This window comes from Cibotium barometz, chromosome 11 (assembly GCF_041138505.1).
Source record: "Cibotium barometz isolate CiBa-2024 chromosome 11, ASM4113850v1, whole genome shotgun sequence".
NCBI classification, from domain to species: domain Eukaryota; kingdom Viridiplantae; phylum Streptophyta; class Polypodiopsida; order Cyatheales; family Cibotiaceae; genus Cibotium; species Cibotium barometz.
In genome coordinates, this window is record NC_141056.1 from 16498581 (window position 1) to 16564916 (window position 66336).

General features: G+C 43.0%; 1 protein-coding gene across 2 annotated transcripts; it reads left to right on the top strand.

Annotated features, from left to right (window-relative positions):
- The first annotated feature begins 22710 nt into the window (after positions 1–22710).
- On the top strand, positions 22711–53220 carry LOC147633831 (protein disulfide-isomerase SCO2-like). Of its 2 annotated transcripts, XM_086804496.1 has the most exons (4): positions 22711–23204; positions 23362–23488; positions 53017–53091; positions 53193–53220. In XM_086804496.1, the coding sequence occupies exons 1-3, from the start codon at positions 22848–22850 to the stop codon at positions 53082–53084; spliced, it is 552 nt and encodes a 183-aa protein (XP_086660622.1). In that variant the 5' UTR covers positions 22711–22847; the 3' UTR covers positions 53085–53091; positions 53193–53220. The 2 variants fall into 2 exon arrangements, with proteins under 2 accessions (XP_086660622.1, XP_086660621.1); XM_086804495.1 differs by having other exon boundaries at positions 53017–53220.
- Positions 53221–66336: the final 13116 nt, after the last annotated feature.

The window sequence follows — 66336 nt, forward strand, 5'->3', positions numbered from 1 at the left end:
TTGAGAATGCAATGGCCGAAAGATTGACCGATCTTAAAAAACTAAATGAAACTAGATTAATACACTCACATAGTTGATGATAGAGAAATTCCATCCAAAAAGTAAATTGATCAAAATGTGAAGTTCCATTAAAAAAGTGGATTGATAGCCTCACATGTGTTGATGTAGAGAAGTTAGAGAGACAAGCCTGAGATGAAGCTAAAGTGGGGCCAAAGCCAAATAGATGTTTCAAAACAAAACATTACATGTAAGCATGGTTGCACTCTTTTTTGGATGATGAGCTACGTTGAAGGTTGGTGTATCTACCTCTAGTAATAACCATGCTTTTAGCATTGCTTTAATAGATAGATAGGAGCAATCCACAACTTGTTCTCATATAAGACATGGGAGACTTTGGGTAAACCAAACCTTGTATCTACAAATGTTAAGGTCCAAAGTGTTTATTCATGTATGTTAAGGCTGAAGGATTTTTAAAGGGTAATATTTTCACAGAAAATAATCCCTTAATGAGAAAGGTTTATGTAATGTCTATAGGAAGAATGGAACATGTGTTGCTAAGAAGGACTTGGATTGATGGTGCAACTAAGAAGGACTTGGATTGATGTTTATAGGAAGAATGGAACATGTGCTGCTAAGAAGGACTTGGATTGATGGTGCAACTAATTGCACCATCTAATGGTTAACATCCCTAATGGGTAGACAAAATTGCTCAACTCAGAAGGGAAGGTGACACACTCACAATGCCACTATGGATCCCCAACAAATTTTATCATCACATACGCGTAAGACACATGCTTCTCCCTAGTCCACAAGATGGTCAAAGTGAATAGATGGAAACTACAAACAAGGTGCTCCATGGAGGAGAAATCAATAAATGATCTAATGAACCAATACTCCTTAAGTCAATGACTTAATCAAGTAGAGCAACAATGGGTTATAATATATATTCTATAATCACAAGGATATTACGAAGGAGAGAAGAAGTTACGGATACTAAGAGCTATTAAGAACATCGTAGGAAACATCAATTAAGGTAAGCCTCAACATCGACGTAGCCAATCCTACAACAAAAGCCACACTCATAATATGTATACTTCAAGAAGGATGTCTTAAGAAGGATTTTGTAATGTTGATTGCTATTGATAACCTTAGAAGCTCAAGGTTATTTGGATGCTAGTGATAACCTTAGAAGCTCAAGGCTATTTTCAAACATTTGGATTCCTAATCTCAGAAGGGGACCAAGCAAGGAGTCCTAGTAAACCTCGAAGAAAGATTATCACCAAAGAATGGAGACCCACAAAAGCAAGGAACAATGTAAAAAAAACTAGAGAAATATTACTAGCATAGAATGGAGAGACCTAAGGCAACCCTAAAAGCAGCAATATTACCATCATCTCTACATTTGCCTCATTATCTTCCTTGATCAAACAAAACAATCATCTCTATATTTGCCCCTTTGTGACCTTAGTGCAAAATGCTTCTTTTTATTGTGATTACTTAAACCTTAAATTATATTTTTGTATGTATGATTTATAATGATTCTTTTGTAACAACACTAATAAAAACCAAAATCACATAAAAATTTTATTCTATGAAAAAACACATTGGTTTTTCATGTCATAAAAACCAATTTGGGTTTTTATGCCACATCACCATATAAAGAGAAACTATTAACTTTCAAATTGGTTACATTTATGGCTAATTACACTTACTAATTAAGAAAACCCCTAAAATTTCTCTCACTGCGAAAAACTTAAAGCTTTTTCATGCCATGAAAAACTAACACTCCTTTTTCACGTCAACAACTAACATTTGAGAAAAGTACCTAAAATTTTTATTTTCTTATCTCTCGTGCATCAGACTTATCACCATAGAAATTTTATTGCTACAAAAAAACACATTGGTTTTTCATGTCATAAAAACCAATTTGGTTTTTTATGCCACATCACCATATAAAGAGAAACTCTTAACTTTCAAATTGGTTACATTTATGGCTAATTACACTTACTAATTAACAAAACCCCTAAAATTCCCCCCACTGTGTGAAAAACTCAAAGCTTTTTCATGCCATGAAAAACTAACACTCCTTTTTCACGTCAACAACTAACATTTGAGAAAAATACCTAAAAATTTTATTTTCTTATCTCTCGTGCATCAAACTAATCACCATAACCTTCAAAAAGACAAAAATACACTTAAAATTTGTTTTTCATGCTAGTAGAAATACAAAAATTTGACATTCTAACAATCATCTCTCAACTTTACTAATGCTATTGACCCTTTCTCATGCATGAAACAATTGAAAAGCACAAAAACAAAGGAATGAAAAACCAACATATATTTTTCACATCAACAAAAATTGCTTAGTTAAGAGTCTCAATGCATCTTAGAGTGTTCCACACTCTCTACATTATTGAGCTCAAAATCATAAAAAATCTTAATCACCATAAAAATTTAAGTTTTTCACACCGTAAAAAAGCATAACCCTGGTTCTTCATGCCATCTTAAAAATGCATCATCAAAAAAGCCTCCAGTCATCATTGTTCAACTTAAGACTTGTACGTAAATGGTAAAACCAACCCATTACATCACTGTGAAAAAGCCTCTAGTCATCATTGTTCAACTTAAGACTTGTACATAAATGGTCAAACCAACCCACTTACATCTTTGTGAAAAACCTTTGGTTTTTGACATCATCTAAATAATAGAGAATCTTCCCACTAAGAAAAAGTGACAAACATTTCAACTTTTGACATTTAACTTATGAAGGGCAAACTACTTCTAGTTCTTAAACCCTGACTTAAATGAAACAACCAGCTAAAGCCTTGTCATTTGCCTCATCTCTGAATAAATTAAAGAAAAGGCAAGCATGGCTTGGCTCTTACTACTAGCCTACTATTTATGAGGCTTGGCTTCTACTATTTATGAGGCTTGGCTCCTACTAGCCTACTATTTATGAGGTTGACATATTGGTTTACTTTGATAACAAGATGGGTCCCAAAAAAGGTAAAAGATAACAACTCTTAGGTTAACATATTGGTTTACTTTCCTAACAACATGGGGTCCCAAAAAGGTAGAGGACAATGACTCTAAATATAAATCCCTAGTCCAGAGAAAGAAGTGTTACTAGCTAAAACAGAGTAGAAAGAGGAAGGCCACACCCAAACCTTAAAGAAGACACACTTGTTGGTCCATACATGGACCAAGTGACATCATGCGACATTGTGTAGGATGAAGTAGACACACCCAAGGGCAAGGTTGAATTTCAACATCATCATCATGGACCAAGTGACATGCAACATTGTCTAGAATGAATTAGGCACACCTAATGGCAAGGTCTAATTTCAAGGCATTATTCCAAGGAATGTTTTCTAGAAGACCCAATGCCAAGGCAAAAAGAAATAAAAATAGCTGGGTTGGATAGGTATGCAAAATAGCTCCTAAGCACATCAAACAAATAAGTATATGTAGAATTTTTGAACAATTATGACCAAGGAACGAAGACTAGTGAAGTCACTTGGCCTAATGGAAGTGAGTCAAGGTTATGATCTAGGAAAAGGATGTGTGAGAGGCTATGCAGATGCCCCCATCAACTAGGACACATAAGACAAGAACAAGGATTTCCCTTTTGATAATATGTTGAAGGAAAAGAAGTATAACATTGATGATGGCACTGATGTATGAGAACATCAAGGACTATGCCTAGAAAAAGCATTGTCCTTGATTATGTAGGTGAAGCATATGAAAAAGCACACAAGTTTTACATAAGAAATTAACAAGGTGCACTTGGAACAACATAATGTTTAGGCCTACTACATCCACAATGAGATGAAAAACTACCACAAGCCCATCAAAGTAAAGTTGTTAACCAATATTTTCTTGCAAATTTGATCAGCCATGTCAATGGTATTCCACCTCCAAAGAAGCACCATCACAAGTTGAATCTCCACCTCCCTAGAAAAAGGATAGACGCACTTTAAGAGCCAAGTACTCTCATTGCTCCCATTGCCTGTGGTATTCCACTTCCAGAAAGGCACTAGCATAGGTTGATTCTCCACCTTCCTAGAATAAGGATGCACTTCAAGAGTCAACTACTCTTATTTTGAGCACCCAAGAGATACTTGCTCTTATTTTGAGTACCCTATAATAAGCATGGAAGCACTTCAAGAGTCAACTAGTCTTATTTTGAGCACCTAAGAGAAACTTGCCAAACTAGAGAAAGAGAAGGCACAAAAGTAAAGAATGAAGAAGATGCCACAAGGTGAGACAACCTAAGAAGAAAAAGAAGAGGAAGAGTATTCTATGGAAGGTATCCACAATGACATCTCCCAGTTCCACCAAGATGCAAGAATAAGGATTGGAGGTGACTATAACAGTCAACCATAAACAGGTCTAGGAGAGATCACTATTTCTCACAAGCACCACAGTAACCAAGATGCAAGAATAAGGATTGGAGGTGACTATAATAGTCAACCATAAACAGGTCTAGGAGAGATCACTATTTCTCACAAGCACCACAATAACCAAAGCAAGAGAAAGGCAAGGACACATATGTGATACCAAGTATAGGTTTACATACAAACATATACAAATGTGATTGAAGTCACAAGTTCCATGCCTATGCCTTTAAGTGTGCCCATGACATTGCCACTAATAGTAGAAGTATGCAAACCATAGTGCCATGCATATGCCTTTAAGTGTGTCCATGCCATTGCCACTAATAGAAGTATGTGAACCCCATAGTGCCATGCCTATGCCTTTAAGTGTGTCCATGACATTACCACTAATAGAATATGAGGCCTCCTAGAAGAGATATAGGGCAACTCTCCACCCAACCGTCGAATATAGACCCTAGCCGGCTAACTATAGCCCTGGCTGTCCACACTAGTCCTTCCAGACTCCCCCGAACCACCCAACTCCCCCTAGCCTTACCCTTGTCCTAACATTACTCACCCCTTTTGGAAGAGTTTTCATCCTCGAAAACAAAGGTAGGGTATCGGGTCTTGAGATTACTAACCTCCTCCCAAGTTGAACCTTCTTCCAATCTATCCTTCCACTTAACTAGACATTGTTGTCTAATTCTATGAGATGAGTTTTCTTCTCTTAAAAATCCAAGATGTGCTCTAGCTTATGTGGTAAAATTGGAGGCTCAATTAAATCTACAAGAAGACCTGTATGCACCACATTGGCATCTTCTCCTAGTCGTTTTTGCTGAGACGACTAACATGAAAAACTGGGTGAACCTTGGAATGTTCTGGGGCAGAGCTAACTTGTTTAGGCAACTTCACCTACACACTTAAGGATTGTGAAAGGTCCACAATACCTAGGCGACAACTTTGGCACTTTTCCTATCCTCAAAGTTTTCAAGCCCAAGGGAACCTTGAGAAATACTTGATCACCTTTTTCAAATGTGACCACTATGTAGTTTTCGTCCGCATAATGCTTGTAATGATCTTGGGCCCGTTTAACATATTCCTTAGTGAGCTTCAGCATATCGTTATGATATTGCAGAAAATCTTTAACCTTCAGAATTCTTTCAGTAGCTAACCCCACAACTAATATGGATCGGGGTTGAAAGCCATACATAAGCATGAAAGGACTAAAGCCCGTAGCGACATGCTTCACATTATTGTAGGCAAATTCTAGAATTGGTAAGTAATCTTCCCAATTGGTTTGCCGTTTACTCACATATGCTCTTAGCATATCCTTAAGTACTTGGTTGACCCTTTCTGTCTGACCACCATCACTCTGGGGGTGGTCAACAATGCTCATACTGAGCATTATGTCCAACCTTTTGAACATTGCTCGCCAGAAGTGACTATTAAACTTTTGAACACTGCTCGCCAGAAGTGACTATTAAACTTTTGATCTCTATCACTGACTATATTGGCTAGCAGCCCATAGAGTCGATAGATATTCTCAATGAAAATCTGAGCTAACTTTTGTGTTTTCATCATGGTTTTAGTCGGAATAATCCAAGACATCTTGGTCAACCTGTCTACTACAACCCAAATGGCACAATGGCCTCTACTAGTTATAGGTAGGCCTACAATAAAATCCATAGAGATGCTTTTCCACTTACCATTAGGGATCTCTAAGGGTTGTAAAATAGCCCATCTCTTAAGACGCTCAGCCTTATTAACGTGGAATTTTTTACAATAATGCAAAACATATTCTTGAACATTCCTATGAAGTCCAGGGCAATATAATTGCCTTCTCACAAAGACATAGGTCTTCCTAATTCTAGGATGACCTGCACTTGGACTATCATGACACTTATAAAGTATGTGACACCTAGTGTTTGAGTACGAGGGTACACATACTTTGTGTAGCAAATACCCATTATTGATGGAAAAATGCTTCCAAAATGATTAAGCTCATCCCCCTAGGAAGAGAAGAGCTAGATGTGGAACTATCATCTGCACTCGCTACTACGGAGTGGGATGGATCCTTACATTTAACAAACTTCCACACCTTTGCATATGACTGATCATGTTCGCACTTGCCTTTGAGTGAATCTAAAAATTCACTTTTCAACTCTGTGAAACTCAACGAATCGACTTGAGGCATGTGACTTAAGGCATCAGCCAACGACATTGTATTCGCCCTTGTGATACCTTAATTGAAAGTCGAATTTTTGGAAAAGACAATCTCAAACTGAGCACCATAGAGATAATGTCTCCACTTCCAGAGAGCATAAATGATGACATAAAGCTCACGCTCATACGTAGAATAATTCCGCTGAGCTCTATGACCTTTCAATAAGTTTGAGTTGTTAACCATTTGATGCTATCATGATCAAAGAAATTCTCAAACTGAGCACCGTAGAGATAATGTCTCCACTTCCAGAGAGCATAAATGATGACATAAATCTCATGCTCATACGTAGAATAATTCTGCTGAGCTCTATCCAACTTCTTGCTCTCAAAAGCTACCGGTCTCCCTCCTTGAAGAAGCACAGCACCAGCTCCAATGTCACTAGTATCCATTTTAACCACAAACGGTTGATTAGGATCTACTATTACCCTATTGCCAACACAGGTGCAGTAGCTATGGCAACCTTAAACGATCGAAACTTTGTTGTTGGTCATCACCCCAAGCAAAGTTATGACACTTAGACATTGGAAGCACTAACTTAGCATAATCCTGGATGAATTTATGCTAGAACCCTGCTAACCCAAGGAATATTTGTAATTCCTCTAGATTGGTTGGATGAGGCCACTTTTAAGGATTGCCTCTACCTTCGCAAGATCCATCTGAATTCCCTCTACCGAGATTATGTGACCCAAATAATGAATCTTCGAGGTAAAAAACTCACACTTGCTCTCTTTAGCATAAAGTGCATTTTGCCTTAGCAAATCAAACACTAATCGTAAGTGTTGCAAATGCTCTTCCTCGGTGCAGCTAAAGATCAAAATATCATCAAGAAATACCACGACAAATCAATACCGACATAACACGCTATCCACCATAAGCATCATAAACGTAGCTGGAGCATTAGTTTGACCAAATGGCATAACTAAAAACTCATAATGCCCAAATCTGGTACGAAAAGTTGTCTTAGGTACATCCTCCATACAGATGAAAACTTGATGATAGCCAAATCTTAAGTCAATCTTTCTAAGGTATCGCACACCTTAAAGTTGATCAAAAAGCTCATCAACTTGTGGGGTAACAGATACTTCTTGTTTATCATGATTGCATTCAAACCACGATAGTCCATGCACAAACACATAGACCCATCCTTTTGTTAGAATTGGAACACACACACCCTTCTCCTACCCTTTTACATGACCTTAGTCTTTTAATACCCCCCTCAATACCAACTATGAAAAAATTAGAATAGGTGGTATTGGACATAGGTTGCCTTTATAACATTAGGCGTACAAGGTTAGGAATATAGGTGTTGTTACATTGAGATTTAAAACAATTTCTCAGTGGAGTTAGAGGAGGCTGATGCAAAGTTAGCCTTTGACTCTTTGTTAGGACATTTAGAAGTGATATGCCCCATTCGTTTACACTTGTTACATTTCATCTTGTTGGGATATTTGATCCAACAATTATTTGCCAAATGACCTACCTTTTTGCAATGGGTACACCTTACTTTGCTCACTTGATGTGACAAAGCTTGTTCGATATTCAATGAAGTCGATGCATTTGAAGATTCAGCTCCTGCCTTTGGCCTCTTTTCTTAATCAAGGCAAGATTGAATGACTCCTTCAAGAGTGGGATTAGGTATGTTCTTCAGGGTGGTGTGACTAAGGTGGGGTACACCTTCTTGACTACTTTTAGCAAAACAGCCACTACATCATCTTCATCCATTCTCGCATTCACTGATGCAAGTTGAGCCATAAGGCCCTTCAAGTGAGAGATAAAGGCTCCAATGCTGTCTCCCTCTTTGAGCTCCAAGCTAAAAAATTCAATTTTAAGTGAGATCTTGGAATTTTTACCACGAGCTCCATAGAGCTTGTCAAGCTCATCCCATTTCTCCTTTGTAGTCTCGGAAGCTAGTCCACATGGTGAATAAGAGCCTCATCAAAGATGGAGCATGATGATGGCTTGTGCCCTCTCATCATCTTCAATATCTTCAGCTTTAGCTCGATCAATAAATTTAGTGCCGGAGATGAATGGCCAAAAACCTGTAGACATCATCTTGTACTTGACAAGAACTTGCCAAGTGTGGAAGCCCTCTCCTAAGAACTTCTTAATTTGGGTGTTTTCCTTTGACATTGGGTATTGAAGGAAGATTACAAGAGTGTAATGGGCTGATTTATGAAGAAGAAAACCAGAAAATTTGTGATGTTTTGGCTTAAGTAAAAAGAGAATGGCTTATGAGAGTATAACAACCCTTAATCAAGCCAAGGATGTTGCATAAAAAGGAGATTAAGTTGATGAAGCTTATGGTTTAGCACTTAGGGTTTGTTCCCGACCACTAATTCTGATGGAGAAAGCTTCATTAGTGTCAAAGAACGCCTTCTTTGGTGATTAAGATCACCATTAGTGTTTAGCAACACTATTAGTGCTTAAGAGCACATTTTTAGCATGTAATGACACTTGCATTGGGTGATTAGATTCACCATTAGTGTTTAAGAATACACTTAGTGTTTAGAAACACTTTAAAATAGCTCCCTTTTATTGGATTAGTAGCATCATTAGTGTTAATCAACACTATTAGTGTTTATGAACACTTTTATCAAGCTCTTGAGCAAGCTTTCATGGAGAAATTCAGTAGGCCGCCTGGTCTTTTGCCTCCCATGCACGATTCAGGCCGCCATTAGGGCTGAAATTTGAGATGCTAAGCCCTTAAGTCACGGGCTTTAAAAGCCCTAACACACCTTGGGCCAATGGTGCCCACACATGGTGAATCGCTGTAAGACATCAGCAGCGTAGAAAAACAGGCATCGGCCTGCTCAGTGCTCAGCGACGCGGCTCAGTGAGATGAAAACTAGCAATTGCTTGTACGAATCTGAGCACCCAAAGGTATTCTTCAACTTCCTAGTTGAAAGCAGGCAAAGATACGGCCTCCACAAGCAGCTGGAAGGCCTCCAACTGGCTGGGGGTAGATGCACTCAAAAATCACTTTTTTGACCTAGTCTACACCTTGCAAGTTGCCTAGCTCTAAATACCATGTTAGAATTCTTGGTGCTCATGCTAGATTTTCAAACATGTGGAGGAGAGAGACCCAAAATACAAGAAGAGATCTTGCTTCTTAAGTTTCTTAGAAATACAACTTGGCTTTTGCACTCTATATAATGCCTTCTAGCTTCACCTTTAAATAGGTGAGCTAGTGGACCATAAGTCCATTCACACACACACACCCTTCTCCTACCCTTTTACATGACCTTAGTATTTTAATACCTTTTTCTTCACCAATAAAATTGATGATTCCCATGGCGAATTGCTAGGCCTAATGAATCCCCTAGTGAGGTAGTCATCAAGCTGACGCTCTACCTCACTGGCTTCACTAGCGCTAAGCTGATACAAAGGCTTACATACTGGTTTAACATCCTTGAGCACGTCAATGGCATGTTGGACATTACGCTCATGGGGCAAACCAAATGGCAAGTCGCTTGGAAACACATCACAAAATTCAAGCAAAAGAATTTACAAAGAATTAGAAACTTATTGAGTGAGCTTATGAAAAATTTGAGTTTGTTTATTATTAAGTCTAGTGTTAGTGAGAAAAATTAAACTCTCCACCAACTTCCTGTACTTCCTAAAGTCTACCAATGGTGAAGAATCTTTTACAGAAAGCTTCATGTTCACCTCCATAAGCACTAGCAAATTTAGAGTTGGCCATCCCAAATGCTATAAAAATATCCCAAGTATACTTCTACTACGATATAAATCTTGCTGCTCCTACTAGACTCAATTCCCAAATAGAAATACATAAGACCAGTCTGTCATCTTAAACTCACAACTTAGCATATCCATTATCTGTTGGATCATTTCTTCATTATCACCTGTGAATATTTAAGTCATTCTACATATAGGACAACCAATGCAATCTTGCCATGCCTTTTTAGAAAATATAAGTTAGCATCAGAAGCACTTCTAGTAAACCCAATCTTTTTTTTTTAATGGTCCATCCTATACCATGCCCTTAGGGCTTGTTTTAGCCCATACAATGCCTTCTTCATCTTACAAACTTTGTTTTTCAATCCATGAATCTTAAAACCTGGTGTGGCTGAGCTACATATACCTCCTCCTTAAGATTTCCATTCAGAAATGCTGAATTGACATCCATGTGAAAAATTGGCCACTCTTCATGGGCAGCCAAGGTATGTACCACTCTGATAGTTTTCATGAGAGTTATGGAAGCAAAGGTTTCAGAAAAGTCAAAACCCTCCATCTGAAAAAATCCCTATGTAACTAACCTAGCTTTGTATAATTCAAGTGAGCCATCAACCTTATATTTAGCTTTCCAACCCATTTGGTACCAATTACCTTTCTGTGGTCCCCTCCTAGGTGTTGTTCTTTATGATGTTGTCATACTAAGATTGCATCAAAGATTTTCACTTTGGATATGGTAAGGCCTCGTCCAAGGTGGCTGGCTTCTTCACTGTTCCCATTATCTCAGCCACCATCAAGGCCATGTTGATAGTGAGATTAGATCCTCTTCTTTGCTCTTCTATTCTCCTTGATCTATGTGGTCGATCCTCTAAAGATTATAGCATCTCAGGTACTGGGTTTGCTCATCAAAGAGCTATTTTGCTGACTTTAGAAGTGGCTTTCTATATGGTGTAGCAAGTTAGTGTAGTGTGTGAGAGTCTTTTTCCTCTGAAAGCTCCTTCTCCTCCTCCTCCTTAAGAGGAAATCTAGCTGGTGGATTGGGCTCATGGTGGATTATTTCTCCGGCTAATGATAGAGTGAATGGACTTGCCTCCTCCACTAAGTGTGGTTGCTCCACAAACACCACATCTTGGCCAGTGATTATCTTCTTCACCTCTAGATCATAGAGTCGATAAGCCTTTAACTCTTGACTATATCCAAGAAAGATACACTTCTTTCTTTTGGCATCAAGTTTCTTCCTGGATGCATCTAGTGTATACACATAACATTCACAACCAAATATTCTGAAATGAGACACTAAAGGTTTCTTACTAGAGTACGCCTCTTGTGGTGTGAAACTCTTAAGTGCCTTTGTGTAACTTTGATTAAGCATGTAAATTTCTGTGCTTATTGCTTTAGCCCAAAAAGTGTCTTGTGACCCTTTTCCTTTTACATGCATCGCCATCTCTATGGCAGTCCAATTACGATGTTCTACAATAACATTTTGCTGAGGTGTATGAGAGCAGTGTTGAGTTGGTGCTTGATGCCATTCTCCTTGTAGTGGCTATCAAAATTAATTTGATATTTTTATTTGATTGTTTGCTAATGCACCATACCTAGCTTAAAACCAAGATTTATTAGCATACTCTTGATAATAGATAGCTTAGGAATTTTTTGATCTTTTTATCCCCCAGAGCTATGCCATCACACCTCCCCCTCTCCCGCCATGCCATCCTACCCCCACTCCTTTGTAAAAATTCTCTTGTTTAATATTTACACATTGTTTTCCTTATAAAATTTATATAATAGCTATTTTTATCTATCTCCGAGTGTCAAAATTAAAAAGCAAATTTATATCTCATCATAATGAGCAACTTAAGATATTTTCTAGTAAACTTTTGAGGTAAAATTCACAACTTTAATTTTTACAATATAGGAGCATAGTTAAAGAAAAGGACTAAGGTCATCAGATATAGAGAGGGAGGGACCTTACAACTAACTTGGTGTGCTTGCCCACATTTTCCCAAAGTGTCCCTTAACGTACCATGAACATAAGTTGGCATGGAGGGGGTGCTTTGATTGGATATGGATATGGAATATTAATGGATTCTTCTCCGTGGTGGTGTAAGATTCTCAATAAATCTTGGTTGTTTGAAAGGTGTTATTTCCATTTAAGCCTTAAACATGAGCTTTGGCTTTCTTGTATGGAATCACGGTCTCATAAAATTTTCTATAATGGTAGAGTCTCCATAACTTCTTGCCCTGGATCATGTACCTAGTGTAGAACTTACAACATGAACTTGCAACATTGGAAGGTACAACAACATGCTTCGATGCCAGTAACTCTTTAGGGGAAAGTCATCATGTGGACAAGAGAAAGAGTTGGTTCTATTGGCATTTCTTTAGTGATTGACTAGTGGGTAGTAATTTTATAGTTAGGGGGTAATAATAAGGTAATTATATCGTGGCCATATCCTTCTAATTTAAACCTCTTTTGGTGGTGGTGTTGATTTTTCTAATTCAACGAATGCATCTATAGTAGCCACTCACTCTTATCAATATGTGGAGGATATTCTATTAAATGCTTTAGGGTAAAATCATTAACTACTATTAAATTGGCCTAAGAGCATATAAACCGCCAAAATCATTGACTAAGGTTACTAATGAAATAAGCATAGCTTGTAAATGATTATAAATGAATTGGTATAGATTAAGTATGCCATGTGATGGATAAAGTAGATTTCATGAAGTTTGAGGCATTTTTGTGTGTCATATGCCTCTAGCCACCCTTTATGTTGTGAACCACTCAGTACTAGTCTGGATGGTTTTAAGTGGTGGCTGTGGAGGGAAAATGGCTATTGAGGGAAGAGAATCAATGGTGGAAAGGTCTAAGAACTCCTCAATATATATGGTGGACCTCAGAAGTACTTGACACCAACTTTAAAGTAAAGGGGGTAAGAATATATAGCAATATTATTAGAGAGGTAGAAATCTACATGGAATATAAACATTATACTAGTAGGATCAAATTTTTAGTATACACTCAATGCCAGCTTCTCAACATGTATCTCAGATCGATGTTTGATGTTTGGTGCACATTTGTAAAGGCCCCCATTATTATGAGGAGAAGCCATTGGTGTGTGTCTTTGGTGGGATCCCTGGCTAATAGGGTCGTTATTATGGCCATTGATGGTTAGGAGATGGTCAAGGATTTGAGTGTTCGCGGCGAGATTAGGGTGCAGCCCCAACTGGTGGGGGGTCACCCTAGGGGACCACCGACCCCACTAGGATGGTGGGGTTCAAGGTGGGCGAGAGCCCCCAACCTGACAATATGGTTTCATTATTAGTGGGCGGTGGTCGATTGGCCATGTTTTAAGGGCAATAATTGTGTCTATGCCATGTAACCACCCATGTTATATACACATCTACCACACCATCTACATTACTATATATAGACGTGTAGTTATCACTCACAAGCTAAGGTATCCAATGCTTGTGAGTATCCACACCCTCTATACTTAGTACTTCCTCTAATGCTTGTGAGTATCCACATGCTCTACACTTAGTACTTCCTCCATTTAGAGTCTATCTAGATCGTCGGCATAAGCCCTACTTGAGAGTCCATGGGTGGAAAACATCATCACATCGTATCAATCTCATGATTTTAAATTCACTCCATTCTTTATCTATTGCACTTTATTTTACTATCTGTCTTTTTGTTGTGCTATATTCTTAGATGATATCACATCTTGGGTGCTTTTAGCATAAATAATGCATAAAGTTCAGTCTTTCTTTGCATAGAATACTAGGAGTGATGGCTACTACCTTGATTTTGCTGTGTGTTGCACTAATCCTGTACATTCATCCACCAACCTTCATAGAAGGCAAGATTGATGAGACAAACTATTCTCTAGATATTTAAAATCGATGCCATTCTAGACTCTTATGAGCTTTTAGAAACTGCTACCAGTGGGAACCCCTGAACTCAATAACATCGGGGACACACTTCCACTAGATGTTACACTTCTTCGGCCACATGGAAGAGGTGCAATGCTAACACACTTTGTGCCATCATCACCAATGTAAGTGATTATGTTCTTACTCTGAATCAACAAACAACTAAAGCATCAGAGGAATGGATCATACTAAGGAATCAGTCTGAGATCAAAAATTAGACCAGGATTCTAAACCTGGAGAATCAGCTTGTAGAAGCTGAGAAGTTTGCTGAAGGAGAAGCTGCTGAAGCATTTATCATGTGGATCAAAAATCTATGGTATCAGATGGCTACTATGGGAATTACAAAGACCAGTGAGAAACTAACCCGAAAGTCTTATGCAAAAGTACAATGGCTTGGTTACGGCACTAAACACTCATGTTATAGTACCACCTCTACTATTGAGAAGAATTTAGTGCTATGTTGCTGGAGAGGAGGAGATGCGGCTGAAGACTTGCGATGGCAATGATGCTACATTTTCAACCAATACTAAAGGCAAAGGCACAACATCTTTTAATGGGACAAGAAGAAGAAGAAGCTTCAAGGGAGCATCTATTACTATGATAAGAAAGGTCACACTATCAAAGACTATAGAAAGAAGCACGGTAATGAGAAGAACAACACCCTAAAGTCTTCATAGAAGGGAGAGGAGTCAGTTAACAATGTTGAGACTAAGCTTGAACTTTGGGTCGCCATTGAAGAGGTATGCTCATATGACCAGTAAAAAGGGCTAGTATAAATCTAGAAGCCTCTACAAGAACCCATCAGTTTGTTTATTTTGGGAATAATGCTAAATGTCCAGCCGAAGGGTCTGGAACCATCTCTTTTGTGGTAGAGAAGAATCTCTCAGATGTGTTCTATGTACCTCAAATAAAGAGAAACTTGTTGTCAATTATGGATAGTAAAGCATCCTGAGACATATGACCAGTAAAAATGGCTAGTATAAATCTGGAAGCCTCTACAAGAACCCATCAGTTTGTTTATTTTGGGAATAATGCTAAATGTCTAGCCGAAGGGTTTGGAACCATCTCTTTTGTGGCAGAGAAGAATCTCTTTTGTGGCAGAGAAGAATCTCTCAGATGTGTTCTATGTACCTCAAATAAAGAGAAACTTGTTGTCAATTGTGTTGCGATGATAGATTGTGGGCTTGAAGTACGCTTCAAGAAAACTGAAGCAAAAATTATAAATACTGCTAGCTAGTTAGTCTCATCGACCAAAGGAGTAAGGTGCAACAATCTATACGAGTTGAGTGCCCTTACAATGACTACAAATAAGAGCACGAGTAGGCTTTGCATAAGCAATTTGGTCACATTGGATTTATAGTATTAAAGGAGATGTAGAAAAAGGGAATGATAGCTAATTTGTCTATATTTTTTAAATTACAGGAACAATGTGAGGCTTGCATAATGGGCAAGCAATAGTAGAAGGTACTTCTACAGGAAAGTAACAATAGGGAAAAGACTCCTCTAGAGCTGTTACATGCTGATCTCTATGGGTAACATGTATACTATTGCATTATGGGAATCTTCTTACTTTATGTCGTTAGTCAATAATTATGGTAAAAATATGCAGGTTTATTTTGTTTCAGATAACACTGAAGCTTTTGGCAAGTTTAAACAGTGGCATAGGCTTATGGAGAATGAGACAAAAAATAAGGTGAAAAAGTTTCTATAGATTGAGGAGTAGAATTCCTTTCAACAAAAAATTAGAAACAGATTATTTTTAGTGATTTTTATAAAAAATAAAATTTTGGTCCCTTTGTAAGTGACCATTCGAACACCTAGGTGTGTACAGATTGTAACCTTAGTTAATGGGAACTTAGTAATAAGGGGCTTGCCTGGAAAACTTGCTCAAGAGGCTTACTTACCCATCCCCCAACCATGTTTTCACCATACCTCCTTCCGAAAAGGTCTAGATGCTTCTCACCTTATCTTTCACTATTTTCTTTTCTTACATGACCACACCCACTATATTCTTGTTGAATTTGGACTACCTAGAGACTTATTCTCCCTACTTCTAAGATGAAAAATGCACCCACTTCACAAGCTCCCTCTTGCTCCTAGTGCTTCCTATCACTACCCCCTCCACTCTCAGGTGATATTGATAATTGTAGTTTCTGGAGCTAGAAGGATAACTCTTGCTCTCCGAATGTCAAGTCCAGTGTTTTGTAAGTAAATTTTTGGTTTTTCTTTGATTTTTTAGAAATATTAATCCTTCCCTAGGGCTTAATGGAAATCCTTCCCTAGCATCCTCCTCCTCCTCCTCCTAGAAGTGGGAAATTTGATGTTGGCCATGGATTCAAGGGTCCTCAGCTTAAGATACAGAGTATCCCTCCCTTGTTTTTGAATCTCACTCATCAAGTTATTTAAAGGGCCAAGGAGGAGAACTAATGCTTTAAGTGTTTGGATAAGAACCATAGGGCTCGTGAATGTGGGTGACCCTTGACTTCGCCTCCCCCTTACGGTAAATCGGCGTCTAGCCTCTTTAGTTAACTCTTGTCCCAACCTTTAGAACAATTGGTCTAGTAAGAGTGTAGCTTATGCTATCACTCTCAAAGATTAAGAAGAAGAAGAGGCCTATGTTCATGTAGTTGTAGAGTATTGAGGGCCGAATAGGCAATATTATATCATCAAGATCCCGACAACGCTCAAAGGTATAAGTTTTTGCCTTTCACTTGATTTAGGTAGTTCACATTCATTTATCTCTCCTCGATATCTGAAAATACTTGGTAATAAGGCTAAGGAAACTAAGAAATCATTAAAGGAAGAAATGGCTAGTGGATAGTTGGAGTTCTCTAAGTTAGAGACAGGTGAGATTTCATTAATCCTTGATGGCCACTGTACCTCTCAAACTTTCAAGGTATTTTGGGTATGGATTGGCCTAGTAGGAATGATGCCGGCATTCATTATAAGTTGGGACATCTACCTTTCCTCGATGTATCCTCTAATAGAGTACAAGGAAACATGGTTTATTGTAAGGCTAGATTGCATGTAGTTAAAGATGCCTATTTAGTTAAGGGTCTTTGAAAAGGATTTGCTTTGTATGATTTGAAATTAAATAAAGCTAAAGATAAGTCTCTAGAATGGGAGAACCATAATGGCTTAGTGAATATGCAGACCTATTCCCCAAGGAGCTTACAGAATTACCGCCTTATAGGGAAGTTGATCATGAGATAGAGCTAGAGCATGGCTCTCAGCTTGTGGTGAGAAGAGCTTATAAGATGTCAGTCCTAGAGGCAATTGAGTTAAAGGCGAAACTCTCTTTGTTAATTAATCAAGGGTTTATTCAACTAGTGTATCACCTTAGAAAGCACCCATTTTCCTCTAAAAGATGGCACCTTAAGACTTTACATGGATTATCAAGGTCTTAACCAATGCATTATCAAAAATAAATACCCTATTCCTCGCATAGATGAGCTTTTTGATAGATTGCAAGGTGCCAAGGTTTTCACTAAAATAGATTTGAAATTTGGGTACTATCAAATCGGGATTTAAGAGGAGGATATTTCGCTAAAATAGATTTGAAATCTGGGTACTATCAAATCAAGATTTAAGAGGAGGATATTCTAAAAACTACTTTATTTCTTGCTATGGTCATTATGAATTCAAGGTGATGCCTTTTTGGTTAACTAATGCTCTAGCTACCTTTAAAAGATTGATGTCATTTTTCGAGAGTAGTTGGATGATTTCATGCTTGTGTTCTTTGATGATATCTTGGTATATTTGAAGGATGAACAAGAGCATGCAATGCATGTGAGGAGGTTTTGGACACTGTAAGGTAACACAAGTTGTATGCGAGAAAGAGAAAATGTACCTTCTTCCGTAGACAAAGTCGAATATCTTGGTCATGTAGTTTCAAAGGAAGGGTTAACTCCAGATCCTACTAAGGTCCAGGCTATGGTTAATTGTCCTAATTCTAAGTCAATTAGGGATATTAAATTTTTCTTAGGTTTAATAGGATGGTGTCAAATCTTTGTAAAAGACTATGCCAAGATTGTTGCACTCCTTACACTACCATTCTATGTGGTGGTCATCAGAATGTCAAAGTAGTTTTGAGAAGGTTAAAGTGGCACTTGCTTTTCAGCCTATACTAAAGCTTCCCGAATTTAACGAACCATTTGAGGCGGTGACTAATGCTAGTGCTATTGCCATTAGTGCTGCCTTGATGTAACAATGTCATCCTATATCTTACGATCACATGAAATGAATTATCCTATCCATGATTTAGAGCTCTTGGTTGTGGTTCATATACCAAAGATAAGGACATTTTTTAAGAGAATGTACAAACTTGCATCAGAAAGACTTCTTTTAAAACTGATACTTATCAAGTACCTGTCAATCCGCTGATTCCATGCACGTGGGGCTTGCTTCAGCCGTACAATGCTTTCCTGAGTCTGCAAACTTTATCTTCTGAGCCTCGGATCTCAAAGCCTTCTGGTTGTTCCACATACACCTCTTCCTTGAGGTAACCATTCAGAAAAGCGGATTTCACATCCATTTGCATGACTGACCATCCTTTCTGTGCTGCTAATGCTAGGATGGTGCGAATAGTAGTCAATCTGGCTATGGGAGCAAAAGTGTCCTTGTAATCAAAACCTTCTACCTGTGCAAACCCTTTAGCTACAAGTCGAGCCTTGTACTTATCCAATGAACCATCAGATTTGTACTTAGCTTTATACAACCACTTGGATCCAATTACCTTGCATTTCTTTGGACGATCCACAAGATCCCAAGTGTGGTTACGCATGATGGAATCATACTCTGTTTGCATGGCTTCCATCCACTTTGCATCTATTTCAGCTTCTTTAAAGCTGGTGGGCTCCTGAACTTTCTGCAACTCTGCTCCTGAACTTTCTGCAACTCTGCCATAAGAGCATAATTAACAAGATGCTCCTGAGCCCTCCTTTGCTCCTCTATTCTCTTGGAATGGCGAATTTCACTGGTTGAATTTGCTTACAATGCTTCTTATCATCGAAGTATTGGGATGAGCCCTTTCAAAGCTTTGTATGGACAAGATTGCCTTACACCATTGACTTGGTTCAACCCATTGATCAGAGTTGAATTGTCCAGACAAATGCTTGATGACATGGACTAGCAAATGCAATTAATCAGGAAAGATATTAAGGCACCCCAAGATAGAAAAAAGTAGTATGCAGATAAAAAGAGATCAGAGAGAGAGTTTGAAGAATCAGATATAATCTTCATTCATGTACGACCCGTTCCTTATCTTTAGGGAAGTACAAGAAGCTCTCTCCCCAGACATTGTGGGCCATATGCTGTTATAAAGAAAGTAGGTGATCTGGCTTATAAACTTCTTTTGCCTCCCCATCTCAAGGTACATAATGTATTCCACATCAGTTTGCTTAAGAAATATGTACCTAGTCCGAGACATCCTCTCCCACTTGAAAAATGCGAGATGTCCTCATCTCGCAAAGTGGGAGTAATAAGCTGTCGCTTAATCCCATGGCTCTTGCAATACTCTGCAAATTCACCTGATGTGAATTCTCCTCCTCTGTCTGATCTGAGTGTCTTCAGCTTCTTGCCAACTTCATTCTCCACCAAGGCATGCCATTCTTTAAACTTCACAAAAGCTTGGTCTTTACTCTTCAGGAAATATACCCATATCCTCCTACTGTAGTCGTCGATCAGCGTCATGAAGTAAGAGGAACCACCCAGTGTTGTCGTGTTCATCTTTCCGCAGAGATTTGTGTGGACGAGTTGAAGAGGAGCTTGTGCTCTGCTTGCTTCTTGCGGAAAGGGTTGCCGATGCTGCTTGCCCATCATACAAGCTTCACATGCATCTGGCAAATCACTTAAAAACGGTAGATCTGCCACCATCCCAGATTTGCACATCTCTTTCAAGAGAACAAGACTAAGGTGACCAAATCTTTCATGCCATAGCTTACTTGTATTCACATTACCAACTGCTGCTGTGAAAGCTGTAAACTGATACAGGTTGTTGCTTCTAGTTGCCTTGCCGACAACTGTACCATCAGAATTCAGAATTTCTGAACCTTTTGCTGGGCATTTGGCATCATTCCCAACTGCTACCATGATGTCATCTCCCACTGGTTGTAGAGAGGAATACCAATCTTTATGATGACTGGTCATGTGTTGGGTCGCACCACTGTCGATGATCCAATGATCCAGTTCTAGCTGTATGAGTTGCACAGATTTCTTCAATAGCAACCCATAACTCCACCTTAGCTTGAGCATTGTTGCTTGACTCCTTTGTTGAAGTAGAGGACTTCAACGTTCCATTCTTCTCATCTGCAGCCTTCTTTCGACATTCTGTTTGAACGTGACGAGGCTTCTTGCAGTAGAAGCACTTTATCTTCTTCTTCTTTTTATCATTTGCAGAAGAAGAGGGGTTACTAGAGTCTTTACCTTTTCCTTTCTTTGAACCTGCAGAGAAGGCGGAATCCTCTCCTTGCAACCTCTTCTTTTGCAACTCTTCCTCTTGTAGCATGGCACAAAAGTCCTCACTACTTCAAGAGTTTAATTTTGAGATTAAATTCTATCCTAGTAAGGAAAATATATTAGCTTCTCTCAACCATTAAAGTTTTAGTATGTACATCTCTATGCCCTTTATTCCTCTTCCAGAGCAAGAGTATTCTTAATGAAGATCCTTATTTTTAGCCAATTGTGGAGACTCTCAATTTAGATCACATGGATCTAAAGCTTAAAGGTTTTACCTTGGAAGTTGGATATGTGTTTTATCATAAGAGGCCATTCATTCCCCTTAGGGAGGAGATTAGAAAGAAGATCATCTCTGAAGCTCATGATATCCCTTTAGCAGGAGGTCACCCAAGTTATACGAAGACTTATGCTTTAGTTAAAAGGAGGTTCTTTTGGCCAAGTTTAAAGAGAGATGTATTGAATTAGGTAAAGCAATGTCTTTCTTGTCAAAAGATTAAAGAGAAAAGAGTTAAGCTTCCAAGGAAGCTTCACCCGTTAGAAATTTCATAGATGAAGTGGAAATGTATCATTATGAATTTCATGACTAGGCTTTCAATTATGCAGGGTGCATATGATCCAACATGGTTGTGGTAGATAGATTAACTAAGGTAGCCTATTTGGTACCTGTCAAGAAGACTTTGCTACCAGTCATGGGGCGGTTGCTAACATTGCCCATATTTTTGTAAAAGAAGTAGTAAAGCTTCATGGATTGCCTCACTTTATTGTCAATAAAACAGGGACTATGAGTTTACTTCTTAGTTTTGGACTACTTTATTTGAGGCTGTGGAGATACTCACTTAAATATGAGTATGACCTATCACCTTGAGAGACATATGGATAGACCGAGATGGTTAATTAGGTTATTGAAGATATGCTTAGGGGTTATTGTAGTCAAGAACCTAAGAAATGGCTTGAATTGAGCTTAATTTTTTGCATTTGGTAGAATTTACTTATAATGCCTCTTGTTATAGAAGCTTGGGAATGTTTCTCTTTAAGGCCTTATATGGGCAAGAATGTATTACAACTTTGACTTGGTTGGATCCTTTAGATTAGAGTTGAGGCCACAAAGAAAATGCTGGACGAAATGGATCTTCAAGTTAAGTTGACAAGATCTTAAATCCGCTCAGGATCGACAAAAGAGTTATGTCGACATGAAGAGATCAAAGAGTATATCCAAAGAAAGAGACATGGTGTTTCTCTAAGTTAAACCAAAGAAGAGTTTCCTATCCTTTAGAAAATTTTGAAAACTCTCTCCTAGGTATTGTGGTCCATATATGATCACAAGGCAAATTGGTGACCAGGCTTTACTGCTACCTCCTCATCTTCGAATTCATAACATCTTTCATGTAAGTCTCCTTAAGACGTATGTAGTTGACCCTTCCCATATTAGATGATGCCTAGGTGATCACAAGGCACAAAGTTCAAAATCACAACTTATTGGTTAGGGCTCACACAAAGTTTAATATGCTAAAGTTTTGTCTGTCCGTTAGCGCTAAAGGGCATGGTGAAGTGACAAGTCCTTCACCATGGGATCAAGGGTGGAGGAGGATTCGCGGCGATTGAGGCTATGGGGGCGGTAGGATGTGGGGTTGCTGGTGTGTGCGATCTCTTATCCCGGCCTTTGAAGCTGTCGAAATAGGGGGAGATTGCTGACATGGCCAAAAAATTGACTTAAAATTATTTAGAAGAGAAGCTCTTCTGCACGGTGGATAGAATGGTGTAATGGTTGGGTTCTTGCCTCCTCATGTGCGGGTCACAGGTTCGATGCTTTATAGCACCTTTTTTTGGTTTTTTAAAGTATTAAAAAACAACCAAGGCAAGTTCCCATGCCCACCCTAAGGCCATGCCCAACCGAGTTGCCCATGCCCATGCCCATGCCCATGCCCATGCGATCGGCGGGTCCATGACCGGCCCACCCAAGTTCACTCTGCACGATCCTAAACCCACGCCACCCCAATTTTCGTGTCCGCCCGATCTGAACGCGGGCATGCTGACACCGTAGCTATCGTACACTTGGAGCTCGCCACTTCCCCGCTGGTCGTTCTATCACTGCACGGAGCTTGGTTGAGCAGGTTACATTGCAAGAGAATGAGAGTGAGTTTTGCTCTGTGCAGTCTTCTAGAATGCTCCATGTTTTCGCTTCAAGTCTACTTATCTCTCACTATCAGCCGCTGCAAACGTTCGCTCCTGTGAAGAAGAAGAAACAGACGGAGGAGGTTATCATCCGCTCTGCTTCTATTCCGGCCTTCCCCAAACAACCGCTGCCCGGCATTAGGAGAGAGGCAAGGGAAAACACCCCTAATGCAGTGCAGAGCCTTTTTGCTAAAGACTGGCGAGCCTTTGCCAATGGCAAATGGCACAGAGAAAACGAGAGCGCACTTAGCAAGAGCGAACCTCTCCCCCTTCCGATGACTTACCCCAGCTCCACCCCCGTCCCGGAAGACGTTGAGAAGATGAAAAACTGTGATCCCGAAGTGAAGGTATGTGTCCCTTTTCATGTTAGCTTTAGCAGAGAGAGCCCGAAATATTGGATGAACCTAGCAAACCTTAGTTTTGCAAGGCCTGTACTTCAGGCTCAGTATAAATGGAGAGCATGCAGAATTTTTGAGGAATGTATATGCATGCTCTTTGTTGCAGGATTGCAAGGAGGTTCTCTATCAGTGGACAGGGAAGTGCTCTAGGTGTCAAGGGACTGGTGAAATAAGCTGTTTCAGAAAGAATGGTCGGGAAGTCATCTGCAAATGCATTACTTGTTTGGGTTTGGGTGAGTCTCTCCCTCTCTCTCGTATTTAGCATGCAGCTTGACATGCACAATTTCTTTCTGGAGATCCAAATGATATAATATCTGTAGGGGTTTTAACAACAGGAGTGTACAGCACCAACAAACGAATGGTGTCAGCAGGATTATATGGGTAGCAATCAGCACGAGAGAGAAACTGGCGTTAATGTCGAGGTTTCTTTGTGCCAACTCACATGACTTGGTTTTGCTTCGTATTTAATCTTTGAAGGGATTGGATCTGCAACGTAACATGCAGAAGCTCGGTGGATAGAATCGGTAACTTCAATGTTAAAAAATTCAGCAATCTTGCAACGAAGATAATGCACAAGAGAGAAAGAAAGAAAGAAAGATATATTAAGCATCTACTAAAGACCCAATGGGCGTATGAGACCAAAGTGATACAATAATGTCCATAGCATATCTCATCATGGAATGGAAAATAAAATAGAAAGAAAACATAAACATAGCTATCTCATTGGGGTGATACAAAATTGTCCATGGAAAACTCATCATGGAATACTAAGAACATAGAAACATGAGAGCAACATCAGCTCCGAGTACATGGTATACCACTCTCCAAAATATCAAGCATGGGGCTAATGAGTATGGCCGAGAGGTTTCCCTCAGCTATGTCACGTGGAAAGGTAGCTTGATGGCGGTGGCGCATGTCCTGGATCTGGAGCTGATGAGGTGATCGTGGTCGACCGAGGGGAGGGAGGGGTTCGAGGGCATCGAGCACGCTAGAGTGCAGAGGTTCGGTCCGAGGTAACTACACTTGGGCGAGGTAGGTCCAGAGCAGCTCGTGGAGGGTCCACAAGATCCACTATGTCGGTGTCCTCCACCTCGTGGGTCTGGAAGAAAGTGGTCCACAAGATCCACTATGTCGGTGTCCACCTCCTGGGTCCGAGAGGTAACTCCTCTTGAGCGAGGTAGGTCCAGAGTAGCTCGTGGAGGGTCGACAAGATCCACTATGTCTGTGTCCTCCACCTCTTGGGTCCTAAGAGAGAGAGAGAGAGAGAGACACAGAGAGTTTATATTAACGTCTACGGAAGACCCAAGGGTCTATGAGACCAAAAGTAATACAATGGTACCATGGATATACTGAGCCATGGAAAAATGAAAGAAAAAGTAAAATGAAAACATTTGACAATACATGTGATCGACATATGATCCTGTGTAGAGTGAGATATGTTGTGATCAGCTAATGACGATACCTGCCTTGGCCAGAATTGATCTGATGGTGGAGTGAATGTTAGGCCTTTGTGATGGGAGCGTGTCATGTCGGTGGAGAACCTCACGAATCTGTCTTTGTGTGGTGGAGGGACCTGATGCTGTGGGTCGGGGACGTTTGGCTCGCAGAATGGATCGAGCTCTCTCGCTAAGAACTCCTCTGGGCCGTGGAGTTGGAGCATGGGTACGGGTGATGGGCTCTGATGTCGTAGTACAGGAACTATTGTGTGTAGTGGATTCCGATGTGGATATGTGTACCACTCTGTGGCCCATTCCGAAGGAAGCTCTGTAACACCTGACTCCCGGAGGGGGTGTGGTACTCGAACAGATCGCGGAGCCTCTTGTTGCTGCGGGGGCTCATCTCTAGCTGTGGGCTCAACCTCCTCAATTGACTGAGGCTGTCTAGCTGGAACAATTGACTGGGAATCATCATCAGAATCGTCTTGGTCTCCGAGAAGTGGCGGCTCATAAACATTGGAAGCTGGAACATGCTCATCAAAAACCACATCTTTGTTGACAACAACCTCGTTCCGCTTTGGGTCATACAACCTGTATCCTTTGGAAAGAGAATTATATCCCACAAAGACAAGCTTCTGGGACTTCGAGTCAAGCTTCTCCCTTTGCTTCTTTGGAATGTGAACATATGCATCACTCCCAAACACACGAAAATGGGAGACATCTAGTTTCCTACCAAAATAAGCCTCAAAGGGAGTCATGTTAGGTACTCAAGTCGTTGGAGATCCGTTGAGGTTATGGACAGCCGTAGCCACAACCTCTCCCCAAAGTGGACGAGGAAGATCACGATGCTCCAACATCGTCCTTGCCATCTCTACCATAGTCCTGTTTTTACACTCAACTACTCCATTCTTTGAAGGCGAACCTGTATTGGCCAGCTCCCGCTTGATGCCATGTTCTGCACAAAACGGCATAAATGCATTGGAAGTAAACTCTCCTCCTATGTCAGCCCGAAGAGTCTTTATCTGCAAGCCAGACTCTCTCCACCATCACATGCCACTCCTTGAACTGAGCAAAAGCTTGGTAACTCCCCGTCTTCCAACTCTGGCCGTGGAACACCAACAACAATGAAATCAGCCAAGTCATAAGACTCCAAAACGGACTCCATCATTACCTTCCATATGCCGTAGTTGTTCCCGTCCAACTGTCGGTCCACCGGGAGCGTGGGGAGTGTTGGGATCTTGATGTGCTTCTCAGCCATCTCAAGCAGGTTTGCCATCTCAAGGGTTCACAAGGTCTTGTGAAGGGAGGGTGGGTGGGAAAAAAGAAGAAGAGGCTGCAAATAATGTGCAAGGTGGCTGTCCAACGGTGATGGTTGCCTTCTACCTGATCTCCAAGTCCCGTACAGCCCAAACAATCTCCAATCAGCACCTCAAATCATCAAACCCTCGTTGTCCCACTGTCTCCAAGCTTCAAGCCACCTGGGGCTTTGATACCATGTTAAATGCACGACGGAAATGAAGACAACTATTGTAGAGAGCAAAACGCAGATGAAAGAGAGAGAGAGAGAGAGAGAAGCTGTGTAACGTTGCTATATACACTCAAGAAAATCCCGGAATACACAAGTGGGAAGTGTGGGGGGCAAGGGGCCATTTTATATGGCCCCAGGTTGCAGGTCGGCCACTCTAAAACAGGCCGACAGCAGCAAAAGCTCACGACCAGCAAAAGAGCCAGTCGGCCAGGACACCTGACCAAGTCGGATAGCACATCTACCGTTGGCCAGCAACAACAGAAGTCAGCCGACAGCCCTCCACACCTCAGGAAAAAATGGGAAAATACATGGAGAGTGAGGAAAAATGGGGAAACACTAAAAACGGGCGGGCACACCCACAACGGAGGCCCAGGTGTAGTGTACTGGCAGGAGATGACTGCTAACAGCATGCCCCCTCGCAAGTCGGTTAGTGGCGGCTATGGTCATGTAGAACAGAGGGCCTGTAAAAGTGACTCCTAGATACACATACTTCTGCACGATCTCCACTGGGGCATATCTGTATATGAAAGAAAATCATGAGGTGATTGCATAAGATGTGTTGAAGACCATAATTGTTACGACCCTGTGTTTTTCTCTGGACAGTATGCAAGTGGGCACGGGGACATGGTGGACAGTGTGAATGGCATCAGTGGAGTTAAAAAGGGAACCCATGTGTGGACAACCCCAAGTGTGAAGGGGACAAAAGGATTTTAAAGTGTATAAGGTTTCATAACCTTTGATGATTTAAAAACAATATTATTATGGGAAGATGCGTTTTGCTATTAGTTTTTGCTTTTTGGAGAAAAGCAGGGCTGAATTGCATCCTTATCGTTTAAAAAGAGGTGGTAGAGTCGACGTGAGGGGTGTGGTGCATCTCCTTGGAAGGTTGGTCGCCAGAGAGCACAGGCGCAGACTGAAGGTTTTTGTTCTCTCTCTCTCTCTCTCTCTCTCTCTCTCTCTCTCTTTTTCATGAAATGGTGTTTTATATTATATGTAAAAATGTACATCAGCCACATGGCTCACACAGAACCTATGGCCCCAAAAAAACCCCACAAAAGATCCTCTAAAGGATCATGACCATGCAAACCTGTACACTAATAAGAAAGCCTCCTAGCCAAATAAGCATCCTAGATAAAAGCATCAAAGATGAGCCAACCGAGCCGTCGTAGACCATAACGAAATAACATCTGCATCCAGTAGCTGAGCTGAGAGAAGAGAATAAAACTGCCAAAGCAGCAAACCGCGGATACGTAGAATGTGCCCATGTATTCCAGACAAGGAATCAAAGGTGAACCCATTCCGTGTAGTCCAAATATGCCAAAGTCCTGTCCATCTAAGAAAATGGAATATCACAAGGTGACTGTCCGAAGTAATGACTTGAGGACAAATCCCAAATATCCACTGATGAGCTGAAACAGTAGACCTCTCTACTGCCTCCCAAACACGAGAGACAAAAGACCAAATTGATGGGGAGAAAACAGAATTAGGGTTAAGTGTTATGTGGGAGACATACACAGAGAAGCACAAGGGAGAGAGAGAGAGAGAGAGAGTTGTGGGGATAAGTCAACTCATCAATAGCATGAGTGTGTGACTCCCCTATCACACATGTATATTGCACTAGTACACATAGTGCACTTAGTACTTTTAATGTACTAAGTGTACTATGTACTATAACTTATGGGCTTGTACACACTATAAGGGTGGGCATAACGCCTTTACCCCAACAACCTCCCACTTAAAGGCAAAGTGCCCTTAAGTAAAGGAAAAGAAAAAACAGCATGTACATGATAATATACAAGGCCATATCAAGGCTGAAACTGGCCTCATCCAATGCCCATCAAGTGTCTGCAATGAGCAAACCGCTCCGGAGGCAAACTCTTTGTCAACAGATCAGCCGGGTTGTCATCCGTGTGAATCTTAACAAGCTGAATTTGCTTGTTCTCTATCACCTCTCTGATGAAGTGATACTTCACATCCACATGCTTCGTCTTTGCATGAAAAACAGGGTTCTTTGCCAACTGAATGGCACTCTGACTGTCACAATGCAACAATGGAATATCCCCTGTATAGCCCAAATCAACCACTAACCGAGATAGCCATAATGCCTCCTTGCAAGCCTCTGTGGCTGCAATATACTCGGCCTCTGTAGTAGATAAGGCTGTGCACTTCTGCATCCTGGATATCCATGACACAGCACCTCCTGTGAATGTAAATACATAACCGGTAGTAGACTTCCGGTTATCTGGATGACCGGCATAATCCGAATCCGTGTAACCATGCACTAATGCATCCTGTTTGCCAAAGCAAATGCACAAATCCTGTGTGCCCTTCAGGTATCTCATGACACCTTTCACTGCTTCCCAATGCTTCTTGCCAGGGTTGGCCATGTATCTAGAAACCACTCCCACTGCAAATGCAATGTCCGGCCTAGTAGCAACCATGGCATACATGAGACTGCCACAAGCTGAAGCATACGGAATCTTGGCCATATCAGCCCACCAAGTGCTCACCAATGATGTACCAAACCTGTCCCGGCAAGTACAGCAGCTGAAATTGAACCTTTTGGTCACTCAAAACAGTGTACAGCCATGCCAAAACATGCACAAAGCTGTGCCAAATCTGTACCAGCAGGTACAGTAGCAATAAATGCTGTCCTAGCTGTCCAAATGAGTAAAAGTCAGACTTTTACAGTCCTGAACACTGCATAAAACAGTTCCGAACAGAAATTGGGCAAAAGCCCCTTGACTGCAAGCTGATTTTTGAGGATTCAAGGCATAAATGTCTTGCCTGCTGCTTTGCCAAGCTCAACAAGCATACGAACTTGAAAAGCCCCTTGATTTAAGATCAATTTCTGATCATACATGGTACATTGACGCACATGAAGGCATCCAGAGTGTTCACGATGCTTCCCCCTGGCCACATATACATCAAATACATGAAAGCCCCTTGATTTACAGGCACATTGAGTGCTTGTAAGGCATCAACACGTTATCCACAGCATCAAATGTGATTGCCTGCATGCAAATCAACTCAATCGGCACAAAAGCCCCTTGATTTGCACTGCAATTTGCTGCAATTTTGCCCAAATGTGCGATTTTTCACATCATACAGCATGTATGAGTGCTTAATTGCACAATTACATCAAAAGCCCCAAATTTCGACATCCAATTTCCTGCAAATTGATCCTGATTGTGACCAATGTCCTGCAAATTGATCCTGATTGTGACCAATGTCACCCAATTTTGCCAATTTTGCTCAAAATTGAGCAATTTGACACCTGTATCTGCTCAATTGTTGATTGTACTTGCTCAATTGCAAATCCCAAAAAAAAATTGAGGAAAATACCTTGATTTCTTTGAATTTCTCTGATTTGCAGGCAAGGGGGGTTTGCTGAATTTGGTGCTGCTGTTGGGTCTCTATTATTTTCCGGCTCAGAACTTCTGAAGCTCCTGCTTTCTTCGTGCAGATTTGCTCCTCTTCCAGCAACTCCTACACCATCGGGTGATGCTGATGCTGATGCTCCTGTAGCTGTAGCTAATGTACGGATGGCTGGGCAGTGTAGCTCTCCTCAGCAGGTACAGTAGAGTTGATGCTTATGCGCCTGCCTGTTGACGCCTTGTGACTGAGTCTGACCACCACCACGTAGGTGTGTCGCCTGACGTGGAGCTGATGCTTATGCGCCTCCCGACGTTGCAGCCTTCGCCTACCCACCACCTAGTAGCGCTAAACTTTTTGGACCAACGTCTCGTTTGCTGCAAGCGCTGACGCGTGGCTATGAAGAGTGCATAAAGGCGTTCTTGTGGCGTCTATGGTTCTGGTCCGCAGCCAGTTACTGGTCGCTCGATCAACCAGGTTAGTATATGACGCCTCTTTCTGTATCCTTCGCAGGACTTAATCAAAACCCTAAAAGAGCTCCCGTCTGCTGTAGGCGATAGCTTGGGGGCTAAGCTGCTGCGCAAGGAGGTCAAGGCTCTTCCACGCTCACCGCACCAAGGGGGTTCGAGACTGGGTTTCGACCACCGCGCACCAACCAGCACAAGAAGGGGACGACTGTCAGCAATTGCAGCTGCCTTGTCCTCAGCAACACCTGAAGAAAATCCCACTTCTTTCTCCTCAAAGGAACCAATGCTCTGATACCAGGTGATGGGGAGAAAACAGAATTAGGGTTAAGTGTTATGTGGGAGACATACACAGAGAAGCACAAGGGAGAGAGAGAGAGAGAGAGTTGTGGGGATAAGTCAACTCATCAATAGCATGAGTGTGTGACTCCCCTATCACACATGTATATTGCACTAGTACACATAGTGCACTTAGTACTTTTAATGTACTAAGTGTACTATGTACTATAACTTATGGGCTTGTACACACTATAAGGGTGGGCATAACGCCTTTACCCCAACACAAATCTCACGGGCCACTGGACAACTCATGAACAGATGCATAATTGTTTCAGTGCATGTCGTGCAGAAGAAGCAAGGGACCAATGTAATTTTACGACGGCTGAGCTGATCCCGTGTAGGTAAGTAACCCTTCCACCAACATCCTCCAAATGAAAACCTTACCTCGGTAAGGGAGTTTAGACTGCCAACCACGCATAAGAGTTTTCTGCCACCATGATTTAGACTTGTGCAATCCCACACCTTATTGGCCTTGGCTGAAACCCAATCTTTCTCTGATACGAGCTTATGATAGACTTGGTTAGCTGAAAGTGATATCAAGTCACTAGATTTACATAGTGCCCAATCAAGCCAAGGCTGATCTGCAGATGGCCGAGGCAATGGAGTAAAAGGCTCAACTGCATGCATGATGTCAACCCATAGTGGCTGAAATGTCCGAGGAACCCTAAAGTGCTGCCGAATACGACGAAACGAATATGGCCTGTCACACGACCAGGTATCACAGCATCTCGGATTCTAACCAAGCCTAACCTGACCATGCGGTTGAGTCGTATGCGTGAAGCATCTCTGTCTGGTCAAACAATGACACGCGACTCCACAAATGTTTCGAACTGCAAAGAGTTCAAAAGTAGTCTTTCATGACCAGGATCCCACCGAGCCAATAGTAGAACTTCATGCCAAGAAAGGAGAATATGCGATAAAATGTGAGATGAGCGAATACGGACAGGATGAGCCGCATTCACAATGTCCCACCATGAAGCCTGCACACGTGTCCGTCCATGTGACAATCCCTCCAACTCAATCAAGTCACGAGCCATGAATACCCAAGGCTGCTCCTGCAAACACATATCCTGAAAAAGCGCCCACCTACGCGCCACCATATGCAAGTGGACATCCAGTAAAGCAGCCCCACCCATTCTTTTGGGCGTCGTAATGTGATTCCAAGCTATCCATGTTTGACCCATAATATTTCCTTGCCTCTTCCACAGCATAAACCGAATGGGAGCAACCAAACGGAGAAGAGATTTGTGCGTCCAAGGTAGCAAAGGCAAAAAATAGGAAATCATGCTAAGCATAATAACCTGAGCTACCTTAACCCTCACGTGCATAGGCCACCCTTGAGCTTTCCAATACACAAATTTATCCGAGATCCGAGTAGAAATCCAAGCAAGAAGCGCTTGGGGGTCCACATCCACACCCACCGGATACCCAAGATGACGAACAATGTCTCCTGTATGCACCACACGGCCTTGCCACCCTAATGCCTCAAGATCAAATTCCGTGCATACAATGAGGGCTGATTTTGTTGAATTTATTTTCAGCCCAGAAGCCAATGCAAAATTATTCCAAGCTTCCATTGCTCGATCTATATTGGCTTTTTCGGCCCTGAGAAACATAAAAGTGTCATCCGCAAGGACTTGAGCAACCAATTGCTTGCCATGAGGGAGATGCAAACCAACCACTTCACCATGCGATGCCATAGCATCTAGGCGAGATAACATAGGATGAGTGGCAATGGCAAAGAAAAGAGGGCTAAGAGGACAGCCCTATCGGAGAGAACGGGTGAGAGAAATACCATCCGAAAGTCTTCCATTGAGCATAATTTGCGTGATAGAGCCAGAGCCAAGTAAATGCACTAAATTAGCCATTTTGGGACCAAAGCCCATGGTTGTCATTAATTGAGAAAGGAAAGACTAGGTGACATGATCAAAAGCTTTTTCAAGATCCAGCTGCAGCATCACAATCTCTTGCGTCTTTGCCTTGGCATAATCCACTCCAATTTGAACATTAAGAATATTATGCAAAAATATTCCTGCCATGCACAAATCCATATTGATATGGATGAATAAGAGTAGGAAGCACCTTCTGCAAGCGATTGGCAAAAATCTTTGTAAAGATTTTATACATAATACCCTTAAGTGAGATCGGGCGCCATTGAGCCAAAGAAGTAGGCGAAGGGACTTTGGGCAACAAACGAAGTATGCCCAACTTCCAATCGGCAGGCATATATCCCTCATCCCAAACCCTTTGACAAATAAGCGTCAAAGGCTCTGCAAGCCGATCAGCATATTTTCGAAAAAACTCATTTGTCAAACCATCCCAACCAGGGCTCTTTCCCATGGGAAGTTTGGAGAGAACAGCTTCCACTTCCCCTTGAGTAACAGGAGCATCAAGCTGAACCGCCACATCAAGGTCAACTTGATATCGTACTTCAGCAAACAATGACTCCCTTGCAGCCAGGACAGCCGGCGAGACATCCTCTCGAGGGGCAAGCAAATCTTCATAAAACCTGATCCAATGCTGAATAACCTCAGAAGGTTGAGTAACAAGGTTGCCTTGGGCATCCATCAGCCTAACAATATTCTGACGCATATGTTTTTGATGCAACTTATCATAGAAGCAATGAGATTGACAGTTAGCATCCCGCAAAGCATCAAGATGTGCAAGTAGTTTAAAGCGAACATATTGTGCTTCTTGCACCCTAGATAGCTCCTTTTTCAGCCATTCTATGGCATCCACAACTTCAGCATCCATAGAGTCAGTAAACATGAACGCCTGCAAGCCCTTTAAAAGCGACTCAAGAAGAGCCACATGCTGTTTTTGTATAGAGGCATTAGCAAGACCATAATGCCGCGCTAATCTCCGAGTGTTGGTAAGGAACACTGGCCAAGCATGATAATCAGCCATGGACACTCTTGTGGAGAAATGTCGTATCAACTGACGCATATAAACATCAAAAACTTCATGCTCCAAAAAAGTGTGATTTAAGCACAAAGGCAAGCGTCCCAACAAGCCTTTATATGCATCCACAGGATGATGGACCATTTCAAACACAAGCGTCCCAACAAGCCTTTATATGCATCCATAGGATGATGGACCATTTCAAACACAAGCGGCCAATGATCCGAGAAAACCTGTTGCTGATCAACCATCATAGTAAGAACCTCTGGCAAAAAGAGATCTTGATGTAAAATATACATCCTATCCAATCTAGCATAAGTGCCCTGAAACTCTTGTGAGGCATAAGTGTAACCCCTTTCATCTGGATGCAACCAAGACCACATGTCTTGTTTTAGCGACCTTGCTGCAAAAGCTTCCCACGCCATTCTCTCCGGGCCATCCATTACAAAATGAGGCGACGTGGCTTGCTCCCTGGAGACACACATATTAAAGTCTCCCATCACAAAGCCAGGATGAGAGATTGAAAGAGCACACAAGTCATTCCACAGCAAACGGCGTGCACGAGCATTATTTGGAGCATACACTCCTAACAACCATAAAGGCGTATCATCCCAAACAATCTGTATCACTAGAAATCTTCCATGAACATCTTGAATCACAAGAGAAGGCTGAAACTGCGAACGAACAGCAAACATAACACCTGACTGCGAAGCAGGATGTCCGCTGTAGAAAACATGAAACCCCTTATATACACAGGCTTTGCCAGCCAACTTATGCTGCTTATGTTCAACTGCACACAAAACATCCCAACCATGACAAAAAGTTGTACGCCAAAGCTTGAATTGCTTTTGGTGCGAGGAAATACCCTTTACATTCCATTGTACAATTTTCATAAGCCTTCCCAGAAAAGGAATCAACAAGGCCATGTACTAGGCCCAGGACAATCTGCCAAATCACGAACCTTTTGAAGCATTGCATTTTTAGACATGGTATTTGTGATCTCAGATTGCCCTTGGAGTTCCCAAGCACGTGCCGAAGGGTAGTGACCATCCCATGGCGAGATGACCTCACCGTTCGAACCAAACACAAGAGGCAATTGTTGTTGTGCTTCTTTTGTTAGGTGACTTCTAAAAGGATAGTGTTCTACTCTATCCACCCCAAGAGCCCCTGTACCCTGAGAAAGTTGGCCTCCCGGCCTCTCAATCCTGGTCTGTTGTTGGGCACCTGAACCCAAAGGGCGACGAGCATATGTATGTAAGGGCCCCTGATGAGTACGCAAAGGCCCCCGCCAAACAGCATCTGAGAAATCCCTCTGCGGGGCAACAAATCGTGTCTTTTTACCATGTACTTCCACCCATGGCTGCTCAACCTCATTCTGAACATCCACATGTACATCCATGTGCTGGGCATCATGTAAAGGAGCATCATGCTCATCTTCCACGGGCAACTGCCTATCAACGATATCCTTGGTAGCAACAACTTGTTCTTTCTTAGGACATTCGGAGACAAAGTGGCCCATCTCACCACATTTGAAACAGTGGCCAGCAAATGTATCCCACCTCAATTCATCCATTAAAGGTTGTAGCCCAGCCATATTGACACGCAAATGTGTTGGCCTAGGTCTCCCAGTATCCCACAACATGCATAGACGATTTCGGTTTCTAGATGTCATTTGAGGCACCACCAAGACATCACAGATACCTCGCATGAGACCTGGTAAAACACGCCAAAACATTGGTGGGAATTGTTTCACTTCAACCCAAACTGGGCAAGCCTGGCGCAACATATCTTGGTACTCTGCCATAGGCTTCCACGGAACCACATGAACCAACTGCCCATCCAAAAAGAGTGGCACCTGCTCCAAGACTATCCTACGGGCTTCCGAAGTGCGAAGAAGTATTTCATAAAAGCCTCTCGGACCATCATAAATCTCCTCAAGTGCCTCAAGCGACACCAAGCGGCCCAACCATGCTCTAAGACGAGGCAACAACGGAATACGCCCAGTAAAGAAGAAGATAGCTGCACGATCATGAAAATCTGCTAGCTGTTGTAGTAACAAAAGAGTCTCCATGCATACATCAGCCACACCACCATTATCTACTGCAGCCATTTGCACGCTATTTGCCTTCACATATTCTTGCAGAAGCTCACTAGTGATCTGCAGCAAACGTGCAAACTCCGGAGAAGGTACCTGAGAACTTTCCTCTGCATTCTCTCCAACTTTCACTGGAGTGTAGCTTGCATCAACATAAAGCCTTTGACGTTTTTGTTGCTCCGAGGCATTTGAAGCATAACACACATCCTTCTCGATCATCTCCTCAATAAGATCCATGTTAAGGCTATTGGCAGCCATGCTACCAACAGCAGTAGCCGGGCCATCCAAATCCATGTACAAAAGCAAAGAAAACCCGTTCTCTCAAACCCTAATTCAGCACCCTAATTGGCAGCCATGCTACCAACAGCAGTAGCCGGGTCATCCAAATCCATGTACAAAAGCAAAGAAAACCCGTTCTCTCAAACCCTAATTCAGCCGGGTCATCCAAATCCATGTACAAAAGCAAAGAAAACCCGTTCTCTCAAACCCTAATTCAGCACCTGAAAACACTAATTCAGCAGCTGCAAACCCTAATTCAGCAGCTGCAAACCCTAAATCAGTAGCTTATCAACTTCTGCGGTAGTCGATTTGCATACGGTGAGTACAACAGGGCAGTCAGGTACAGCACAGTAGCCTGTAGCGAAGTCGACTTGCCTGCGCTCTCTCTCTCTCTCTCTCTCTCTCACACACACACACACACACACACACACACACACACACAGCTGCAAACCCTAAATCAGTAGCTTATCAACTTCTGCGGTAGTCGATTTGCATACGGTGAGTACAACAGGGCAGTCAGGTACAGCACAGTAGCCTGTAGCGAAGTCGACTTGCCTGCGCTCTCTCTCTCTCTCTCTCTCTGTCTCTCTCTCTCACTCTCTCTCTCTCTCTCTCTCTCTCACACACACACACACACACACACACACACACACGCATACACACAGCTCCAGCTCCAGCTCCAGCTCCAGCTCCAGCTCCAGCTCCAGCTCCAGCACCCGTTAGGCGAGCTCTCTGTCTCTCTCTCAAAAATCCTTAGCTTAATGTTCACTCTCCTCTCTCTCTCTCTCTCTCTCTCTCTCTCTCTCTATATATATATATATATATATCTTGCTCTCCCTCTTCCTTAAGTGAAAGGATGCGCAGATGTAAACAGGGCTGCAGCACACATACAGGTTCTCTCTCGGCACTGCCACGTGGGCTGGACTGCGCTCGCTTTCTATTCTTTTCTTTCTCGTGGAAGGAGGCGCAGGGTTGCAGGCTGCTGTAGAGGGTGGCGCACAGAGCTACAGGCAGGGTTTTGCTCTCTCTCTCTCTCTCTCTCTCTCTCTCTCTCTCTCTCTCTCTCTCTCTCTCTCTCTCTCTCTCCCCCCTCCTCGCTTGGCACACAGGCAGGCTGGCCTACAGGCGCACAGAGGACTGCAGCGCGAGCCTTTATGGAGACGAAAACCTGTTCGTCTGGAGTGCTTCAGTGTTTGGTTCAGAAGACACTCCATGGGAAGGCCACGATGGAGGCTGTGACGAAGGAGATTGTGGCTGAGAGCAAGAAAGCTGCATCAGGAAAGCTCTGGTGACATGAAACTTGGAAAGAAGAGTTTTTGGGATTGTTTCAGAGGCATGACCGCTATGGCAAGAGTGGGAGCATGAGGCTATGATTCCGAAACATGAACGCTTGAACTCCTGGAAGGAAAAAGCTGCAGATCAGTTTGTATCTTGGGTTGCTTTCTCTTTGTCTTTGGGCATGATGTTTGGGTGGGTTAGAAGTGCTCTCTAGTGCTGGCCCTGTGTGCCTTTGGAAAGCCAGATTGAGTCGAAAGCTTGGATCATGGGACACATCTAAGGTAGACTTGCAAGAGAGCAAGGATGCCATGAGAGGTGCCGGCTAGCGAGTCTTGAGCCTTGAGTGCGTATGAGGTCCTCGAACACTTAGCTTGAATGCTTATGTGAAGACAAAGATCAAGGGTTAAGGCTTTGAGAAGGGCTCTTGATGAAGAAGACATGGGGTAAGGCTTGCTGAGCACTCATTTGGAAGACCTGGGTGATACTACAAGGGATCTTGTTGGTGGAGGATTCTACAAGTTGTACTTTTTGTACTCGAATTTAATCAAGTAAAGAAATACCGCAAGGGGCGCCACTGCGATTTGGGGCTAATCGGTGTCCATGTACTATTTGTAAGAGCACTCTAGCTCCCCCTGTTTGTTCAGTTTCAATAAAATCTTGGTTTGGCCCAAATTGACCGTAAGGTCTCTCTCCCTGCAAATTGTGTCCTATGCATTTAAGTGTTTTTGTAAACCCTTGGCTGAATCTGAGATCAAGACAATGTCGTCAGCATATAGCAATATGGCCACTACTATCTGAGCCAATGGTGAACCTCTACCTCCAAAACTATCCACAAATACTGCGATCTCATCAATGTATAGGCCAAAGAGTGTAGGTGAGAGTGGGCAGCTCTGCTTAACCCCAATAGTGTTAGATATCATCCCCTACTTGCTGGCTTCCTATTTGGTGTCCTATTTTAGCCTCTAGGGTTGACCATGTTAGTTTGAGGGGCTAGTCACCCCTCACATGTAGCTGCCTTCATGCAGAGATATATATAGCCGGCATGCCTCCCTCATATTTCATTGCTTGCCTAGCTTGTCTAGCTGCAGTCCCTCACTTACGAGGTTCTCCTCTCTTGCTCGGGACATGTATTCCTTTTGGTGATGATATTTAGAGCAGGTTGTCACCTCTCTCTCTCTCTCTCTCTCTCTCTCTCTCCTGTGTTTCCACTTTCCCTTCTTCCGCTGCACATTCTATCATGGTATCAGAGCGCCGGTGATTTTCAGCGTTGGATGCTCCCTCCTATACCTCTTCATATCTGCGTTTTTCCGCCCATGGACAGATCTGCGTTTTTGTGTTCATGCGTTGAAGCGTGCGTTTCTTCAAGGGCTGATTGATAAGTCCTATCTTGGACTAGTGTCCAAGTACCAAGCCATATCCTTTGTCTCGTCCAAGATGTGCAATGGTCAACATGTATGAGGGCTCTACCCTTGGTCTTATCACATGCATGCGCTCTCTCAAATCCACATTTTCATTGCAAAGTTACAAGGGTAAGGTATCGAATGCAACAAACTTGTAGACTAGAGAAGAAAAATAACAAATATTGCAATCTTGCAAAACTCAAGTCGGAGTCGAATTTTCCTTGTCCTTCAGTACGAAGAGAAGGTTCAGGGTACTCTTGTTGAAGCCAAGTATTTTGAGATGCAAAGCTGGGTTGGTTAGTCCTCTTTCACTAGCAAATAGCCATATGATTCTCAAACCGAGTTTGTGGATAATTTGCACAAGTAGTTGACTTGCAAGGAAATTTTTTTCCAAATTGTTCGTTGAAGTCTCCCAAAATTTGGTAGATGCTTGGCTAGTGGATTGGTAAGACTTTTAGCTTAAGCACATCAATAACCTTGTGAATCTCCTAGTTGGGACGGTTTTCCTTAGTTTTTAGGAAAGTTGTAACATGCAGTGGAAGTAGGGATCCTGTCACACAAGTCTCACACCGCCTTTTGTATCTTGAGTTTCGCGAGTTTAGCAATCCACTTTTATGACTTCAAACTTTAAGAGATTTAGAGGGAGAGAGATAGAATCTGTACACCTTATGGGGTCTGAGGGATGTCCCAATCCAAGATCTTTTGAACCTTTGAGGGGTCCAAACGAATCCCATTGGAACCGATGATATAGCCCAAGTATTGAACCTCTTTAACGCTGAAGATAGGCTTTTTGGCGTTTATATAGAGCCCATTATCTTGCAAAAGTTGCAAGACTTTCTCCACATCTTTCTCATGTTGCTCCGCAAAATGGCTGAGAATACAAGTATGTCATCAAGAAAGATGAAGACACACTTACCAATGAGGACTGTGAAAATCCTGGACATCATTTTATTGAAGGTTGCGGGTGCATTGGTAAGCCCAAAAGGCATGACTACGAACTCGTAGTAACCATGCTCTGTCTGAAAAGCTGTTTTTGGAATGTCAGCTTCGAAAATGCGGACCTGATGGTGATCACTCTTGAGATTGATCTTAGTGAAAATTTTTGCACCGTCAAAACGCTCCAAAATGTACTCAATCCTTGACATAGAAAACTTATTCTTAATGGTGAGTTTGCCCTGTAGTCTACACAAAGGCGTGCAAACTTGTCCTTCTTTTGGACAAATAGGATGGGTGTAGCGAATGGTGAGGAAGAAGGCCGAATGAATCTGGCTCGGAGGAGCTCAGATAACTGTCTTTCTAGCTCACCCTCTAAAGTCTTGGAAAGACGATAGGGGAACTTGCTAGGAGGTTCTGATCCAAGGACCAAATCGATATGATGGTCCTCAGGACGTGATGGAGGGAGACTGGGTGGGAGATGGTCCCTAAGCATAATGTCCTGATGTCTAGACAAGAGGTCTGCTACTAACTGCGGGACTAAAGATGAGATAGTTACTGCTGATGAGATAGAGGGTGGCTGAGCACGAACACAAAGTAGTGCTTCTTCTTCTCCCTTACAGATAGCTCATCGGGCCTGGAGGTGCGAAATCAATGGGATGCCACGAATGCTTCTATCTCCACAAATCATGACGGGCTCAGGAAAACCTTTATAGATAGTAAAAGTGTCTTGTCCCCAATTAGGAAAAGGATCATATTGACGAAACCACTAGATTCCTAAGATCATGTCACACCCCAGAAGAGGCGAGACAATGAAATCTCGTTGGATGAGGCCTTTTGAACTTCAAAGGCAAACTGCTATGCCTTTTGAGATATGTGGGTGCGGAGACCAGGTGTGAATCCGTCCACATCCGAGTGATATGGCACTAATGTGCAGCTCATCTTGTTAGCCAACTAGGGAGAGATGGCGTCCTCATTGTTGGGGTAAAGGCACTATGCCCACCCTTATAGTGTGTACAAGCCCATAAGTTATAGTACATAGTACACTTAGTACTTTTAATGTACTAAGTGCACTATGTGTACTAGTGCAATATACATGTGTGATAGGGAAGTCACACACTCATGCTATTTCCCATGAGTTGACTTATCCCCACAACTCTCTCTCTCTCTCTCCCTTGCTTCTCTGTGTATGTCTCCTACATGAATAACCTAACCCTAATTATCTCTCTCCCATTCAACTGGTATCAGAGCCATGCATTGGGAACGGCGACAAATCGGAGATGGACAACGGCCTCGGTAGATTTGCCATCATTTTAGGCACCGCCTCCATTAGTTCACTGCTGGACGGCTCTATCAGATTTCTGTGAGGCGTGCAGTGAGTGAGTGAGGCCGGAGGAGGTCCAGTTGGCTGGCTTTCAGGCGGAGGCGGCGAAGGCAGCTGGGAGCGATGGCATAGAAGGTCGCAGCAGCCAAGCGAACCACAAGGCAGCAGTCAGGTGGGCGGAAGGAGAAGGTGGCGGGCAGCCACTTCTGCGCTGAATCACACGCAAGGCGTTGGGCGTAGGCTGGCTGCTGGGCGTGAGCGAGGACCCGTAGCGAGCCCCTATAGTTGCTAGTTTCGGTGAGCCGTGTAGCGCTGGCGGGCGGCGCTCAGCTCCACGTCACCCATTGGTGCAGTCCGCCAAAGCCCGCCTCATCGTCACCAGGCGGCCTATGTCGCCTCGCTCCACGTCACCCAACTCAAGTTGACGTGTGTGTGCGCTTACAAGTTGACTCCAACGCAACCTGGTGCGCAGCCAATCAAGTCCTGCAATCTACGACTTCCAGCCCAATACGCAGCAGCAGAGAAGAGCCAACACCCTGGAGCATGGATCCACAAGCTGTAGCAGTGTAACCACCCATTCGTTCGAACTGGCAGCAGGAGCATCAGCATCAACATCAACATCAGCAAGAAGCGTCCCCCCCTTTCTGCATCAGATTTCTGCAACAGCATCAACAGAAATTCAGCCTGCAAATCTCAGAGAAATTCAAAATTAAGAGGTATTTGCCTTCAATTTTGGGAATTTCTTATCAATTCAATCAATTGAGCAGGTACAGGTGCCGAATTGCTCAATTTCTGAGCAAAATTGGCAAAATTGGGTGACATTGGTCACAATCAGGATCAATTTGCAGGAAATTGGATGTCGAAATTTGGGGCTTTTGATGTAATTGTGCAATTAAGCAGTCATACATGCTGTATGATGTGAGAAATCGCACATTTGGGCAAAATTGCAGCAAATTGCAGTGCAAATCAAGGGGCTTTTGTGCCGATTTGGTTGATTTGCATGCAGGCACTCGCAGTTGATGCTTTGGGTAATTTGTTGATGCCTGACAAGCACTCAATGTGCCTGTAAATCAAGGGGCTTTCATGTATTGGATGTATATGTGGCCAGGGGGAAGCATCGCGAACACTCTGGATGCCTTCATGTGCGTCAATGTACCATGTATGATCAGCAATTGATCTTAAATCAAAGGGCTTTTCAAGATTTTATGCTCGTTAAGCTTGGCAAAGCAGCAGGCAAGACATTTATGCCTTGAATCCTCAGAAATCAGCTTGCAGTCAAGGGGCTTTTGCCCAATTTCTGTTCGGAACTGTTGTATGCAGTGTTCGAGACTGTAAAAGTCTGATTTTCACTCATTTGGACAGCCAGGAGAGCATTTATTGCTACTGTACTTGCTGGTACAAATTTGGCACAGCTTTGTGCAAGTTTTGGCATGGCTGTACACTGATTTGAGTGAGGAAAAGGTTCAATTTCAGCTGCTGTACTTGTTGGTACAGGTTTGGTACATCATTGGTGAGCACTTAGTACTCCTGTACAGTACTTTGGAAGGGCAACAGAGCACATTTAAGGTGCTGTCCTAAATCTGCAGCAACCAGATTTTGGTGATTTCATCACATAAAGTGGGAGTAAAGTTGCATTCGTGCTTCCGCAGTGGGAGATAAAGCTTGGGAGAACAACTGTAAGCACTTTGTGTGCTTTTGGTGCAGTGTTTGCACATTTTGCAGGGAGTCAGGCATTGACAGGTTGCATATTGCTATGGCAACCACAGGTGAGAGCTCTTCATTGCTTCACATCAAGAAGCTTGAAGGCTCACATAACTATGATATTTGGCAAACCCAGTGCTATAATGTGTTGCTCCAGAAGAAGCAGCACAAGCCTATCAAAGAAAGGGGTGTAATGCCCGCTTCTCTTACTGCTGAAGAGTGGGAAGATATGGATGAGCTGGCAAGATCTACTATCATGTTGTCTGTGTCAGACTCATTACTTTTCAGCATTCGTGAAGAGAAGACAGCTTGGGGAATGTGGCAGAGATTGTAGGACTTGTATGCCCAACAAAGTGCCTCAAGCAAAGTGTATTGGTTGAAGAAACTCATAGGTCTTCAGATGAAGGAAGGGGCGTCTATGACAGCCCATCTAAATGAGTTTAATGATATTGTCAGCTAGGTCATTAATCAAAAGTTGGCAATGGACGATGAGTTCAAAGCCACTTTTTTGTTATGCACTTTGCCAGAGAGTTGGGACACATTCAGGACAGCCACTAGCAATTCGCATGCTATGCTGTCATATGCAGATGTTGAGGGTGCTCTTCTTCAAGAAGAGATGAACAGGAAAAACAACTCTGTTGGAAAGTCCAATGCAATGAATGCACGTGGGAGATCCCAGCAAAGGGGAAAAAGCCAAGAAAGGGGAAGGAGCAAGTCTCGCTCCAAAAAGGATTTGGAATGCCATTATTGTGGCAAGAAGGGACACATTAAAAAGCAATGCTACAAATGGAAAAATGATCAAAAAGAAAAGGGAAAAGGCAAAGACAAAGACAAAGATGAAGCCAAAGATGTAAAGCCAAAGGGCAAAAGTGGAGTCAAGATTGAAGAAATCAATGTGTCACATGCAGGTGGCAGTGAGGATGAGGTCCTATTTACGTCTTCACTTGATGCCCATTCACTTCTTACAGGTGGTCATGGTATGCACTCATGGATCATTGATTCAGGTGCCTTCTTTCATGTCACAGGTTGCAGAGACTTGTTTGTCAGGTATACTGCTGGCAATGAAGGAGTGGTTTATTTGGGTGATAACCATGCATGCAAGATTCTTGGCAGAGGTGATGTGAGGCTTGTGTTTTCAGATGGCTCACAGCGTATGCTCCATGATGTCAGGCATGTGCCTGAGATCAAGAAGAACCTGCTTTCTACTGGACAGCTTGATGATGCTGATTATGTTACCACATTTGGTCGTGGAAAGTGGAAGATTTGTAAGGGCTCACTGGTTGTTGCCAGAGGCTCTAAGGTGGACACTCTTTATTTCATGCATGCAGGTGTTTGTCACCATGCTAATGTAAATGCAACCGAGCTGCCAGAAATCTCTCTGTGGCATAGTCGGTTGGGACACATGAGTGTCAAAGGAATGGAGCAATTGTCTCGTTTGGGTTACTTGCCTTCTCTAAAGTTTTCAAGTTTTCAGTTTTGTGAGCATTGTATATATGGCAGGCAACTGCAGTGCCCCCACAAGAAAGCTCTTGGACAGAAAGATGCTCAGTTAGAGCTTGTGCATACAGATGTATGTGAGATGCCTCAGCTTTCTTTGGGAGGGACAAAATATATTGTGTCTTTTATTGATGATGCCACACGCAAGGTGTGGGTCTATTCTCTTCGTTTGAAGAGTGATACATTCTCAGTGTTTGAGAAGTTTGTTGCTCTTGTTGAGAATCAAACTGGCAAAATACTGAAGGCTTTGCGTTCCGACAATGGTGGAGAGTATATGTCCAAACAGTTTCAGGACTTCTGTGATGCTAAAGGCATCAAGAGGGAGCTCTCTACTCCTTATGATCCTCCACAAAACGGGACAGCAGAGAGGATGAACAGGACCATTCAGGAGAAGGTCCGTTCTATGTTGTCACATGCTGCGTTACCTCATGGTTTTTGGGCTGAAGCTGTTATGACAGCCGTTCATCTTATAAACAGGTCACCTAACACGAGGCTTGGTGGGAAAGTGCCAGAGGAAGTATGGACAGGGAAGCCTCCGTCATACAAGCACTTGAGAGTGTTTGGTTGCGTTGCGTACGTGCACATACGCAGGGAAATGCGCACCAAACTTGATCCTAAGTCTCACAAATGCATATTCCTAGGATATGGTGACAGAGGTGAAATGGGGTATAGACTTTGGGATCCCGTGAATAAAAAGATTATACGCAGCAATGATGTCATTTTTGATGAAACATGCATGTATAAGGAGCCTGCAAGGCAACAGGAGCCTGGCAGAGTCATCTTTGATGATGATGGACATCATGGACAACAACAAAGGGCTGTAAATCAGCCATTACAGCAGGAAAACCAGCCCTTAAATGGTGTTGAAAATGGTCCAAATGGACAACCAGAGATGGCAGAAGATATCCCTATGGATATACCACAGCTAGAGGAGATACCGGGCATGATATTTCAGCCTTATGGCATGGAACAGGAGCCACCAATGGGTGATATGCAGGCTGGACAGCAACCTGCAAATGATGGTCATTGGGTACGGAGGTCCACAAGACCCTCCAGAGCCCCTGACAGGTTTGTTCCAGGGGTTGACTACTTGATGCTCATTGACTGTGGGGAGCCCTCATGTTATAAGGAGGCTTTACAGAGGGCAGACAAGGCTCTTTGGGAGCGTGCCATGAAGTCACAGATGGATTCTCTGCACAAAAATGGAACATGGAAGTTGGTGCATTTGCCTGCAGGCAAGAAGGTTTTGCCATGCAAGTGGGTATACAGGCTCAAAGTTGCACCAGATGCAAAGCCAAGATACAAAGCCAGGTTAGTGGCTAAGGGCTTCAAGCAGGAATATGGTGTGGACTTTGATGAGATCTTCTCTCCAGTGGTCAAAATGACTACACTTAGAGCTGTGTTAGCTTTGGTTGCGCATGATGATCTGGACTTGATTCAGATGGATGTGAAGACTGCTTTTCTTCACGGTGATTTCCATGAGGAGATATATATGCAACAGCCAGAGGGTTATGCAGTAAGTGGAAAGGAGAAGCTTGTATGCAAGCTGAAAAAGAGTCTTTATGGGCTCAAACAGGCACCAAGAGAATGGTATCATAAATTTGATACATTCATGAAATCCCAGAAATTCAGGAGAAGTGACATAGATCACTGCTTATACACCAAGAAAGCTTTGGATGGCAGTCTATTGATCCTCATCTTGTATGTTGATGATATGTTGATTGCCGGGAAATCTCGTAAGGAGATGGATGCCTTGAAGCAGAGGCTGCATGAAACCTTTGATATGAAGGATTTGGGTGATGCAAATCACATCTTGGGTATGCGGATACTCCGGGACAGAAATCAGCATGTGTTGTATTTGTCTCAGAAGGAATACATTGGCAAAGTTTTGCAGAGGTTCAATATGGACGGGGGGAAGAAGACTAGTACTCCTTTGCCTCCATATATGAAACTCAGTGCTATGGACAGCCCATAGTCGGATAGAGACAGGGCTGATATGGCCAAGGTTCCGTATGCTTCAGCTTGTGGCAGTCTTATGTATGCCATGGTTGCTACTAGGCCGGACATTGCATTTGCAGTGGGAGTAGTTTCTAGATACATGGCTAAACCTGGCAAGAAGCATTGGGAAGCAGTGAAAGGTGTCATGAGATACCTGAAGGGCACACAGGATTTGTGCATTTGTTTTGGCAAACAGGATGCATTAGTGCATGGTTACACGGATTCGGATTATGCTAGTCATCCAGATAACCGGAAGTCTACTACCGGTTATGTGTTTACATTCACAGGAGGTGCTGTGTCATGGATATCCAGGATGCAGAAGTGCACAGCCTTATCTACTACAGAGGCCGAGTATATTGCAGCCACAGAGGCTTGCAAGGAGGCATTATGGCTATCTCGGTTAGTGGTTGATTTGGGTTATACAGGGGATATTCCATTGTTGCATTGTGACAGTCAGAGTGCCATCCAGTTGGCAAAGAACCCTGTCTTTCATGCAAAGACGAAGCATGTGGATGTGAAGTATCACTTCATCAGAGAGGTGATAGAGAACAAGCAAATTCAGCTTGTTAAGATTCATACGGATGACAACCCGGCTGATCTGTTGACAAAGAGTTTGCCTCCGGAGCGATTTGCTCATTGCAGACACTTGATGGGCATTGGATGAGGCCAGTTTCAGCCTTGATATGGCCTTGTATATTATCATGTACATGCTGATTTTTCTTTTCCTTTACTTAAGGGCACTTTGCCTTTAAGTGGGAGGTTGTTGGGGTAAAGGCACTATGCCCACCCTTATAGTGTGTACAAGCCCATAAGTTATAGTACATAGTACACTTAGTACTTTTAATGTACTAAGTGCACTATGTGTACTAGTGCAATATACATGTGTGATAGGAGAGTCACACACTCATGCTATTTCCCATGAGTTGACTTATCCCCACAACTCTCTCTCTCTCTCTCTCCCTTGCTTCTCTGTGTATGTCTCCTACATGAATAACCTAACCCTAATTATCTCTCTCCCATTCACTCATAACTGTCCATGTCGAATAGAATTACAAACTGTCAGTCCTTGGCAGAGCCATAAGTTCGGATGAGGCATTTCTGTGCAACATCGCTCTCACCCTCCTGCTTAGCATCAAATACCAGGGATGGTATAGTATGCATAGAAGGTAAAAACTGAACTGCATTTGTGGTAGTAGGTGGGACCGGATGAGCTGGAGATGCTGCGGCAACTGTGGTAGAAGGAGCTTTGGAGGCTTGCTTTGCTTGCCATTTGTGGCAATCCTTCATACTATGCTTGATGGTATGATAGAAAAAAAATTTGTTTTTTGACTGGTATTTCTGTTGCTCCTCTGGAAGAAGATAACCTCCAGTAATGCTTGCTTTAGCCTTTTCCTTAGGGGTTTTCTTAGGCTTGGATTCCTTATCCTTCTTACTCCATGACCTAGAGCTATTACCGCCGTCCTTCTTAGCATCTTTAGAAGATGCATTACCTTTCCGTGGCTGCGCAGTAGATTGCTGCTATCGGGGTTTGGTTTTGGACTGTGACGACTGCGTAGGCTTGCCTCGGTTCATCTTCATTTCTTCATTTTGAGCCAAGGTCAAAGTCTGGTAATAGGTACTGGGTTCAAAGTTACGAACTGTGAACCGGATATTAGGATCTAATCCACGAATGAATTGATCCATCTTGGCCTGCTTAGATAACCCTATCTGTTGTGCTAAAGTTGTAACCTTGCCGAAAAATTGAAGCAGAAGTGACCCGCTCTGTCCGAGTCCATAGAACTCATGTGCCAGGCTGGTCATATACTGGGGAGGGAGAAATTTGGTCTTTAGGTCGTGAACAAATGTGTCCTAGCTAAAAGCTGTAATACCTGTGGTCTAGTCTGTATGAAGACTAGACCAATGTTGCCACCAAGTGATTGCCTCACCCGTAAGGTGGGGAGCGGCTACGTGGACTCTATCCTACGGATCTGTAATCCTAGCTAAAGGAAAATGAGCAGTAAATTGATGAATGAATTGATTAACTGCTAAATGATTACACTTACCATCATACTTACTAAAATTTGGTTGAGTTCGAATGACGGTAGTCGATGTCGTGGGTTGGTGGCTGGTGGCACCTAAGGATGGGGAAACTGAAGAGAGGTGTTGATATCTTAGATGCATGGCCTCCTTTTCCCTTTGGTGCTTGAGTAACATACATTCTCGATTGAGCTCTCGTTGGTGCTCTTGAGCGGCAAGTTCAGCGTGACGCCGGTTGGGCTTCCTCATAGTCCCGTCTGTCTACTTTTTGTTGCTTTCTTGCTTTAGCTTCATCTTTTTCTTCTCTCTGTTGAACCTCGTCTTCTCTTCTTTGTTGTTCCATCTGAAAGAAGAGGGAGATGTAGTTGGGGGTTGCTGGAGGTGGAGGTGGAGGTGGTCGTGCTACTGTTGCCTCCAAAAGTTGGAGACGATCCATAAGAAGCTGGTTCTGAGCTCTGAGAGTAGAGCTATGGTATCTGCGGTAGTCGGAAGAGCAAGGTCTCCTTCGGGGGAAACGTCTTCTGGCTGATGTGTACTCTCCTCTGTAGACATGATGTTGAAGTCGGTGGTTGTGCCGGAACGCAATTTGACCATCCAAGGATGCCCTCATGCTAGGATGCGTTGTGTGTGGACAAGCTGAATCTGATACCAATGTAACATGCAGCGGAAGTATTCGTAATTAAGGATCTAGTCACACAAGTCTCACTTTTATGACTTCAAACTTTAAGAGATTTAAAGGGAGAGAGATAGAATCTATACACTGTATGGGGTCCCGAATTACCTACTGAAGGGCCCCCTACCCCTTTACTAGAATAGTAAACTTTGGTATGAATGGAAGTAATCTTCAGGTTACCTGTAATCTTGGTCAAGTGAGCTCCCTTAGGATTTTTTTTTTTTTTTTGCTCGAGGGTAGCTCCCTTTCCAATGGCTTGTCTGGCCACAAGTAAAACACTCGCTCTCTCAAATGTTATGGAGGCTTTGCTCGGTCCTTTGAGTCTTCTTGGAATTGGGTTGACTCGAAGAAACCGAAACTTACGGTTATGTTTGGAATTTGGTTCGGAGGTGCTTGAGCTTTTTTGTTTTTGAGGCGAAAGGAAACGGTAGCTCAACCTTTTATGCTTGATTTATTAGTAGGTCACTTTTATGCGGATGGTGACTCTTACTCTTGCTGGCTATTTCTTCATAAATCTTTGCAAAATGTATAGCATTCTCAACTGTTTTGCAATTATTGTTCCTCTTATGATCAGGGGACAATCCCCGTTAAAAAAACCAAGCAAGGTGACCACATCCATATGCATTGCTTTCTCCTGCAACTCTCTAAACTTGTGCGAAAAGGTGCCAAAGGACATGGTCTTCATATCCAGCTTTGTAAACCTAGATACTATGTCATACTCATCCTCTGCCTGGAGGAACTCATCCTTGAACATCTGCTCGAAACTAGCCCAAGCTGTAGGCTTGTTCGGAAGCTCTCTTCACCATGCCAAGGCTTTCCCTTTGAGGAGGCCCTTTACCATGTAAATCTTCTCAGCATCTTGGACAAGATGGAACTCAAAATGGATATTCCATCGATTTAGCCATGCATCAATCACTTCCTGGGTTCTCTCCTTCTTCTCCCTTGAAAAGATCTCTGGGGTAAAGAATGGAGCCGCTGAAATATGCCCTGCAGGTGCGGGAGTACTAGCCACCACCTTTCGTAGAATAGTGCTGATGCAATGTAGAAATCTCCTTTTGGAGATTAGTCATCTCACTACCCTGATTCCTTAGAGTAGTTACCTCAAGCTTTCTCGACCACAACTATCTCCTCCTCTTCCACCATGCTGGTATGGTGGCCAAGCTTAGTATCATGGCAAGGTTCGCCAACATGTCATGTACGAGACATGTGCAAGGCTCATCCTAGGCTAATCCTGAAGAGGCAACGAGATACAGTCAGATCAGAACCAGAATTTTGAGCATGTGTTGCTGCTTTGGCAAAGGCATGCCTAATAGTGGACAAGGGGTTGCTGTTGGCCATCACTTGATTAGCAAAGGACCTGTCGGCTGCATCATGTGGATTTTGTCTACGACCTGGCAGCGGTCGGCTAGTCCAATTGGTTATTCCCAAGCGTATAAAAGGCAACGAGGCTCATCATTTTGGACCATTCAGTCCAGCCAGGACTGGGTCATGATTTTAGGCATAGACTAGGCTACACACCTTTTACTAAAGGCAGCCTATGGCTGCAGAATCTGTACTACCTTTTTGTACTATAAGAATATACTGAATACTCAGCTCTCTCTCTCTCTCTCTCTCTTCTTTCTTCTGCATGTGTTTTTGCATCAGCATGTTCCAGGATGTGTTTAGGGCTGAGAGAAGACTCTGAGAGCTTCCGCATGTAACATTGGTATCAAAGCATCAGGCTCAACAAGGCTAAACAATGATTCAGTCCCAGATGAAGGTGCGTAGGTCCAAGGTATAGGAAAGTGCACAGGTACGAGGCCCGAGGCAAGGAACACAAGACATGGAAGAATTCCCAGGAGGTTGGTTGGTGGTGTTCCACAAAGCCCAAGGGAATGGCAGTCCTGTAATTCGGGTGCCACTTGGGGCATACTAGGAAAGGCTTTTTAGGCAACGGTTCTTGAGGAGGTTGATCCTTCAAGGGGTGGAGTGCCAGATTGAATACTCAGGAAAGAAGACCAGAGACAGTGTTCAGAGACAGGGTAGGAATGGAAAGGGGATTGGATGGAACAGATGCATAGATCTTCATTAGAGTCGGAGTGGAGTTGGGGACCGGGCCTGGTGTTCAGTGAAAAGGTTGTCAGAGGGAAGGATGACGGAGGGACTTTGGAAATAGAGAATGGGATGATGACAGTCATCCAAGAACACATATTGGAATCCCGTCATCAAGTTTAGCAGAGGGGGATGTTATGTACAAGACATGTGCAAGGGTAATCCCAAGCTAATCTTGAAGAGGCAACAAGATAATGACAGATCAGAACCATAATTTTGAGCATGTAGTGCTGCTTTGGCAAAGGCATGCTTGATAGTGGACAAGGGGTTGATGTCGGCTAGCACTTGATTAGTAGAGGACCTGTTGGCTGCAGTATATCATGTGGATTTTGTCCAGGACCTGGCCGACCAGCAGTCGGCTAGTCCAATTGGTTATTCCCAAGCCCATGAAAGGCAACAAGGCTCATCATTTTGGACTATTCAGTCCAGCCTGGACTGGGTCATGATTTTAGGCATAGACTAGGCTACACACCCTTTCCTAAAGGCAGCGTATGGCTGCAGAATTGTACTACCTTTTTGTACTATATAAGAATATACTGAATACTCAGCTCTCTCTCTCTCTCTCTCTCTCTCTCTCTTCTGCATGCGTTTTTGCATCAGCATGTTCCAGGATGTGTTTAGGGCTGAAAGAAGACTCCCAGAGCTTCCGCATGTAACACATTTGCCCGTCCTGTATCTTCTAGTTCCCACTCATGATCGACAAATTATCGTTAAAGGAGAGGGGCTGGGGTGTCACAAAGGGTATGAGAGATGGAAGAGAAAAAAAACTAGGGTGTATCACTGTCACTGCCAAAAAACATGAAAATGGACGTGTACTGATGCTGAGTTTTCAGAAAAGCGAGGGAAAAAACTATGAACTTAAGGTTAAAATCTGAGACTTTCGTGTACAACCACTCACCAGTTGAAGTCTGCTCCTCGCTATTTTGTCCCATGCCGAACGTAAGGAAATTTCACTGTTTGATGGTTTAATAGGGACTATGTGCTCTATTATATAGGGTGCCACCCAAGCTTTTAAAAAAAAAACATATAATGTTTTTTTGCTTAAAAAACTGGGTGCCTCTTTCTTACCCCCCAAAAAATGGCCAAGTATACTTTTTTTAAAGGTGGTTTGCCGAAAAAAAAAACAAGATGCTTTCTTTAAACAGGTGGTTTGTGAAAAAAACCAAGATGCTTTTTTGGTTTAATCCTTTTTAGGGAACAACCCGCCCCCCCCCCCCCCCCCCCCCCCCCCCCCCCGCCCGCATTCCCCAAAAAAAAAAAAAACTACCTAGCTTTTTCTGGCTGCCTGGTTGTGTCAGTGCCTAGAAGCATCCGGCTGTTTACTTTACCAGCGCACAGAAGCAGCCGCATCTGTCCGCCTGTCGTTTCTCTCCCTCTGTTGCGCTGACCAGACCTCTGTGCTGCACCAACAATTGGGCTGTTTTGCTGCACAACTGGTCCCACAATGTGGCTGGTGCCTACAGCCCTGCTGTCATGTTTCGCACATGCTGAATACAGCCTATGGCTGCACATCCAGGTTTCCCTTGCCCACGTGTTTCTCTACATGAAGCACAGCACTCAGAGGGTTGACCAAAGTGAACAAGAGTTTACACATTCCTATACACATGCGTCTCCTATTTCCCCCCTCTCAGAATCTACATACATCTACTTGGCAGTAACCCTAGAAAGCATACATTTTGATGAGACAAAAAATCAACTAAGGTGCTGAGAGAAATACTTGGGAATCCCGACCCGAGATAAACCATAAAAGACAAAGCAAACCTTTGTAGTCTCCACGTTTAGGTCGCTCTGATACCAAGTCCTTCCAGGCTTGTCTAACCAAGATCTCGTAAACACAATCCAACACAAGATTGGAGAAACAAATAAAAGGGGTGCAAGCAAGCTCACCACCCAACCGTAGTATCAGTACTTCGATCCACCCTGGAGCCAGGGGCTAAGGTTGCACACCGCAGATACATGCCAGTTCGCACTCGCGTACCACCAATGCCTACCCACAGGGGCCCTTGGCAAGACTATCTCCGATCAGCTATGTCTACAACAGGAGTAGAAACTCTAGTCCAAGCACATAACCATTAGAGGTGCGCCGCACAACTGGCTACCGAGTAATTACCCAAGGCATCACTTATATAGTGAACTATAAATAGCTGACCTACTATAGATAGCCAGTAGCTTCATGTATTAATTCTGAACCTTAGTCCTCTGTATCTGTGTGCTGTCTCCTAATTCCAGATCCAGCTGAATTAGGCCTGCTAATCTGAGGATTAGCTTCACCTATGGTCTATGTGGGCTGGTTCTGGAGGTATGTTCTCTACAGGGTGTTGGTTGGCTTGTCATTAATGGTTTTGATGTAGTTAGTTAACTGGGTCTAAGCAAGATCCTCTGCTGTGGACATTTTAGCTGGACTCACCTGCTTTGTTTGTGCTGATTTGACAGGCTATGTGCATAAGATGACTATACGCATGGACATAGAGGTTGTGGAGGAGTTGGATGATGCATCATAATTTGAAAGTAAGGGACATCCTTCCTGTTCATCATCCAGGCATTTTTTTACTCTTTTGGGTTCAGCCTCTATTGATCCACCTTGTAAGAGTCGTTGAATGCCGTGGCAGGCCACAAATCAAATTCAACATTACAACACGAAGATCTGTGTTTTGTTTTCTTTCTTCTAGAAAGGAAATAAAATGTTCAGGCAAGGACGGAAAATTAATAGCTAGACTAGATCAAAATAAATAATCAATCTGATAATTGCATAATCGAGATAATTTAGAAACATAAATTACAAAAAGAGATCATAAATAAATGCACAAATCAATCAATCTATTCCATGAATCAATCCATTGAGACAAAATAGCTCAATGATGTATCCCACGTGACTATCTATGTGACTTCGCACTCTCTATGTGTGTGGTCATGTGACCATAACATTACTCACATGTGTAAAAACTAATCAAGGAAAAAAATCTTGCTGAAATATCCGAGCCTTAAAAATGTGGGTCTACTTCCTTTAGAGCTATTTCTTCATTGAAATATACATACCTAAAAAGACGCTGTAAAAATTGATCAAGAAAATGGCATTGATGAGACATGGATGGGAAGATGGTGGAGAAACTCTACACCTATCCGAGTTAACTAGACCTAGCCTCCCGAGCTCTCATACCATTTTAGAAATTGAGGCTAGGGAGAATCAACACAAATAAATCAACCTCCTAATTTAGTATTAAAAAAAGGAGTAATGGCTAGACGAAGGCACAAATCAAAATCAATACTTCCATCAAATCTTGAAATGAGAGCTAAGTAAATGCTTGAGTATCTCGTTGAGCATTTAATGATTGCCTATGCATTCGGTGTGATGCTGTGCTATGCACCCTTCATGTGACCTAGACACTATCCATACGACTAGTACCCATTTAAATTCACCAAATAGCCTTAGGCCGCTTAGATCTTTGCACACAGTCAACATGAGAAGTGGATGGGAGTACTCGGCAAGATGAGGTTGCGGCATCGCTTTTGTGAAGTTTAAGAAGGAAGCCAATTAGGGTAAGTGGGTTGTTTATTCAGAGCTTTTATTGTAGGTGTATTGATTAAATGCCACCAACGTGGCATTTAATTAATACAACCTTAGTATATGAGTTCCCCCACCTCGATCCCGATCCTCTCCCTCTCCTCCTCTTCTCTCTCCCTTCCTCTGTTCGTAGAATGTCCTTTGAGGCCTTTTATAGAGAATTGTGAGACCTTAAATAGAAAGGATATGGGTGAATGCATGCAAATGGAGAGCATATGGGGGGTCATCATTTCATTGCCTTAAATAGAGAGGATATGGAGGGGTGAATGCATGCAAATAGAAAGTATATGGGGTGTCATCATTTTATTGCCTTAAATAGAGAGGATATGGAGGATTATCATTTCATTGACTTTTTCAAGCATTACTCATTACATATTATAATGAAACCTTAGAAAAACACTCTTATTCTTGAAAATCTCACATAATATATTTAATGGAAATGCAAAAAACATTTTGGTGCTATATTTAAGGGCACCTAGTTTGTATTGCTGGGCTTCTTGACACTACATATTATCTTTGAGAACAATTTTGGATGAAATTAATGTGTTGAACTATCTTTTATGAATTAAGAGTCCATTTGGTTGAGAAAAAAGGTAGGAGTGAGCAAATAGAATTTCAATTCTCACATACTAGATGTTGAGCAAAAAAATAAATAATTTTTTTTGGTCATTTCTAGTCAATAAGAACTTAACACATAGGGATCGTGCTCTAAACATTTCACAGGAAAGTGACCTTATATGGGCGATGAGAGAAACAACGAATGAAATGTGCCTTCTTCACACATCTATCTTGTGGGTTTGCATTTTAAACATTTTCTAGGTGACTAGAAGCTAGAAGAAGAGAAGTAAGTTGATATTTGACCATAAGGATGAAGTGAACTCCTTGGCTTCTCTTATCCACATATTCCTCCTCCTCTTCATCCTTGCCTTCATACACACCATTCTTAGCTTATGTTTACTGGCGTGTATCGTAATCGCTTGCCTAATTAGAATCATTGAAGGCCTGTAGTTCTACATCACACTCCTTGGCATAGAACAATCCAAGATTTTGAGTGCCTTCTTGTAAGTATTGGAAGATACGTTTAACTACTTGCTAATTCTTAGTGCCTGGGTAATGCATGAACTTTGAAAGTTGACACATAATTTTGGATGTCTGGCCATGAGTTACATAAATAGATGAGGCATCCAACATCTTGATCATAAGTGGTCATGTCGAATGGTACACTGGCATCCTGTAGGCTAAGCTTTACACCAGGTTCCATTGGTGTAAAGATTGGTCTGTAACTTTTCATATTGAACTTCTTGAGTAGTGCCTTGATGTAACTTTGAGTGCTTAATGACTATACCATCACCTTGCTGTATAAATTGCATATCCAAGTAGTAGTTCAAAAGACTAAGTTTTGGCATCTCAAAATTCAAAGCTATAATAAAATCCTCATTGGTGTCTGTCACTAGCATGTTATCTACATAGAGAATGATAACAAGCAAATCCTTATTGGTGTCTATCATTGGCATGTTATCTACATAGAGAATGACAACAAGTAGATCTTGCTTATCCTTTTTCACATATAAAGTGCTTTTTGTAGGACTATTTTGAAATCCCTGTCCAATCAAATAGACATGAATCTTTTGATACCAAGCTCTGGTAGCTTGTTTTAGACCATATAAAGCTTTCGTATCTTTTGTTCTTGATCAGGTTGGGCAAAACCAGTTGGTTGACTCACATAAACTTCTTTCTACAAGCCACCATTCAAGAACGTTGTTTTGATGTCCAATTGGTGCACTTTCCATTCATAATGGATTGCCAAAGCAATAACAAATTGGATAATGGTCATATAGGAATAGGAGCAAAAGTTTCATCATAGTCAATGTCTTTCTACTAGGCATAACCTTTTGCAACAAGTCTAGCCTTGAACCTCTCAATGGATCCATCTGCCTTTTTTTTTAAATTTTCAAAACTCACTTAGTACCGATAGCTTTCTTACCAAGTGGTGGGATGCACTAAATCCCAAGTGCCATGTTTTTGAATGGCATGTATTTCATCTTGCATGGCTTTCACCCAGTTTGGATCTTCTTGAGTCTTTTCAAAAGACTCAGGTTCATCTACATCATGTAGAGAACTTAGAAATGCAAACTGAAGAATATTTGCTGAAGAAGTTGTTCAAACATCGGATTTAGTTCTACTCTGTAAAGCAGCAGACAATTTGCTATCATGCAAGGTGCTTCTAACCCATCTAGACATAAGTCTAGATTCATTGATTGTTGATCTTTCAGCATTCAATGCATCATCTATTTGATCTAAAGTTGGTGTATCAAATCCTTGAGCATTCCCCTCTCAACAAACAAGGATTAGAAGGCAAAATCTGTTGAGAATCAACACATACTAGCACAAGTTGTCAGAATATGCAGGGGAAATGATATCCAAACTTGGGTAGACAAGAGCAAGTAGACTGCAGAAAATAATCAGCACAAGAAACACAGAGAGATGTGTGTAAACTCTTCTCTATACACAAGATCCCGGAGATAACTGAATGAGGAAGTGGAGGAGGATGGGGGGCAATATATACAAGCCCATGAGGGCAGTCGGCCAGCTCTGGAAGAGGCCCACGACTGACTAAATGTCCACGACTGCTGAAAAACAGCAGTCGGCCAGCATCTGGTGCCCCACGTCTGCACAGAACAAGTCGGCCAGCACTCAGATAGCCCACGACTGCTATAGATGCAGTCGGCCAGCTTCAGAGTGGTCCTGGCATCACCTGGCAGCCCTCCAGCCACTAGGAAAAAATGGGAAAAATAGGGAAAAAATACGGGGAGTGTGGAAAAATGATATACGGGCGGGCACACCCACAACAGAGGCCCTGGTGTATACAAAGACAGGAGATGACTTCTAACACCCCCTCTCAGCTCCTGGCTGTGAAACCAACCCCAGGGAGTTGGAGTGCCGCCTGAGCGTAGCCTGAGGTAGAGACTTCGTGAAGAGGTCCGCCGCATTGTCCTCCGTCGAACAATAAAGTAGCAAGATGTCACCCGCCAAGATCTTCTCACGAACAAAGTGATACTGTATCTCTATATGCTTGGTCCGGGCATGGAAAACCGGATTCCGAGCAATAGCTATACAACTCTGGTTATCACACTGGATGACTGTGGGCTCCCTCCGTGGAAACCCCATCTCGCCAAGCAGCCTCCGCAGCCATACAACCTCACAAGCAGCACCACAAGCCGCCCGATACTCTGCCTCTGTCGAAGAAAGGGCAATAGTCGGCTGCTTCTTGCTGCTCCAAGAAACCGCTCCTGAGCCGAGGGTAAAAGTGTATCCTGAAGTAGATCTCCTCGTGTCTGGATCTCCTCCCCAATATGAGTCACTCCAACATTGGAGCTTGACTCCATTCCCTCCTGTGTAAAAGAGTCCCAGATCCTTCGTACTCTGCAGATACCGCAAGATCCGCAATCCTGCGTCCCAATGAGTCTTCAATCTGCATAAAAGAGCTCAACAGCCCCACGGAGAAGCTCAAGTCCAATCTGGTGTTCAGCAACCAGATCAATGAACCAACCAACTTCCGGTACTGCGAGGCATCAACTAGCTCACTAGGATCTGTAACGGTTAACTTTGTGTTCGGGTCCATCGGCGAAGTAATAGGCTTGCAGTTCTCCATCCCAAAGGCCTCAAGCAACTCATGAACATACCGCTGCTGAGAGACGAAAAACCCCCTCTGGGTCTGCCAGATCTCCAATCCCAAGAAGAAGTGGAGTAAGCCTAAGTCGGTGATCTCAAACTCCTTTGACAAGGCAGCCTTCGTCACTCCAATGTGCTCCACATGACCGCCGGTGAGAATGAGATCATCCACATAAAGGATGATGAGTGTGACCATGCCGTGTTCCCGAAAGAGATACAGGTTCGGATCTGCAACCGATCTCTGGAATCCAGTCCGAATAAAGAAGGAATCAATCTTCTGATTCCAAGCCCGCGGAGCCTACTTAAGACCATACAAGGCCTTACATAACCTGTAAACCATCCCTTCCGATCCTGGAACAATGAAGCCTGGAGGCTGCTCAACGTACACCTCCTCCTGCAGGTCACCATTAAGGAACGCTGATTTTACATCCATCTGGTACACGGGCCACCGCTGAGAAGAAGCAAGGGCAAGAACGGTCCGAATCGTGGTCATCCGCGCTGTCGGTGCAAAGGTATCCTCGTAGTCGATGCCTGGCCGCTGAGCATAACCCTTAGCCACGAGCCTGGCTTTGTGTTTGTCCACCGACCCATCAGCCACGTACTTGGTCTTAAAGACCCATTTGACACCAATGACTGACCGCTTCGACGGCCTCGGTACCAACTCCCAAGTGTTGTTCTTCTCGATGGCGTCAAGTTCCACCTGCATGGCTTCCCTCCAAGTATCCTGTGAAAGGGCTTCCTTTACGGAAGTGGGCTCTTTATCCCGCATGATACGAGACATAAGAGCATAGTTCACCTGAAGAAGCTCCGCCATGTTGCTTTTATCTCGAACTCGATGTGATCTTCGAGGGCCGTCCTCTGTGGTCCACTCGGAGGGTAGCTCCGTGACACCTGACTCCCGAAGGGTGTCCATCAACCACCTAGGTACTCGAACAGATCGTGGAGCCTCCTGTGGTCGCGGGGGCTCAACTCCAGCTGCGGGCTCAACCTCCTGTGATGACTGAGGTGGATCAACTGGAGTGATAGACTGGGAATCATCATCAGATTCTGGATCTCCAAGAAGTGGCGGCTCCTCGACAGTGGATGCTGGAACATGCTCATCAAAGACCACATCCCGGCTGACAACAATCTCGTTCCTCTCTGGATCATACAACCTGTATCCCTTGGAAAGAGAGTTATACCCCACAAATACCAGCTTGCGGGACTTGGAGTCAAGCTTCCCCTTCTGCTTCTTCGGAATATGTACATACGCGTCACTCCCAAAGACACGGAAGTGCGAGACATCGGGTTTCCTGCCAAAATATGCCTCAAATGGAGTCATATGGGGTACAGAAGTCGTCGGAGAGCGGTTAATGGTATGGACAGCTGTCGCCACAGCCTCACCCCAAAGTGGACGAGGAAGATCTCGATGCTCCAGCATGGTCCTCGCCATCTCCACCACAGTCCTGTTCTTACGTTCAACAAATCCATTCTCCGAAGGCGATCCTGTATTGGCCAATTCCCTCTTGATGCCATGATCTGCACAAAACCGAAAGGATACAGTCGAGGAGAATTCCCCTCCTTTGTCAGCCCTGAGAGTCTTGACCTGAAATCCAGACTCTTTCTCCACCATCACGTGCCAATCCTTGAACCGAGCAAAAGCCTGGTCCTTCTGTGAAAGAAAGTAGACCCACGTGAATCTGGTACAATCATCAACAAGCAGCATGAAGTAGAGAGATCCTCCCAAGGATGGTATCTGCTGTGGTCCACACAAGTCAGTGTGAATCAACTCCAAAGGTTTCGAAGCCCGCCTGGAAGCCTGCTTCGGAAAGGATTCCCTGTGCTGCTTACCACGTATGCAAGAACTGCAGCGTCCTTGCCTACTACCAACATCTGGCAAGCCAACCACCATCTGGTCCCGGAAGGCGCGCCGCAAAGCATCCACATTCAAGTGGCCAAAACGAAAGTGCCACAAGTCTCCGACCTGAGAGCCTGTCAGTGAGGAGAGTGCAGAGAGTTTGTAGATACCGTTCTCCACACCGCCTTCCCAAACAACTTTGCCTGTCTCACGGTCCCTTAGAGCAACTGAATGCTCCTCAAATTCCACCCGAAAGCCAGTCTTGCATACCTCATGCACTGACAAAAGATGAAAGCCCAGAGCAGGGACATAAAGAACACGGGAAGCATGCTTGCCCCCCTTGCCGTCGGGAATGATCTCCATCCGGCCCTCACTATGAATCGGAATAGTGGAGTTATCACCAATAAAGATACGACCTGACTGCCGCTTCAGATCCAGGAAGAAGTCACGGGATGGAGTCATGTGCCTGGAAGCACCACTGTCGAGAATCCATTCCCGAGTATCCTTGGCGGTGAAGCCAACTGCCTCCTCGCTCGAAGACGATGAATCATCGGAGTCCACCATCTTGAAGTGCACAAATGCCGGAGTCTTTGCAGCTGAGGCTGAGGATTCAGCACTCTTCCCTGTCCGCTTAGGGCACTTCCTCCAGTAGTGGCCTTTCTCGCCACAATCATTACACGATCTTTCGGCCTTCAGCTTCTCTCGTTCTGGATCAGGCTTCTTCTCGGAAGACTTATCTGATGAAGCCTTCCCTTTGCCCTTGTTGGTATTACGGCCTTTCGACCGTTGGCCAGTTAAGGCCTCCGAACCTCCGCCGTGAGGAGGGTTCGTGAAACGTTCCTCCTGGTCCAAGACCATTGGCACAAGCTCCTCCCAAGTAATGGTGCTGAGCCTGCCACTCGTGATCAACGAGGAATAGAAAGCGGAATACTGACCAGGCAAGTGGGAAAGTAACGTGATGGCCATATCTTCGGACGATATCTCTTTCCCAGCTTGAAGGACTTCCTGCTGAAGGGCCTGCAGCTTGTTAATGTGTTCCCGCATCGTCGAAGACTTTGCAGGGTTCATAACCCGCATCTGCACTTCCAAGGATATCCGCTTCATGGGTGATACCCTGTTGTACAAAGAAGCCAAGTGCTCCCATATGCCTCGTGCCAGCGTCATGTGCTTCACATGGTTGATCACCTGTGGTGTGCAATTGAGGAATATAAATGACCGGACCCTGGCGTTGACACGGTCCCACATTTGTGCCTGTGCCTCTCGGTCCTTCCTCGCTGATAAAACCTCCCCTTCCTCAGCTTCCGGCCTTGGCACCCCTTTGATAATAAAATCAGCAAGATCATATGACTCCAGAACTGACTCCATCATGACCTTCCAGATGCCATAATTGGACCCGTCCAACTGACGATCCACTGGGAACGTGGGGAGAGTCGGAATCTTCACGTGCTTCTCTGCCATCTCGAGTAAATCCGCCATCTCGGAGAGTAACCTGAAAGGGTGGGTGCGTGGGAAAAATCTGAAAATCAGAATATATGCAAGTGGCTGTCCAGCCCCTCTGCCCGCCTTCCTCTTGCACCTTCACTTCCTGTTCAGCCCGAAACAGTCCACCGATCAGCAACCTGTTGCTCCCCCTCTTGCTCAGAAAAACGCCCAAGATCTGCTAGAGCCTAGGGCTCTGATACCATGTCAGAATATGCAGCGGAAATGATATCCAAACTTGGGTAGACAAGAGCAAGTAGACTGCAGAAAATAATCAGCACAAGAAACACAGAGAGATGTGTGTAAACTCTTCTCTATACACAAGATCCCGGAGATAACTGAATGAGAAAGTGGAGGAGGATGGGGGGCAATATATACAAGCCCATGAGGGCAGGCGGCCAGCTCTGGAAGAGGCCACGACTGACTAAATGTCCACGATTGCTGAAAAACAGCAGTCGGCCAGCATCTGGTGCCCCACGTCTGCACAGAACAAGTCGGCCAGCACTCAGATAGCCCACGACTGCTACAGATGCAGTCGGCCAGCTTCAGAGTGGTCCTGGCATCACCTGGCAGCCCTCCAGCCACTAGGAAAAAATGGGAAAAATAGGGAAAAAATACGGGGAGTGTGGAAAAATGATATACGGGCGGGCACACCCACAACAGAGGCCCTGGTGTATACAAATAGACAGGAGATGACTTCTAACACAAGTAACAACCCATCACAAACATGTTCGGAGAATTAGCATAGACATGCTTATTGAATTCCATCATTGGATAAATAGAATCCTTTGCAAAAATGATATCCCTACTAAAAAGTCTTCTTTGTGAGAGGATTGTAGAGATGATAATCTTTACTTTCAACACTATAACTAATAAAAATGTATTTCACTACGTGGTCATCAAGCTTAGTTCTGGTTTGTGTTGGGATATATGCATATGCCAAACAACCAAAAACACGCGTGTATTTAATCTTAGATTTTTTATTGAACGAAGCTTCATAAAAGGAGTGATAGTTTTCAAAGCTTTAGTTTAGCACATAAAGAACTACTTCCATCCAAAATTTGTGTAGAAGATGTTGACCTTTAATCATGTATCTAACCATCTCCATGAGAGTCATGTTTCATCTCTCAACAACACCATTTTGTTGTGGTGTATAAAGAGTTATACACCGATGCTTTATATATATATATATATACCTAGATGAATCCAAGAACATGCCCAAATTCACCTTTTAGGAACGTGCATGTTATATACTCATGGTAGTCAACCCACAAGACTATACAACTATCAACTCCATTATGCATAGTATGGACTAGATACTACGACATCCCCACTAATGTCATCAGTGCCTAATAGTGGGTGTAGAACTCTGTATCAAGATATGCTCTCACACGCAGACATCCCCACTAACGTCATCAGTGCCTAATAGTGGGTGTAGAACTCTGTATCAAGATATGCTCTCACACACGCATTCCACACACACACACACGCATTCCACACACACACACACACACACACACACACACACACACACAAAAGAGCATATATCCACACAAAGCCCATCGTACTGAGCTTCTGTCAAACCTCCAGAGATGTAGGGCAAACTCAGCCATACTGAAGCCTAGCACTAAGGGAAGTAGCAAATAGAAAAAATTAGTTCAGCAAATAAGTAGTTGATAGGGCAAATGCACCTCTAAAGATAGAAAGAATAAGCACAATATCAACTGGCCGCAACTCGGACGAAAACTTCACAATGTGAAATCTGCATGTCCGCTAATACGGTTGAATTATATACTAGATGAATCCATGAACATGCCCAAATTCACCTTTTAGGAACATGCATGTTATATACTCATGGTAGTCAACCCACAAGACTATACAACTATCAACTCCATTATGCATAGTATGGACTAGATACTACGACATTCCCACTAACGTCATCAGTGCCCAATAGTGGGTGTAGAACTTTGTATCAAGATATGCTCTCACACATGCACTCCACACATACACACACACACACACACACACATAAGAGCATATATTCACACAAAGCCCTTCGTACTGAGTTTCTTTATAAGTAGTTGATAGGGAAAATGCATCGCGAAAGATACAAAGAACAAGCACAATATCAATTGGCTGCAACTCGGACGAAAACTTCACAATGTGAAATTTGCATGTCCCGCTAATATGATTGAATTATATACCTAGATGAATTGAATGCATTTTATTCTCCCTATGTTTGAATGGAGTGTTTGAAATTTTTAGCGAGTTTCATTTTCAACCATAGCAACAAAGAGTTGAAAATGAGAAAATACCTCTGATTTTTCTTTCATAGGGTAAGACCAGTCATACTTATTGTAGTCATCAATGAATGTAACAAAGTATAAGTTTGTTTCCAAAGAAGTAGTCCTCATTGGACCACACATATCACTATGTATAAGCTGCAATTTGTGATCAGCTCTACTTGTTGCATTCTTTGGAAAAGATTAGTGAGTGAGTTGGCTAAGGATGCATCCAAACATATCTTGGTGGTGGATCAAGATGAGTGAAATCCTCCAACATGCTATGTTTTTGCAAAAGCATCAAACCACTAAAATAGAAGTGTGGCCAAACCTAGCATACCACAACTAGGTATCTTTCATTGGGGGGAATACGTTACCCGAGCGTGGTTTTCGAGCGAAGGGAAAGCCAATCGAATCCCATCAAACAACCTCCACATAGAAAAGAATAACATCACATTCCAAACAAGTACGAAATTTCATTCTAGTTAAAAACAATAGCATGTAATCCAACTAATGGCCCCTCACCACAAAACATGGTAACTTAAAAGATGCTATATTCCAGCGAACAAAGTGCACCCAAGTCAAGGATAATAACAAAAAAGGACCATCGTACAAGCCATCAAAAAAGCCACATGAACAACATACAGATTATGTTGGCACATGGCACCATTTGCCTCACTAACTTCTTGAAACAACTCCAAAGAGTAGCATGACATTCCAAACAAGCACACACCATCATAAAATTGAATTTTGGTTAAAAAAAATAGCATTTAATTCTACCAATGACCCCTTCCACTACAAATCAAGAGTACTTAAAAGATGCTATACTCTAGTGAGATCGAAGTGCACTCAAGTTGAGGCTAATTACAAAAAGAATCACTGCATAAGCTTTTAAAAGGCCACATCAACATCTGTAGATTATGTTGCCATATGGCATTGTCTGCCACTAAGTGCTTGAAAGAACCCCACCTTAGTTAGTGCCTCTTGGTGCATGAAATCGTGAGCTACTGAATCCAATCCCAAAACTTGTAAGTAAATGAAGTACAAGTGCTTGCATGGTATGTATGCAAGGTGCTTGCCCTCTCGTTTTTAAAAACATTCACACGCACAATGCGGAAAGTCTTCTATTGACACCGAGTAGCTCACACCCATTACTCTAGACCCCTCAATATTACCGTAGAATATGTGAGATTCATTGCACAATATAATGGCCCCGTGAATAAATTGTGCAACCAAGTTCCTTCCCTTTCTACACTCTCACGAAACTCCTTAGTCAATCGGGCTCTCCACTTAACAATCTTGCCATCCCTGTATTTTGGATAAAAAACACTTGGAATGTTTAATGCATTTGCGTTGGATTGAGCTGTTTGCAGAGGTGGCCCTTCACTTTGAAGCATAAATCCATTTGCTAGGAGCATTTGCATCTCCATGGCCTGCAGACATGTCCCCTCATCCACTAGCCACACCCACGATCTGGACCAGGTGTGTTGATCACATGGCTTTCATCATCCCAAGATTCAGTGGGAGCCGAGTTAAAGAACCATAAAAACCTCCCCACAACATTTTCACAGTATTTTCGGCGACCTTAGAAGCATGGTGTAGGCACTCCATCATTTTTGTCTCCATCTCCATCGTTGATGTACATTCCACATCTTCCACTCTATCCTGGCAAATGCCGAAAGCAAGTCATTTTCTTCCTTGGCTTTGTCCTTCGAATAGCCCACATTGTTTTTGGCACTTTTGTTTCGATATGTCCATGTGTTTTCCCTCCTTGTGCACCTTTCGGTGCACCTTGCTGCTTGTTCACTGTAACAGTCACGTATTCTGTGCTGTGACTGTCTTCTTCTAAGATGACACCTGGATCTGTATATACTGGTCTTTTTTTACGAACACTGCGTTGATGTATATTTACACGTTGCATCTTAGGAGAATTTATCCCCATCTCTTGCATTGATGAGTGTGCCAGATCAACTAGTTTGTTACTTGTAAAAGTACCTACTCCACGATTGTAAAATTTTTCTGCCATTTGTTTCATCCTTGGTATATTTCCTGTGTGTGTCCCTTTTAAGTATGCACTGTATTTAGCACTTTGCAGAATGCCATGTCTGCACCTGTTGCCTCATAGAGTGAAAGCTTGCTTTTATAACCCACACTTGCTCTCATGATTGCATATTTAGCCTTCGAGAGATTAGATGTGGGAACAAAAATACCGGACTCATCTTGAGTCACAAACCAAGATCCCTAGTGGAATGCCCGAATATCCCACCAAGCTAACCATGTTTCCAATGTTGGAATCTCTCCTTGTATTATGTGCTCTGACCACCAAAATTTCTTGATTTCATTTTTGCAATTCTCAGCTGCTACCTTAGACAGTGGATTCCTCCATTTCATGCATAAAGAGTTATGATCCTCATGAAAAGGGGGCCGTATACATTTTTGTGTATTACACACCATGCTATGCTCCCAATGAAAAATGCAAGTTCTTTCCTTCTTTGGCACCCTATTATTTTCCCCACCAAAGTAAATAGCAGGAACTGCAACCCAATTTGCATTGGCGTCGTCTGCCACATGAATCCCCATAATTTTGGTTTTTCATAGCCATTCTGTTGCACCAAATGATTCAACATCTTCCAAAACTCTATTTGTGCATACCTATCCTCTACTTTAAACTCACATGTAACTATTGTCAAAATCTCACGGACATAAGGGTCAAGCACACGGATAGACATAATTAGCTAACCAGGGACTCTATGGATGTGGTCAAAATGCACCCACATATGTTGTAGATTTCCCTCTTGTCTCATCCTATTGACCAAGTCAAGGTCACTTCCAGGACCTTTAGTTGACATTTCAAATACATGTGGCTGATGCTGGTCACTCAATTGTCCTGGGAAAAGCACACTATGGATAAATGGATATTT

Excerpts from the sequence above, each read along its gene's own strand:
- LOC147633831 (XM_086804495.1), top strand. The coding sequence starts at position 22,848 with ATGCTCCATGTTTTCGCTTCAAGTCTACTTATCTCTCACTATCAGCCG. Across the intron at positions 23,205-23,361 it reads ACTGTGATCCCGAAGTGAAG|GATTGCAAGGAGGTTCTCTA; the intron begins GTATGTGTCCCT and ends TCTTTGTTGCAG. Across the intron at positions 23,489-53,016 it reads CATTACTTGTTTGGGTTTGG|GCTATGTGCATAAGATGACT; the intron begins GTGAGTCTCTCC and ends CTGATTTGACAG.